Source organism: Camellia sinensis, chromosome 11 (assembly GCF_055761805.1).
Source record: "Camellia sinensis isolate YWXY chromosome 11, ASM5576180v1, whole genome shotgun sequence".
Taxonomy (NCBI): domain Eukaryota; kingdom Viridiplantae; phylum Streptophyta; class Magnoliopsida; order Ericales; family Theaceae; genus Camellia; species Camellia sinensis.
This window is the reverse complement of record NC_138971.1, coordinates 77,780,380-77,852,468: the sequence shown is the minus strand read 5'-3', so window position 1 is coordinate 77,852,468 and position 72,089 is coordinate 77,780,380. Positions and strand designations below refer to the sequence as shown.

The 72,089-nt window shown below is 37.9% G+C and overlaps 3 protein-coding genes across 3 annotated transcripts; 1 reads left to right on the top strand and 2 right to left on the bottom strand.

Annotated features, from left to right (window-relative positions):
- Positions 1–35,672: 35,672 nt before the first annotated feature.
- On the bottom strand, positions 35,673–36,548 carry LOC145802426 (uncharacterized). Its single transcript, XM_082895139.1, has one exon. The coding sequence runs from the start codon at positions 36,546–36,548 to the stop codon at positions 35,673–35,675; it is 876 nt and encodes a 291-aa protein (XP_082751265.1).
- A 129-nt stretch (positions 36,549–36,677) lies between these two features.
- Positions 36,678–38,714, top strand: LOC145802425 (uncharacterized). Its single transcript, XM_082895138.1, has 2 exons — positions 36,678–36,690; positions 37,906–38,714. Exons 1-2 carry the CDS (start codon positions 36,678–36,680, stop codon positions 38,712–38,714), a joined length of 822 nt encoding a protein of 273 aa, XP_082751264.1.
- An 807-nt stretch (positions 38,715–39,521) lies between these two features.
- Positions 39,522–45,264, bottom strand: LOC114294238 (cytochrome P450 CYP749A22-like). Its single transcript, XM_082894174.1, has 5 exons — positions 44,892–45,264; positions 43,432–43,655; positions 41,846–42,078; positions 40,241–40,613; positions 39,522–40,128 (listed from the first exon to the last, which is right to left on the bottom strand). Exons 1-5 carry the CDS (start codon positions 45,172–45,174, stop codon positions 39,700–39,702), a joined length of 1,542 nt encoding a protein of 513 aa, XP_082750300.1. The 5' UTR covers positions 45,175–45,264; the 3' UTR covers positions 39,522–39,699.
- Positions 45,265–72,089: the final 26,825 nt, after the last annotated feature.

Genomic DNA, 72,089 nt, shown 5'->3' with positions numbered 1-72,089 from the left:
CCATAATGTCAAAATAAATTATGCGACGAGATAGTAAAAGAATAATTTGACTAACTAATATCAGAGTTAGAATTCTTAGCCAGATCAGTTCAATATGATAGTAAATCAATTCGGAATCACGTGGAGCATATTATACAAATCTGTACAAGCATAGCGGATGAGGTAAACGTCTAGTACACATCATTAACTCACCATCAATGTAGAATATTTCCATGACCATTCGTTTTTTTTTTTTTTTTTTTTTTAAAGTTCACAGTGTCGTGCAGAGCAATTTACATTATACCCTTCAAATACATGATATGGATTAATTTAACAATTTGTAAGATCTAACATTTGCATATCTATACAGAAGTATATCACAAAAATGATTTTTCAATCTTAAGTCATTAATATACAGAACAAGATTCTAATTCTTACGGTAACTTATTTCTGATTCCAATTTCAAATTACAGATTTCAGATTTCCATAAATAAATCTCTATTACACATAAACAAAACTCATTTGACCCCCTCAATAATTCCCTTGGTTCACGAAATCATATTGATTATATGCTGCTTCAAGGTCAAAAACCAATTCCCCAGCATAACTTTTCTATTTAACCACCAGTAAGAAGCAAAATCACAATCAATAAACTCTTTTCACAATTTTAAGAGGAATCACTATATGCATAACTTCTTCTTACAACCAGTCATACGCAACGCAATTTTAATTATCCCGCCAAAACACATCTTATCAAAATATTCAAATACGGTAATTTCCTAAAATCACAGATTTAAACATTATTCTGGCAAAGAAGATATAACTATAGCATAAAAAGTAGAATATCACATATATCGTTTCCTTTAGTTTTAGAATTATCCCATACTTAGAGTTTAATCACTTCATTTGAACACATGCTAGGAAGCACAATCACACTACCATCATTTCTCACGGGTAATTACCAACCCAAAAATAACAACCGAGGGCACACATTGTCATATAAATTGTCTTACCGATGAGTTTGAACCCTCACTACGCGTCTGCTGCACAACTCTGTTAACTTAATCCCATAATTTTCTTTTTCATTCTGTCTAACCATGTGGAGGTAAAACCCTCCGGGTCTTCCATCTTTGTGCTTACCATGCTCTGTATCACAATCAATCACTATATACACAAGAATATACGATAGACATGGATCATGATCGTTGACGTTAACAGATACACTTGACGTTGCCATCAATCTTTTCATATGCAATAAGGATGTCATGCATGATACCTAAGTCTTTCTAGACATCTTAAAGCTCAATGGATTCGTGTGTGAGATAACAACTCGTGCTCTGATACCACTTGTCACACCCCAAACCCGCCCCTAAAAGTTTGGGCATGACCTATTCAGAAACGGACACTAAGTCTGATATACATATCATATGGGGCATGAACGGAAGCATTTAATATTATAAAATAACGCCGAATAACATCCATTGAGCTAATACTAACATGCCAGGATCACATACTTGAGAGCCATTTAACTATATGTATACACACACGTACTCAGCCCCTTCACTGAACGTCAAACCAAACATTGGTAAAGAGAGGGGTCATATACATACATTTTAACTTTAGGTAAACAATTAAAGTGCAAGCCAAAATCTTAACAAGCTTCACAGAAATGCATGGGCTTGGTCTGGGTGCCTGGACACACTAAGGTTGATAACTGAAGGGCGAGCATCAAGGGTTAAGACGGACTTCCAAAGTGATTACCTACAGAACAGACATAACACAAAGTGAGCGAAGCTCAGTGCATAATAGTACATAAATAATTTAATGCTTATCTTGAATTATAATACATATCAATTCATATATAAATAAAGAGGGCATATGGCTAATTTGATTCTGCATTAATCCCAGAACGACCTTAGGCCCAGTCTTTAAACATAATGGCTTTAAGGCCTTGAACAGAGTGGCATTAAGCCCTTGCAGAACAGCATAGAGCCCTTCACAGAAATACAGAACGGCATGAAGCCCTTAACAGAACGGCATGAAAGCCCTTATCATATATGTGTGGATTCAAGAGGTGGCTCGCACGGATTCTAGAGGTGACTCGCATCGCAGTACTTAGTTATGTACAGCACTTTGTTCCATACCAGAAATCATTAGGTCTTAAAGACCGATCAATTCATATCATGTCACAACATAGCATAAACGAAACGGATAAACAGAAATAAATTCATACGTATTCTTAATTATTCTTGAATCATAACAGAAATCAGAGTTCATGCTTAATTATTCATGGTACATCCAATAACACTAACAAATCAATATAGAGCATGCTTGTTAGTTCCATAACGGAACCTTCGGTACCGGGAACTTGTAACATACTTGAACCACGGTATTATAACCCCCGGGTAAGGGCCTTGAGCTAAGGATGCCATGAGTACTTTTATATTTGTGGACAATCATTCATTAATTAAAAACGTAACATATCAAAAAATAAGGCATCTCTTATCATATCATGTCATTACAGTACGCTTAACAAAGATAGAACAATTCGCATTCGAACGTGGGTCACATAATGATGTTAAACCTTTGCATTCATGTTGTAGATTCCGAACTATCTCGGGTCTATACGTAATACAACAGAATAATCTTGGATTCACACAGATACCATTGTTCAAGGATGAACATAAGTTCCATTTATTCTTCAAGAAGTAATGTAGTATGCTGATAATTAACAGAGGGTTAATATTCGTTATTGACAGAACAAAATGATTCCGAAGTCATACCGATGTACGCAAATCTTTCAACGTTCATATAAGTTCACATTGATTTCCAATCGTCATAAATGCTCGTGTAACACTTACGAAGAACCGGGCGTTCGTGACAATAATTATCATTGGTAAGTAAAATGTACATTTCCGTACTATTACTCACAGTGGTAGGTCTCTGATAGCGGTGGAATGATGTCCTCGTCCTGACCTACAAACACAATGCACATAACAGATTATGAGAATAAAACCAATCTCTTTTTATTCCTTACTCAATAGCTATGGTGGTTCTAGACTCATTAGTCTTCCATAGGTTATAATCCATGCCTCATAAGATAGGAGGAATCGATGGGAGAAAGGTTCAGACGAAGAAACGGTACAAACCTAGTAAACAGAAAGTGAACAGTCGTCACTAATTTGGGAATAACTGTTTCTGTACTTAGAATTTGGGAGTGAAACCACCACCTTTGGAAACTAGGCTTCCGGGGCTTGATTTTAGGCTCAAGAATCACTCAAAATGGAGTTCGGATGCAAACGATATGCTTGTTCAAAGTTAACTAGTATATGCTGAAACAGGGATGGCCGCTCGTGCGCCCACTTTGACCGCTCTGCCGCCCAATTCCACTCCAGAGGAAGAACCCGGCCGCTCGAGCGCCCAAAAACATAACGAAAACCTATTTTTTTTCTTCAAGTCCGCTCGTGCGGTGCCCGTGGCCGCTCGTGTGGTTTGGGCAAAAAACATTAGTCCGAAAATGGTTTTTTTTGCTCCAACACTTGATCTATCCATTTCTTAAGCTTGACTTCAAGTCTAATTACTCAAAAGCATGTAAAATTGACCCACAAGGTGATAAACTATGAACATTCAAGTGTAACCCCATCTCAAACAAATCAATCTTTGCCTCAAATTAAGAAACAATTCAAAAATGATGTACATAAGCATTACAAAAATATATCAATCTCACACATAATTGGATTCAAGCATGTAAAATCAAGAATAAGAAACAATTCCCTTTACATGGTCTCAACTTTACACAATCAATTAAATGATGAAAACACCTATTCAACCCCAACTCATATGAATACCCAAGAAATTCCTACCCATATTCAAGAGAGAAGTTAATTAAAGTATAATCAACATACCTTGAGCTTTGAAATCCCTAAAACCTTCTCAATCTCTTGCTTGGAAGACTTCTCCCCTTTTCTCCCGAATTTTCCTTTCCTAATCCTCTCAGGAGATATTTTAGTTTAAGGGTCATAGGTCAAATAGCTAAAGCATACATATATATAAATATATATGTATAAAATTGAATAGGACGGAATTTAATCAGTTTAATAATTCCAAATTGAAATTTCACAAAAATGCTTATCATAACTTAAAAATTATACTGATCTCGAATATAAAATCAATTTCGGATTATCAAGCCTCTAAGGCTCTCAATTTCTGATTCAAACATTTTAATTGTAACCAATGTTTTTCTTATTAAACAGATATAGGTTCCAAATCATAAGATCCATGTGCTTAAACTGAATTTCTCGAGGAATTTTTTCATTAAGAATTTAAATGCACTGAACGAGGGACTAAAAGTATATCGAAAACAGATATGAAGGTCGGGTTATTAAACCCAAGATTTTGCCATAGATTGGGAGAATTAAGCTCCTAGGTGAGTATCTCATGGATTCTAGTTTGTAATTTTGTGTGTTCAAGCTAATTGGGCAATCAACAGTAAGTTTGACATGAAATTGGGTTAGTTTTGTTGAATTGAAGGTCAATGTATGCATGCATGTGTGTAGTTGTCTTGAATTTGCATATTTGGGCTTGAATTACATAACTCATGTTGAATATTGGTTGAAATCCATGTGTTTGACCATCTTTTCATCATATGGGATGAGAATGAGGGTTATATTTCACATGCATGTACAATCTATGGGAGTAGAAGCTTTGAATGCATGAAGTTGCTATGTTAATAATGAATTTGGTGGAGAATGAGCCATGCATGGGTTTGATTTATGAAATTGAGCTTCAAAATGTTGTAATCTAGTGTTTGTACCATGTTAGTACACATATACATGAATTTTGAGTCAAAATCATGCATTTGGAGCCTTTAAATTTGAAGTTGAAGCTCAAGAACATGTTCTGGATTTTCCAGAAATTTGAAGTCCGCTCGAGCGGGGAAACGGCCGCTCGAGCGTGAATTTCGTGCTCCCAGTATTTTTCCAGACTTGGATGTCCGCTCGAGCGGGAAAGCCCACGCTCAAGCGGGGAGCTATGTAGACTGACCTTCAGCTCGAGCGTCCGAGTTCACGCTCGAGCGTAAAAATGATCCATCCAGCACTTTTTGCAGACATGGCGTCCGCTCGAGCGAGGTAATTTCACGCTCGAGCAGGGAGCCACGAAGAGAGGCCTTCCGCTCGAGCGCTAGACTTCAAGCTCGAGCGTAATTTTAATGCTTCCAGTACTTTTGTAGGCCTCAAGGGTTCGCTCGAGCGGAGAAGTCCACGCTTGAGCGAGGACCTTATTTTCTGAAATTTTGTTTATGCATTCTGAGTTCCGTTTTATGTTCTCTTTCACTTCTAAGTACTCTTAGGCATGCATTGAGCATTCTAATTGAATTAAAGAGATAAGAATAAAGCCTAAAGAGGAAAATGTGAATTTAAGAACGGATTGAATTGTTGGTGACCCTTTTGTGTTCATGGACTGTGTAGGGTCGAGCTCCAGGGCAAACCAACCAACCGATCATTGTGAGTAACATCGATATTTTGAAGTTTGTCAATTGTCCAATTGCTTATTTCTCTACCAGTTTACTAGTTTGAATTATGGACAACCGATTGACATAAATGATTGGGCCGAAGGCCGTTTTGACATAAATGATTGGGCCGAAGGCCATTTTGACATGAATGAATGGGCCAAAGGCCGTTTTGACATGAATGGATGGACCGAAGGCCGTTTTGACATGAATGGATGGACCGAAGGCCGTTTTGACATGAATGGATGGGCTAGAGGCCGTTTTGATACAAATGAGTGGGCCAAAGGCTGTTTGCTAGGAATGAAAGATAAATGGGCCAAAGGCCAGTACGTTTGAAACCACAGTCACTTGACTTAAATTGCGTATATAAATGTGAAACAAAGATGTGAATTGGGCCCAAGGCCGTTCGGAGTATGTTGTTCTACATATTGTTTGTATCTTCTTATTTTGATATTATTCACTGGGCTATCGCTCATGCTCATTCATGTGTTTGTAGGTGAGCCAAGAGAGGTCCCGACCCAGCCCCAGTGAAGTCTGTGTGGAACAACCGAGTTTTGGAGAGTCAACCCTAGTGTCTCACGCACGAGACCTATCTTCGCCTTTCTGCTATACTATTTTATTTTTGTCATGTTGGCGAGGACTTTACATATGTCTGTATATAGTTGCCATGGGTTGACTTAGTTTTGGATGATCCTGTTTGTACAGAACTTATGCTACTGCATTTCTATTGTGAGTTATTAATGTATATGTGTTTGGTTGTATGGATGTGCCATGTAAGCACAACTCTATCGACAAAGTTTTGAATTGCTTCCGTTTGGCCCCCAATATCTCTGTTAAAAATACATTTGTTTTGGTTTGAGGCCGTAGGTAATCTCATGATTGCTGGCCGGTTATGTCCTTAACCCACGGGGGCGGGTTCGGGTCATGACAGAGTGGTATCAGAGCACGAGTTAATAACTGACACACTTGTCCAAAAGAGCAATAAGCGTCTAGAAAAGATCTAGGATGCATTCATGTGATAAGTATGAATCTGAAAGCATCAAGAATACGCTTAACTGTTAAATGTGAACAATTATGTGTTATAAGTTGTGATTTGCTTGCTTTGCAAATTATTCGAATATGTGTGCTCTTTAATATATGCATACTTGTAAATCTATTGTACGCAGTATAATGTAAGTTTAACCAGATGGTGAGAACAAGAGGTGATGAGATAGAGGAATCCTCTACTGCCAGAATGGACAGAATGGAAAGACTGATATAGGAAATGGTAGAAACTTTGAGACAGCAACAGGAGTGGCAACAACAGTGGCAGCAACCACATCCACCACCTCCACCTCCGGCACCACCCGTGCCAGACAATCAGAATGATGACCGAATCATAGCTCTCACCAAAGAATTCAAGAAAATGAAACCACCAATGTTTCATGGTGGATTAGATCCGTTGAAAGCCGAAGCATGGGTTCTCGGCATTGAGAAATTGTTTGAAATGTTCCCCTACTCGGAGACACAGAAAGTGTTTCTAGCCACTTTTATGCTAGAAGACGAGCCAAGAAGATGGTGGATGTTAATGAGAGAAACTCATAGAGATGTTGATTGGGTGAAATTTCTGGAAATTTTCTATGACAAGTACTTCCCGCAGTGTGTTCGGGATAGGAAAGTAGCTGAGTTCATGGAACTGAAGCAAGACAGTATGACTGTAGCTGAGTATGAGGCCAAATTCACCGAATTGGCCAGGTTTGCACCACATGTAATTGATACTGACTATAAGCAGGCGAGACACTTTGAAGGTGGGCTCCGAAGTGACATCCTAGAAAGAGTGAATGTCTTGAAGCTAGAGACCTATATTGGGGTGCTAGACAGGGCCATCATATATGGAGGCTAACATAGCTAGACAAGCTAAGCCAACAATAGAGTGGAAAGGCAACAAAAGACAGGGCTTCTTTTCAAAGAAGAAGTTTTCAAAGACGCAAAATACGGGCTCCTCAAATACTTCAAATTCTTCCCGAGACACAGCTCCCATGTGCAACATTTGTAGCAGAAAGCACCGTGAAGTTTGTTACCATGTGTCAGGAGCCTGTTTCAAATGTGGGAAACAAGGGCATATAGCCCGAGATTGTAATCAGAATAGTGGAAAGATAACTGCTAGTTCCACTGCATCGATCCCAAAGTCGAGAAATACTTTGAGATCCGCTACCACCGGGGATACCGTGAGACAGGGGAGAGTTTTTGCGCTTGTTCCGGGCGATACGCGGAATGCCAACGCAGTTGTCTCATGTACTATTTCCATATGTAATCAGGATGCTTTGGTATTAATTGATTCCGGATCCACACACTCTTTTGTGATATATTCATTTGCATTTAGACTAAATAGACCTTTAGAATTACCGCCATATCTACTATGTGTGTCGGCTCCATCTGGGGAATCTGTGTTGTGTGAATCTATATATCGGTTTTGTGATATGCGTGTTGAGGATGCTATCCTATATGTAGATTTGCTGTCCTTGAACTTTAGGCATTTTGATGTAATTTTGGGCATGGATTGGTTGACCAAGTATTGTGCCACCATTGATTGTGTGACAAAACGAGTTGTATTTCAACCACCAGAACATAAAGAGATTGTGTTTGTGGGTAATGGGGTAGTGCCTCCACCTTATTTGATATCTGCAATGAAAGCATGTAAACTGATTAGGAAAGGGTGTTAGGGTTATTGTGCTAGGTGTTGTCTGAACAATCTGTAAATGCTGAATTGAATGATATCCCTATTGTTAGAGAATTTCCAGATGTGTTTCCAAATGAACTACCAGGGGAATTGGTGGACAGGGAGATAAAGTTCACTATTGAGATTGTGCCAGGCACCCAGCCCATTTCTAAAACTCCCTACATAATGGCTACTGCCGAAATGAAAGAATTGAAAGAACAGTTGCAAGACCTGCTTGACAAGGGGTTTATTCGACCCAGCACTTCGCCTTGGGGAGCACCAGTGCTGTTTGTGAAAAAGAAGGATGGAACCCTACGCCTGTGTATCAATTATTGGGAATTGAACAAGGTAACAATAAAGAACAAATACCCCTAACCCCGTATTGATGACTTATTTGACCAGTTGCAGGGGCACAGGTGTTTTCTAAGATTGATTTGAGATCCGGGTATCATCAGCTGAAAGTTAAGGCAGAGGATGTTGAGAAAACCGCATTCAGAACGAGGTATAGACATTTTGAGTTTCTTGTTATGCCATTTGGAGTGACTAATGCTCCGGCATCATTTGTGGACCTAATGAACCGAATTTTCAAAGCCTACCTTGACAAATTTGTTGTGGTTTTTATTGACGACATTTTAATATATTCTAAAGATAGACTTGAACATGAACTTCATATGAGAACTGTCTCACAAATACTTGGGGAAAGGAAATTAATTGCTAAACTAAAGAAATGTGAGTTTTGGTTGGACGAAGTTGTTTTCTTAGGGCACGTGATCAAGAAGGAGAGAATTTCAGTGGACCCACAGAAAATAGAGGCAATTGTGAATTGGCCTACACCGACAAATGTGACAGAAGTTCGCAGTTTCATAGGCTTAGCTGGTTATTACAGAAGGTTCGTGAAAGACTTTTCAAAATTAGCTGTGCCTCTTACCCAATTGACACGAAAAAGGCAATTGTTTGAATGGAACGACGAAAGAGAAGCTGCCTTTCATGAACTAAAAACAAGATTGACCACCGCACCAATTTTGACACTACCTTCAGGTACGGAGAATTTTGTAATTTTCAGTGATGCGTCTTATAAAGGTTTGGGTTGTGTGTTAATGCAGAACGGAAAGGTTATTGCTTACGCCTCCCGACAGTTGAGGCCGCATGAGAAGAATTATCCAACGCATGACCTAGAACTGGCCGTAGTTGTTTTTGCTTTGAAAATTTGGCAGCATTACCTGTATGGAGCAAAGTGTGAAGTCTGCATGGATAACAAAAGTCTGAAATACTTCTTCACGCAGAAAGAGTTGAATATGCGACAGAGGAGATGGCTGGAACTGATAAAGGAATATCATTTAGAGATTCAGTATCACCCTGGGAAAGCTAACACAGTTACCGATGCCTTGAGCAAAAAATCAACGGGGAGTATGGCTTGGTTGCTTACTGAACAAAAAGAGATCTTGCAAGATTTTGAGAAGTCTGAAATTGAAGTAGTGATATGTGAACAGGGCGGATTGATAGCCGCTATTACAGCCGAGCCGGTAATCATTGATGAAATCAAATAGAAATAGAAAGATGATGAATTCCTTAAGAAAGTGATTGATGAATATGAGACAAGTCCGAAGGCAGAATTTGGCATTGACAATGAAGTGTTGAGATTCCGGAACAGAATGTGTGTCCCAGATATTCCGGAACTAAAGAAGAGGGTTTTTTATGAAGCCCATAGATCCGTATTTGCCATGCATCCGGGTAATAATAAAATGTGTCAGGATTTGAAACAAACTGATCAAGGGTGATGGTAACCAATGAAAGTGGCACATTTCATCACTTTTGAGTATGAAATGTCACATTTTCCTTGTGTTCGAATTAATGTCCGATTCGAACACATGCAATGCAATCCAAAAGGTGCTTATCTTGCCTCTTTTACCTTTTCATTTTGTTTACTCATTTTAGATTACCGATTCATTCTTTAATCGATTAAGTCCATTGGTGAATGTCTTCTAAAAAGAAAGATGTGTCAACCAAGGGGGAAGTTAAGGCATGAGAGAGATCATGCCGTTGGTAATGAACCCTCAAAGAGGATTAAACCATTAAGCATAACCTCAATCTTAAGCTTAAGAGATCCCAAGTTTGAAACAACTCTTAAAAGCAAATAAATAAAGTGAAGCAAAGAGGGAGGTTGCAGAGATTTTAAGTGCTGAAATAGAGTGTAAAACAACACTAAAACATGCTATTAACTCAAAAGAATGATGATTAAAGCATTAAAACACGAAGCTAGTGAAGAAATTAACCCTACAACTATGCAATACAAGCCTCAACTGATTTAACCAGTCCAAAATAGAGCCAAAACAAGTTATTTCAAAGGCAAAAACATGTTGGACTGAAGCTAAATTAAGCCAGAAAAACATGCTAAGTCATGAAGCTAACTAGGCATGCAAACAAGACACAAGGAAGGGAGGCTTACCCCTCTAATTTTGGACTTTAAAACAAGGTTTTTACCATTGAAAAACCTCTGAGATTCAGTGGTTAAAAGACCCAAAAAAGCTGGTTTGAAACTGATGAAAAATGGTACAAAAACTTAACAACAAAGGAGCAAGAAGAGTAGACAACAACCCCTTAACACAAAATAGCCTTAAACCACCATTCTTAGGTCATAAAAATAGAGAGTTTTACACTTCAAAACCAGCCTTAAAACAATAAGAAAGGATGGCAAAACAAGTATACAAAGCAAGCTCAAATAGGGTAAGTTTTATACCTTTGAAGCAAAGCACAAAATAGGCACAAATCTGAGTTTAAACCATTTTCTAGAGCTCAAAGGAGGATCCAAGTAATCTCAGCCCAAAGGTGAGAGTGTTTGGTCAAGGGTTGATATGAAAAAGCCAAGAGAAACTGGGCAAGTGTGTGCCAAATAACAAGAGAGAGAGAGAGAGAGAGAGAGAGAGAGAGAGAAAATTCTAAAGAGAGAGAGATTTTTATTCTAAAAATGCTAACCTCTAAAAATGGGGAGAAACCCCCCTATATATAGAAAAACAAGTCTTGAGCTTAGAAACATCTCACCATACGCGTGTATGGAGATGTCGCTCAGTGAGCAACAGTTGGAGCGGCAACAAATATCTGGAAAAAGGCACTGCTGGCCGTCGACCACCACTGAAAGCTGACCGGCCACCACTGGTGGCCGATTGGCCACACCCATGGCTGACAGAAGCTTCCCATAGTCGACAGCCTTGGGTGATGGCCGACAGGTCACCAAAAGGTCTAGACACCAAGTTTTGGTCTAAAACAGGGCACAGAAAGAACAAAGTTCAAAGGCTCAAAGACAGGGCATTTTCCGTGGACTTCAGGCACTCAACATGAACACTAACACACAATCATCTAGTGCACGAGCGATGACGTCTAAATCTTGAGGACAGTAAAAAATGGGGCGTCTACAGTTGCCCCTCTTTGACAGAACTCGAAAGTCATAAAATAACGGGAGTAAATGTCGAAGCCCAGAAATGACCCATTTTTGACAAGCCCGAAGACTTGGATAAACAAACAAGCAAAACAAAGAACGGTTGTGCCAGCAGGCTGCCTACGTATCCCTTTGTAAGGAATCAAACCAGCATAGTTCTAGGGCAAGATGCAAGATAATACACAATGAAAAAAAACAATGTAATTAAATAATCAAACCACAAGCAGTGCGAAACCACACGAATACCATAAAGGGATGGAGATACAAATCAAACTACGTTTAACATAAAAAGGTACCGGAACCCTGAAACCACAATTCCTGCGGAATAGGCGTGTGCACATGAAGAACTATGTGTTTTGCAGAAAGAACACAAGTAATTAGGTGGTATGATATAAGTGAGGAATGATCTGTTGAGGAAAGATTTTAATCGTAAATGCTAAATGCAACAAGACAAAGTACAATGCAATTGATGCAATGGATGCGGTGAATAAAGGGATGCAAACTAAACTACATTTTACTTAGAAAAGGTATGGACACAAAACAAACCACGTCTAACACAAGAAAGGTGCCGAAACCCTCAGACCACAATTTTTGCAGAATAGGTGTGTACACATGCAGAGCTATGTTTCAATGTATGAGCACATGCCAAACTAAGCTTAACATGGAAAGGGTACAGGCGATAAAATGATATGATGTAATGGATGTAACAGATAGTGCATTAGATGCAAAGGGTGACATACTCCAACCACGCTGGAATTATGAGAGGAGGAAGAATAAATTCCAAACATGCCGAAATCGTGTGAGGAAGAGGACACTCAAATGACGCCAAAATCGTGAGAATAGGTCTTGAGAAAACCATTCCAAGGCGTGTTCCACGCATCTTGAGATAAATTCCAAACACGTTGAAATCGTGTGACGAAAGGGATACTCTAACCACGCTAAAATCATGAGAAGAGGTCCAAAGAAAACCATTCATGAGCGCGTTCCACGCATCCTGAGATAAATTCCAAGCACGCTGAAATCGTGAGAGAAATGAGATACTCTAACCATGCTGAAATCGTGAGAAGAGGTCCAAAGAAAAACAAATCGGGAGCGCATTCCACATATCTTGAGATAAATTCCAAACACGCTAAAATCGTGTAAGGAATGGGATACTCTAACCATGCTGAAATTGTAAGAAAAGGTCCAAAGAAAAACCAATCGAGAGCGCATTCCACGCATCCTGAGATAAATTCCAAACAAACTGAAATCGTGTGAGGAAAGGGACACTCTAAACACGCTGAAATCGTGAGAAGAGGTCCAAAGAAAAACCAATCGAGAGCGCATTCCACGCATCCTGAGATAAATTCCAAACACGCTAAAATCGTGTCAGGAAAGGGACACTCTAACCACGCTGAAATCGTGAGAAGAGGTCCAAAGAAAACCATTTAGGAGTGCATTCCACGCATCCTTAGATAAATTCCAAGCACGCTAAAATCGTGTGAGGAAAGAGACACTCTAACCACGCTGAAATCGTGAGAAGAGGTCCGAAAACAACTACTCAGGGGCGCGTTCCACGAAACCTGAGATAAATTCCAAACACATTGAAATCGTGTGAGGAAAGGAACAGTCTAACCATGCTGAAATCGTGAGAAGAGGTTCGAAAACAACTACTCAGGGGCGCGTTCCACGCAACCTGAGAAAGCCCTAGGGGAAAATGATCCTAAACGCAGCTCAGCGTAAAAGGATAAATGATACAAGATAACACAATATGCAAATAAATGCAATACGTGCGATGATATGATACATGTTACAAGCGATGTAGTGCATGATGCTTGAAGAAATGCAATAAACAAACAAAGTGGCGCTTTAGAAAGCACCTCATGGGGCGAGTGGTGATGAACCGCTCTACTCTAACGGGGATCTCCCCTTGTGTTCTTCGAACTCTTACCATGTGTTCTTTGAACTCTTACCTTCAACTCACAATACAAAGGTCTTGAAATACTGACAAGGGCTAACCTCTATATGTAGAAGCTACGGATGCCACTCTTCTTCCTGATCATATTCACAACTTTCCCTATCCTACAACGGGGTGACAGACTAGGTTGGTTCAGTATCCAGAATTGAGGCGCACACATGCTATCTCAATCTATGGGGCTGCCATATAGATTTCAAGCCGGGGATACACCCGGGGTATTTAAACCAGACTTTAGTCTCAGAAATTCCAAACCTTTCTGTTCTAGGCATCACCATTCGAACTCTAGTTTTCACTGTCTCAGTTGGTCTCCTAGGAACTCATTGCAAACACAGCCAAGATGCCTCTGGCAAGGAATGGTACCCAGGGAGAGCACTGCTGATCGCCATTCTGGCTAGAAGCAGGCTTGAGAATGAGCCTGAGGTAGAGGTACACTCATACTCTGGAGCATTGAAAAGGCCTGAAAAGGTACATCCGGAATGCAATCTCGAAATTTTCTGAAGTTGAAACACACTAAGATGCTCCAAATTTTCCCTCTTTTCTTTTGCTTTGCAATCCGAAACCTATATAGCTTCAAATAGGTCCTTGTTCTATTGTTCTCACATGACCTGGGTTGAACCCTGTAGTATATGAAAGAAAGAATCCTGTTTTGCACATATGTAAAGAATGGCACAGCACTCTATGCACAAAACGATTTATTTTTGAAATTGAAATTGAGAAATGAGTTCTTAACTGGGTATTGAGCCTACGACGGACTACAACACACCACGACTCAACAAAGAAAAAACAAAGGTAAAACAACCTAAACAAGAATCGAGACAACCAAAAACAACAAACACAACACTTGGATGTTATAAAGGCGAGAGACCTCTCGGTTCATGGGGAGCCCACAGCTTCTCCAGGTAATGTTTCCCACCCTTTCTCATTTTTTGATTCTCACATCACTTTGGCACTCAATCTCTTTTTCTCTGAAAATCCCTTTTCTCACTTTTTCTCTCAGCGCACATCTCTCTATTCTTTAATCTCTCTTATTTTTTTATCCCTTCCCTGGGTGGTTGATGGATAAACAGGAAGTTGTGGGCTCTTGCCCCTAGTATTCTACTAGATTCTCATTCTTTCTCTCATAACTAGTGAGCTTTTCCACATAGGGCTTGTAATGCGACTGGATGTGCAACAGATCTGCAACTGACGTTGGTTGACGATGCCCTTGGCTTAGCTTGACCGAGATGAATTACAACATGTCCCACCGGCCAAGCCTACAATTGATTGGTCTCACACATTGCGTTTTCTATGTCCCCATTCCGGGTCCGATGCCAATTTGAGCGTGATCGTCCAAATGAAGGAACCGAATATCCAACTCCATTTTCAATTTGTGCTTCGCACTTGGCTTGATATCTCACTGTTTGGAGGATGAGAAAGCTTTCGGCCCTCTGCTGTTAGCTTCAGTTGTGCCCTTTCTGACAAGTTCGCTGATAATGGCCTTTCTAGGAAAAAGACAGAAAACCTGACTCAACTGTGCCCCTAGTTCATCACTTTGACCAATTTTTTTTTTTTTTGTTTATTGCTTTCTACCAAAACAATTTTGACCAATATGAGAGTTAGATTAACATGCTTATTTGACTTTTTGATTTGAAATCATGCAAGCCAGGTTGTGAGCACTAAAAATTTTCCCTTCTTTGGGTCCAAAGAACTAGTCCAGTTTTGGAAAAAAACAAATAGAATAATTTTCGAGAAAACTAGTCAACCTCATTAAAAAATTCTCAAAAACTGTTTTTGCAAATGGCCACTGCTCAACTAACATGGAATTAACTCTCGAGATGCACAATCTCATATCTGAACTTGATTTGTTTTGCAGCTAAATCTTGTAATGGAATAGGACACCCGAATTTGAACGAAGACAAGCCAATTTGCACATTAATAAGACAGCCGAGTTTGAACAAGAATAAACCAATCAACATGGATGAGCCAAGCAGGCTGAAAATGATTGGGGCTGAACTTTAGGATGAAGTTGCCTACGTATCCCAAAGATGGGAATCAGGCCGTACGTAGTTCCGAGGGTTTGAGGTTCACTTGGGTGTTGACACTCTCTTTTTACGCTCTAACTTTTTCCAAAGCCGCCCTTTCGGGTTTTCAACCTTGCGAGCAATTTTTATCATTTTCCTTTGTTCTTCTTTTTTCCTTTACTTCTCTTTTTTTCTTTTTTCATTTTTCTCCATTTTCATTTTTTTCATTTTTGTTCTTTTCTTTTTTTTTTCTTTTTCATTTCCTCTAATATTTTCTTGGCTCGCCCTTCTGGGTATTCAACCCAGCGAGCCTCTCAAGGATAGAAAAGTTTAACATGTCCTTGTTCATCGGTTTTGAGATCTCGAAGCCATCTGAATGTAGGAGAATGGCTGTTGTTCGCTAATGATGTAGGATTCCATCCAATCCGGTCTGAATTTTCCCCTAGTGTTATGGATAGGAACTCGATTGTCCTTTCAGCAATAAATTTTCCTTTTTCAAATTATGGGATTGGGCTTTCTTGCCAGTCTTCATTGGTTTGCAGAATGACCCATCCTTTGAATCTTTGAGCACATCTAACGTTTTTGCCCCTAGTTCAAGGCTACTTCTGATCTAACTTTGCAAGCTTTATGTGATCACATCTGACCTTCTTGCCCCTAGTTCAAGGGCTGCTTCTGATCCGGCCATACAAGTCTTATATTGTGATTGATCATTTGAACATTCCAAGTCAAGGTTCAAGGTTTAAAAGCGAAGGGGTCGAGTCTTGAGGCTGAGAGCGATCCTATGCTGCACAATCTCAAAATCAATTCCACGCATGTCATCGTTGGACCACGCAAAATATTTTTTGAAATCTTTTAATAAAGCGACTAGTCGCTCAGGCTCCTCGAAAGACAATGTTGAACCAATATGGATCAAGCCAGGATCCTTCTCAGTACTCACATTAACAAACATGATCTCATTCATTAAGGGCTTAGCATGCTTCTCTTTCTCTCAATTGATCAACTTTTTACAAATCCCAAGGAATTCCTTCCTTTTTGTTTGCATCATAGTGCTAGAAAAGTTTTTAAAAACTTAGGTCAATGCAATGATTTCAAGGCACAGAAAAGTAGGCGAAAATCACGGTCGTTTCATTCAGATCTTCTGGCTCAATGGTAGGAATAGATTCAAAAGAAAGAACGGAAAAGACAAACACAAAACAAGAAAGTGATGCCCGAGGTAACACCCCCGAAATCACCTGACCCTAACACAACAAGAATGACTCGATACAACAAGACAGACTCAATACAACACAACAAAACTGACTTAATACCCAAGTCAGAAAGTACAATAAACAGCATTTTCAAATTGTTCGAAACAGTGCGTGTCATCCACAACATTTGGAGTAAAATGAGCGCCATCAGCAGGTGGTTCATCCCCCGATCACATAATCATATTATCCCCCAAGTTCATCGGTCCAGTACTGATAGACTTTGCAGGACTTGGTGCGACGATGACCTTGTTGTCAATCAGATCTTGTATTTCATGGAAAATACGAAAACAACTGTCAATGTCTTGACCGGTTTGTTGATGGAAAGCACAGTACTTGGCAACATTATGCTTGGCTGGAAAGGGATCCGGGAGAGGCCGAGGGTCTAGAGGTTTGAGATGGCCGTGTCCTACGAGGATTTGGAGAGCTTTGGACAAGGTCATGTAGAGGGGATTGAAGACCCTCTGGCCTAGGGCCTGATGGCTTAAGGTTTCTGAAGTTGTGTTGGATGTACCGGCAAAAGGGGTTGGCAGGTGCTGAATGGGTTTGATGATCTCTTCCGAGTGTAGGATTGGAGCTGAAAGAGGCGTTTCTGGTTCGACATCCCTTTTCCCGACTTCCTCCTTGATTCGAAATGCCCCAAACCTGAGTGGCAAAAGTGTTATCCACAATCTTTGCAACAACTGCGAGCACTTGCGGTTTGTTCAGTCCATCAGCCTTCAAAGCCTCAATAGCCCACTGAAGATGTTCATAGGGACCAATGTCTGTCCCTACCTGGTTCTTGCCATTTGCCTCCACTTTGCCAAGGGGTTAGCCTTCTTCCAATGCAGCCCATCCTAAGATTAGGGAGCCTTTTGGCGTGAAATTTATGGCATGTGATGTGGTCGATGATGGAGCCAAAACCCCAAAGGCTAAATCTGCCACCATTCTCTGAAGATTTTTAATCATGCTTATCAACTCAGAAGTAGTGGGTTCAGGGGTTTGAGATAATTGGGGTTCAAGTGCATCCATCATGCACAAGTCCGCACTTTCTAGAATGAACACCTCAGGCTTGAGTAAATGGGCTGGGGTGATGTATATGCTGGAGTTGTAGGTGGATAGTAGTGTATGGACTAGATTGAGATGTGGAGGTAATAGGTTAGGGGTGGCCTAAGGCCCTTTTGGTGGAGCCATGATCTCTTCGTCAATAAGATCCTGAATCTTATGATAGAGGCGGATGCAACGGTTTGTATCATGACCGCGCTGTTGATGGTAGGCACAGTATTTGCTGGGTCATATCTTGGTGGAAGAGGATTTGAAAGGGGTCGGGGTTCTAGGAGCTCTAGGTACCTTTTTTCTAGTAGCATTTTCAAAGCTTGAGAGAGACACATGTAAAGAGGATGGAAATTTCGGGCTTGGGGCCGAGTTGAAATGGTTGGTTTTTGGCCATTGATGTGAGTGGTGACAATGTTGACTTCTGAGCATTTCGCAGTTGTGCGGCTTTCAGTAGTAGCATTGGAATTTCAAACAACATTCTTCTTCAAAGGCTCATTATCTTCCACAAAGACCCCTTATCTGATGGAATCCTCGATTTGAACCCCCGTTTCATGAAACTCTGGAAAAGTAAATAGAGCTAGAACAATCATCTTCTGTAGCAATTTTCCATGCAAATTCCTAAAAATCATCCTAATTTGATCTTTTTTAGAAGGCCTTGTAGTCATCATCGAGGCCTTCTCTCTCCATCTCGTCACGAACTTTGAGAAACCCTCCTTTAGCTCTTGGCGAGTGACTTTGAGATCACGAGTTGTGACTTCGATCTGCATGTTGTAGAAGTATTGACCAATAAAGGCCTCAGCCAGTTCTTCCTAGTTTTGTTTCACAAAGTCCTCCAATTTAGCATACCAGATTACAGCTATCCCAGACATGGTTCGGCCGAAAAGAGACAACTTCTGGGCTGGGGTCAGACCCATTGGCCTTAGGATATCAGAAAACAGGCGGAGATGCACCATTGGGTCTCCAGAGCCATCGAAGCAGTCGTTATGCGGCATTTTAAACCGCTCCAGAAAGGTAACTGCAGATTCAGTATACCCGTCCTCTAAATCCAGGATGGAGTTCACTCCTTGTGCTTGTTTGAATAACTTCTCCAGTTTATTGACCTTGAGTGTAGTTGGGTCAACCTCAAATTCAATGGAGCTTCGATTTGATAGATAGGAGCTTTAGTGGCTTGTTCTGGGATTGGCTCCGCCAGATTGCTCTGAGTCTCTTGGACATTAGCAGTATGGGCAGTGGCTCCGGGTGTCGGGTTACCCGTAAGAGGTGTATGAGATGCAGAAGCCATGGCTGGTTATGGCTATTGTTGTTGTAGCCGGGTTATCACTTTAGCCTGACGAGCCGTGACTTCAGCCTGACGGACTGCATCCTGCTGCAGTGCCTCGACTGTCTGTTGTAGGTGTTGTATTAGTTCTTCCACATTGGCTGGGGGATACTGAGCCATAAGAATGGGTGATTGATCTCGTCCTGAGTTGAATGCAAACAACTGTTCCTAGACCAGACTAGACCTAGGTGAACTGAGGAATGACTGCTGTAGAAACTGCACTGGTGAATTCGGCCTTAACTTCCTTCGTCTTGTAACCGGTGGGAGTGAGGTAAACACAGTTTGCTTCTGAACAATTTTCGCCCTGACAAAGTCTATCGACACAAGTCCAGAGTACTTGGGGGATATTGGAGCCTTTTGAAGCTATGGTTCCAGGACTACCTTGCAGAAGATAAAACAGACAGCATCTCAGCCCAATTTCACTAGAACAGATATGATCATAGCTGAATGACTGTGCTCTTTACTGAGTTCTGCCCCAAAACAGATACCAACTTGGGAACTGATATGCACATCCTTGTACAGTTTCACTGTAATACACATACGAGTTAAGTGAGAGCCAAAACACCCCTACAATGGGGTAAGGGTTACCCTGTCCTAGTTTCGTTAGGAGCTAGGGTTTCACTATGCACAACAAGTGGTTTCACACAATCCTGCATTCAGGAAAGCAACCTGTCCTAATTTGGAACAGTCTCTATGGTTTCCGATATGCAACTAGGTCGATTGGTCAAAAAAGGATACCTCAGCAAGACTACCTAATATACCTCCTACACCTAATACCGAGAAGTGAAAGGAGGATCAAACGGTACAGCTGTAATCTAGATCCAAGGGTTGTGTTCCCATCATGGCAGAGCCCGCAACTGGTCAGCCTTTTGGCAAGCTTTTCCAAGCAAGCCTCAGACAAATCGTTTAGGAATAGCAGATGGCAAACACTGTGACTTAGGCGCACCGATGCAAATGCAAATGCAAAGAAACACATAAGTGTACATAAAACAACATATCATGAGTTCGAGTTAAGTCCTCTAATTTTCCAGCGGAGTCGCCAGAAATTGAGGACTCGCCTTTTTTCGCGCCCCACCTTTCGGGAAGGGTTGAAAAGAAGGCTTCGCAGTTCGGATTTCCGCAGTTCTAAATCTAGTCTCACAAAGTGCAATGTGAAACTGATAATCACCAAAGAGTCCAAATCTGGCCAACCTTTTTGGAAAATCGATTTTGAATCAAATAATCCCAAAATTTAGCTACTTTGCCAGATACAGAGTCACCACCTAAATATTTTTGTTTTGGAAAAATTTAGGAAACCCTGACTCGTGCCAAAGTCCACGTGTCCGTCATCACCAAAGTTGCCTTAGCTCGGGAACTTAGGTACGAGAGGGGAAGGTCATGAATTGAGCACTCCCGCTCGCCCGATCGAAGATCGGCCTCTACTAATCATGATATGATGTTTTAATAAACATTATGTGCTCTTGTTTTGGTTATTAAGCTAGCTTTACTATGTGACGCGCACATGCAAATATAGACTAGTTTGCAAGACTTGCAGCAATTCAACTCATGTTTGTTTTTGAAAATGGTTTGAATTTTCCACCTCAAGTGGGCTTAAAAGATGCGGATTTGCCACCAAACGTAGTGGGCTTAAAACAAGATTTTGCCACAACAAAGTGGGCTTAAAACGCGCATTCGTTGAATTGTTGCAATTCAAACAACAAGCTTTCATCCACAAGCATTCATGCAATTTATCAACTAAGCACAAAGCCTCGTGGCAAGCATGCAAAACATGGCAACATGGCAATTGCACTGATGCAAGTATGCTAAAGCATAAAAACTCACCGAGTATTTCAAGCCAAAAGAGAAACTAGTTAGAGAGATGCATGATCCTAACTATGTTAAGTGTCTAATGCAACAAATGCAATATGCAATTTAATATGCTCAGCTACTAATACGGCACATGAATCGATTTGAACAACATACGGTCAAACACGTATTCAAAGATGTATTGAAATGGCAATACAGTTTGAATGATTCGCCGAGCCTCGGTGCATTCAAGACAAATGAATGGATGCAAACATACAAGCATAAGGTATGCTAATAAAAAATATCACTAATCTAACCATCAAAAGCGGGTAAATAAAAGGGAGAAAAACGTGGGGTTGGAAGACATGCACACACGCACGCACACTTATTACAACATTACGGCCTCGCGAAGGAGGGTCCGAATGAATAAGCTAAGCTACACTAAGCTAACCTAATTAAGCTAGGCTATTACAACACAATATGGATTAACTAACTATTACAAACCAAATTAATTAACTAAACACATAACTAACTAATTATAAAGCGATTAAGCTAATTAATTACAACGGGAATTAACTAACTGATCTACTTAAATAATTACAACTTTGCATGAATTACCTACCACTAATTAACTAAGCAAAGCAATAAAAAGGCTTCGGAAAGTGAGGGATGCATGCATGCTCGGTATTCCATCTGAATGGCCACTATTTTGCTACTGCAAGCCTCTGTTGCACAGAAGCACTTACACTTTCCTCTTCTCCAAACCAAATCTATTCTGCCTCAGGAACAATCTGCTAAATTTCATTGGTGGCCGACAAGAGGGCCAGTCGGCCACTGCTGATGGTCGATCGGCCAACAAAGGTGGCCGGCCGGTCAGCTGTTGATGGTAGCCGGTCGGCCACCACTAGTTTCGACTTCCCTGCTGCAACAGAGAGCACAACAGAGCAAAACAATGTAATTTTACAAGTTGTTTGTACTGTTTACTGTCACGACCCTAACCCGCCCCCGTGGGTTAAGGACGTAACCGGCCAGTAATCATGAGATTACCTACGGCCTCAGACTGTTCTAAACGTATTTTAACAGAGTTAATGGGGGCCAAACGGAAGCAAAATTAAAAACTTTGTCCATAGAGCCGTGCTTATATGCACATCAAACAAACCATACTCAGATACGTTAATAACTCACATCAAAAGTACGGTTTCACCAAATTCATTACAGACAGGATCGTCCAAAACGAGTCAACCTATAACAGACTACATACAGACATGCACTAGGTCCTTGCCAACAAGACAAAACATAGGTACATAGTAAAAGGGCAAGGATGGTCTCATGCGCGAGGCACAAGGCTGACTCTCCCAAAACTCCTGTTGTTTCTAGCAGACTTCACTGGGGCTGGGTTTGGACTTCCCTTGGCTCACCTACAAATACATGAATGAGCGTGAGCGATAGCCTAGTGAATAATATCAAATATAACAGTTACATAACAATATGTAGAACAACATGCTCCAAACGGCCTTGGGCCCAATTCATACTTCTGTTTAACAGCAAAATATATATAACTATACGAAATGCAAGTCAAGTAACTGTAGTTCCAAACATTCTGGCCTTTGGCCCATCCGGGTTTCCATTCATGTCAAAACGGCCTTTGGCCCACTCATTCATTTATTCTTGTCAGACTTTTGTCCACAATCCCAATTAACAACTCATAATATTTATAGGGGAATAACAATTGGACATTGACAAGTTTTCAAATATTGATATTACTCACAGTGATCGGCTTGTGGATGCGCCCTGGAGCTTGACCCTACACATTTCATGAATACAAAAGGGTCACTAACAGTTCAATCCGCTCTTTAATTCACATATTCCTCTTTAGGATTTGTTCTTATCTCATTAACTCATTTACAATGCTTAACACATGCCTAAGAGTGCTTACAAGTGAAAGAGAACGGAAAACGAATCACAGAATGCATGAACAAAATTCCAGGAAACAGGGTCCCCGCTCGAGCGTAAGCTTCTCCGCTCGAGCGGACCCTTAAGGCCTGCAAAAGTACTGGTTGCACGAAAGATGCGCTCGAGCATGGAATAGAGCGCTCGAGCTGAAGGTCTGTCTACAAAAATCCACGCTTGAGCGTGAAGTGTCCCGCTCGAGCGGACATCCAACTCTGCAAAAATGCTGGGAGCACGATTTTCCCGCTCGAGCGGCCATTACCCCGCTCGAGCGGACCTCAAAAATCTGGGTTTCCCAGATCGTGTTCTTGAGCTCCAAATCAGTTTTCCATCTACATTTCTTGCATGCAATGGTTCAAATTACACATTTACACATGCTAACATGCTACTAATGCAAGATTACAACATTAGGAAGCTCAATTACATGAATTATCTACATGCATGTCCCAAATTATCTCAAACCCATCATCAACATGCTCAAATTCAAACATTCAAGACTTATACTCCCATGATTTGTACATGCATGTGGGAGATGCTCATCATTCTCAACTTAGATGGTACAAATGGTGACTACAACATGAGCTTTAACCAAAACTCCACATGAATCATGTGTTTCAAGCTCAAACATGCAAATTCAAAGTAATTTCTTACATGCATGAGTTCTAAGACTTCAATCTCAACAAAAATCAACTCATTACATGTTCTTGATCACAAACAACCCTTGAACTTACAAATTACAAGTAAGAGTTCATGAAATCACTTACCTAAGAGCTTCAACACTCAAGCTCTAGCCAAATCTTGAGCTAGATCTTCAAATTCCCAAGTCTTGAGCCCAAATTACACAAATCTCTCCCTTTTTCTCTCCATGGCCGGCCTCTCTCTCACTCTCAATTGTCTAACTCAGATTTTGAGTTTTAAGAGAGCTAAAGGAGAGTGCAATACAAATATACAACAAGCCCCACTAACAGATATTTTAATATAAAATAATGGGGTACTTAATTTATCAATTTAATCAGTTTAAATTGACCAGAATCAAATTTCAATTAAATTTCACCGTAGGCCCTAAAAATTATGCCAACCACAATGGCGTAATCAATTTCGGGTTCCGTGGCCGATAAGGCCCTCAATTAAATTTCCAAAGCAGACTACTCAAACAGATATTCCTACGATGAACAGATAAAATTTCAAACCACATATTTTCACATAGTGGAACACAAAATCATATCAAAATACATAATCACATCATGTTAAGGACCAATTAACATACTACGGAACAGGGGTGTCACAGTCTTCCCCCCTTTAGGAAGTTTGGTCCTCCAAACTTAACTTACCTTCGTCGGGAAACAAATGTGGATAGCGTAGACGCATTTCCTCCTCTTTTTCCCATGTAGCATCTGTCCCATAGTGTTCCTTCCATTCCACTTTCACCATTGGAATGGATTTGTTTCTCAATTCTTTCACTTGTCGGTCAACAATTCTTTCCGGCCATTCAGCATATTCCATATTTTCATCAATAGCAATCCGGTGATAATCAATCACATGCAACGGGTCTCGGAGGTAACCCCTCAACATTGACACATGGAACACATTGTGGATTTGCTCAAATCCCGGTGGCAAAGCAACTCTATAAGCAACTGGACCAAGTTTCTCCAAAATTTGAAACGGCCCAATATAACGGGGCGTCAACTTGCCCTTTTTCCCAAACCTGACTTGGCCTTTCATTGGAGAAACACGGATGAACACATGGTCGCCGACCTCATACTCAAGAGGTCTTCTCCGGACATCTGCATAACTCTTCTGTCGGTCTTGAGCTGTTTTGAGCCTTTGCCGAATAGTTTTGATCTTTTCAGAGGTGTCTTGTACAATTTCAGGCCCGAGCAAAGCTCTGTCCCCGACCTCTGTCCAACAAATAGGTGATCTACACCTCCTACCATACAAAGCCTCGTATGGTGCCATACCGATGCTGGAGTGGAAGCTATTATTATAGGCAAATTCTGCAAGTGGCAGGTAATCTTCCCAACTCCCCTGAAAATCCAAAGCACACATGCGAAGCATATCTTCCAAAGTCTGTATTGTTCGTTCTGACTGCCCATCTGTCTGTGGGTGGAATGCAGTGCTGAACCTTAGTTCTGTTCCCATAGCTTCCTGCAAACTCTTCCACAATCTAGATACAAACTTCGGATCTCTATCCGACACAATGGATACTGGAACTCCATGTAAGCGGACAATTTCATCAACATAAATAGTAGCCAACCTGTAAGCAGTAAATGTAGTTTTGACAGGCAGAAAATGTGCAGATTTAGTCAGTCTATCAACTACAACCCAAACAGAATCCATACCTCGGGAAGTCGGAGGTAGGCCAACAACGAAATCCATAGTCACATGTTCCCACTTCCACTCAGGAATGGGGAGAGGTTGAAGTAGACCTCCTGGTTTCTGATGTTCGGCCTTAACTTGCTGACACTGAAGGCACTTGGACACATATTCTGCAATCTCTTTCTTCATTTTAGGCCACCAATAGGTTTGTTTCAAATCCCGATACATTTTATTGTTACCCGGATGCATAGCAAATACGGATCTGTGGGCTTCATCTAAGACCCTCTTCTTTAGCTCCGGAATAACTGGAACACATATTCGGTTTCGAAATTTCAACTTTCCATTCTCGATACTGAACTCTGCTTTTGGGCTGACTTCAAATTCATTAATTACCTTTCTGAGGAACTCATCCTCTTTCTGTTTTTGCTTGATTTCATCAACAATTGCCGGCTCGGTTGTAATAGCGGCTATCAATCCGCCCTGTTCACACACTACCACTTCAATTTCAGACTTTTCAAAGTCTTGCAAAATCTCCCTTTGTTCAGTAAGCAAACAAGCCATACTCCCTGTTGATTTCCTGCTCAAGGCATCAGCCACTGTATTAGCTTTTCCGGGGTGATACTGAATTTCTAGGTCGTAATCTTTTATCAATTCCAACCATCTTCTCTGACGCATATTCAACTCTTTCTGCGTGAAGAAGTATTTTAGGCTTTTATGATCTGTGTAGACTTCACACTTTGCCCCATACAAATAATGCTGCCAGATTTTCAAAGCAAAAACAACTGCGGCCAATTCTAGGTCATGTGTTGGATAATTCTTCTCATGTGGCCTCAACTGTCGGGAGGCGTAAGCAATAACCTTTCCGTTCTGCATTAACACACAACCCAAACCCTTATAAGATGCGTCACTGAAAATCACAAAATTTTCCGTACCTGAAGGTAGTGTCAAAATTGGTGCAGTGGTCAATCTTGTCTTCAATTCATGAAAGGCTGATTCTCTTTCCCTATTCCACTCAAATGGTTGTCCTTTACGTGTCAATTGGGTAAGAGGCACAGCTAATTTCGAAAAGTCCTTTACAAACCTTCTGTAGTACCCAGCTAAGCCCATGAAACTACGAACTTCTGTCACATTAGTTGGTGTAGGCCAATTCACAATTGCTTCTATTTTCTGCGGGTCCACTGAAATTCCTTCCTTGTTGACCACGTGCCCTAAGAAAATAACCTCATCCAACCAAAACTCACATTTCTTTAACTTAGCAAATAGTTTTCTTTCCCGAAGTATTTGTAAAACAATCCTCAAATGATCTTCATGTTCAAGTTTATCTTTAGAGTAAATCAAAATATCATCGATGAAGACTACAACAAACTCATCAAGGTAGGTTTTAAAAATTCTATTCATTAGGTCCATAAACGCTGCCGGAGCATTAGTCACTCCAAATGGCATGACAAGGAATTCAAAATGACCATACCTCGTTCTGAATGCGGTTTTCTCAACATCCTCTGCTTTAACCTTCAGCTGATGATACCCAGATCTCAAATCAATCTTAGAAAACACCCGTGATCCCTGCAACTGATCAAATAAGTCATCAATACGGGGTAAGGGATATTTGTTCTTTATCGTTACCTTGTTCAATTCCCGGTAATCAATACATAGGCGTAAGGTACCATCCTTTTTCTTTACAAATAACACTGGTGCGCCCCAAGGCGAAGTACTGGGCCGGATAAACCCTTTATCAAGAAGGTCTTGCAACTGTTCTTTTAATTCTTTCATTTCGGCTGTAGCCATCCTGTAGGGAGTTTTAGAAATAGGCTGGGTGCCTGGCACAGTTTCAATAGTAAACTCTATCTCCCTGTCTACCAATTCCCCTGGTAATTCATTTGGAAACACATCTGGGAATTCTCTAACGATGGGAATATCATTCAATTCAACATTCACGGATTGTTCAGTCAATACATAACACAAATAACCCTGGCATCCCTTCCTGATCAATTTACATGCTTTCATTGCAGATATCAAATATGGTGGAGGTACTACCCCATTTCCCACAAACACAATTTCTTCCTGTTCTGGTGGTTTAAGCACAACCCTCTTTGTCACACAATCTATAGTAGCACAATATTTGGTCAACCAATCCATGCCCAAAATTACATCAAAGTGTCTAAAGTTTAAGGGCAACAAATCTACATATAGGGTAGCATCCTCAATATGCATGTCACAAAACCGATATATATAGTCACATAACACAGATTCTCCCGATGGAGCAGACACACATAACAAATATGGCAACAATTCTAGGGGTCTTTTCAGTCTAGATGCAAATGCATATGTCACAAACGAATGCGTTGATCCAGAATCAATTAACACAAAAGCATCCTGATTACATATCGAGATAGTACCTGAGACAACGGCATTGGCATTCCGTGTATCACCCGGAACGAGTGCAAAGACTCTCCCTTGTCTCACTGTATCCCCAGTAGTAGCAGATCTCAGAGTGTTTCCCGGCTTCGGGATCGATGCAGTGGAGCTAGCAGCTATCTTCCCACTATTCTGATTACAATCTCGGGCTATATGCCCTTGTTTCCCACACTTAAAACAGGCTCCTGATGTACGGTAACAGACTCCACGGTGCTTTTTGCCACAAGTGTTGCACATGGGAGCTGTGTCTCGGGAAGAACCGGAAGTAGTTGAGGAGCCCGTGTTTTGCTTTTTCAAAAATCTCTTCTTCGAAAAGAAGCCTTGTCTTTTGTTGCCTTTCCATTCGGTTGTTGGCTTAGCTTGTCTAGCTATGTTAGCCTCTGATATAATGGCCCGGTCAAGCACCCCAATGTAGGTCTCCAATTTCAGGACATTCACCCGCTCTAGGATGTCACTTCGGAGCCCACCTTCAAAATGCCTTGCCTTCTTATAATCAGTGTCAATTACGTGTGGTGCAAACCTGGCCAACTCAGTAAATTTGGCCTCATACTCAGCTACAGTCATGCTGTCTTGCTTGAGTTCCATGAACTCTGCCACTTTCCTGTCCCGGACACACTGCGGGAAGTACTTGTCATAGAAGATTTCCAAAAATTTCACCCAGTCAACATCCCTGTGGTTTTCTCGCATCAACATCCACCATCTTCTCGCTTCGTCTTCTAACATAAAAGTGGCTAGAAGCACTTTCTGTGTATCCGAGCACGGAAATACTTCAAACAGTTTTTCGATCCCAAGAACCCAAGCTTCCGCTTTCAAAGGATCCAGTCCACCATGAAACTGTGGTGGTTTCATTTTCTTGAACTCCTTGGTGAGAGCAATTATCCGATCATCATTTTGATTATCTGGCACGGGCGGTGCCTGAGGTGGAGGTGGCGGGTGTGGTTGCTGCCACTGTTGCTGCCACTCTTGTTACTGTCTCAAAGCTTCTGCCATTTCTTGAATCAGTCTTTCCATTCTGTCCAGTCTGGCAGCAGAGGATTCCTCTAACTCATCACCTCTGGTTCTCACCATCTGATTAAACTTGCATTATATTCCATACCAAAGGTACACAAGTACACATACACTAAGGAGCACATATTTCCAGATAATTCGTAATGCAAGTAGTTCACAACTTACACATATAATTATTCATAACAAAACATTTAAGCATATAATCAATGCTTCCAAACTCGTATTTATCACATGAATGCATCCTAGATCTTATCTAGACGCTTATTGCTCTTTTTGGACAAGTGTGTGAGTTATTAACTCGTGCTCTGATACCACTCTGTCACGACCCTAACCCGCCCCCGTGGGTTAAGGACGTAACCGGCCAGTAATCATGAGATTACCTACGGCCTCAGACTGTTCTAAACATATTTTAACAGAGTTAATGGGGGCCAAACGGAAGCAAAATTAAAAACTTTGTCCATAGAGCCGTGCTTGTATGCATATCAAACAAACCATACTCAGATACGTTAATAACTCACATCAAAAGTACGGTTTCACCAAATTCATTACAGACAGGATCGTCCAAAACGAGTCAACCTATAACAGACTACATACAGACATGCACTAGGTCCTTGCCAACAAGACAAAACATAGGTACATAGTAAAAGGGCAAGGATGGTCTCATGCGCGAGGCACAAGGCTGACTCTCCCAAAACTCCTGTTGTTTCTAGCAGACTTCACTGGGGCTGGGTTTGGACTTCCTTTGGCTCACCTACAAATACATGAATGAGCGTGAGCGATAGCCCAGTGAATAATATCAAATATAACAGTTACATAACAATATGTAGAACAACATGCTCCAAACGGCCTTGGGCCCAATTCATACTTCTGTTTAACAGCAAAATATATATAACTATACGAAATGCAAGTCAAGTAACTGTAGTTCCAAACATTCTGGCCTTTGGCCCATCCGGGTTTCCATTCATGGCAAAACTGCCTTCGGCCCATTCATTCATGTCAAACGGCCTTTGGCCCATTCATTCATGTCAAACGGCCTTCGGCCCACTCTTTCATGTCAAAACGGCCTTTGGCCCACTCTTTCATGTCAAAACGGCCTTCGGCCCACTCTTTCATGTCAAAACGGCCTTTGGCCCACTCATTCATGTCAAAACGGCCTTTGGCCCACTCATTCATGTCAAAACGGCCTTTGGCCCACTCATTCATTTATTCTTGTCAGACTTTTGTCCACAATCCCAATTAACAACTCATAATATTTATAGGGGAATAACAATTGGACATTGACAAGTTTTCAAATATTGATATTACTCACAGTGATCGGCTTGTGGATGCGCCCTGGAGCTTGACCCTACACATTTCATGAATACAAAAGGGTCACTAACAGTTCAATCCGCTCTTTAATTCACATATTCCTCTTTAGGCTTTGTTCTTATCTCATTAACTCATTTACAATGCTTAACACATGCCTAAGAGTGCTTACAAGTGAAAGAGAACGGAAAACGAATCACAGAATGCATGAACAAAATTCCAGGAAACAGGGTCCCCGCTCGAGCGTAAGCTTCTCCGCTCGAGCGGACCCTTAAGGCCTGCAAAAGTACTGGTTGCACGAAAGATGCGCTCGAGCGTGGAATAGAGCGCTCGAGCTGAAGGTCTGTCTACAAAAATCCACGCTCGAGCGTGAAGTGTCCCGCTCGAGCGGACATCCAACTCTGCAAAAATGCTGGGAGCACGATTTTCCCGCTCGAGCGGCCATTACCCCGCTCGAGCGGACCTCAAAAATCTGGGTTTCCCAGATCGTGTTCTTGAGCTCCAAATCAGTTTTCCATCTACATTTCTTGCATGCAATGGTTCAAATTACACATTTACACATGCTAACATGCTACTAATGCAAGATTACAACATTAGGAAGCTCAATTACATGAATTATCTACATGCATGTCCCAAATTATCTCAAACCCATCATCAACATGCTCAAATTCAAACATTCAAGACTTATACTCCCATGATTTGTACATGCATGTGGGAGATGCTCATCATTCTCAACTTAGATGGTACAAATGGTGACTACAACATGAGCTTTAACCAAAACTCCACATGAATCATGTGTTTCAAGCTCAAACATGCAAATTCAAAGTAATTTCTTACATGCATGAGTTCTAAGACTTCAATCTCAACAAAAATCAACTCATTACATGTTCTTGATCACAAACAACCCTTGAACTTACAAATTACAAGTAAGAGTTCATGAAATCACTTACCTAAGAGCTTCAACACTCAAGCTCTAGCCAAATCTTGAGCTAGATCTTCAAATTCCCAAGTCTTGAGCCCAAATTACACAAATCTCTCCCTTTTTCTCTCCATGGCCGGCCTCTCTCTCACTCTCAATTGTCTAACTCAGATTTTGAGTTTTAAGAGAGCTAAAGGAGAGTGCAATACAAATATACAACAAGCCCCACTAACAGATATTTTAATATAAAATAATGGGGTACTTAATTTATCAATTTAATCAGTTTAAATTGACCAGAATCAAATTTCAATTAAATTTCACCGTAGGCCCTAAAAATTATGCCAACCACAATGGCGTAATCAATTTCGGGTTCCGTGGCCGATAAGGCCCTCAATTAAATTTCCAAAGCAGACTACTCAAACAGATATTCCTACGATGAACAGATAAAATTTCAAACCACATATTTTCACATAGTGGAACACAAAATCATATCAAAATACATAATCACATCATGTTAAGGACCAATTAACATACTACGGAACAGGGGTGTCACAGTTTACACTCCTTATCATCACACAAGCTCAAAGGAGTGAAACTCTTGGCTCTCAAACCACCAATAAAGCAATTTCCATGCATGATGGCCAAAGAACCAAGTTTGTACAAGTTTAATGAGTGCAAAACAAGACTCAAAAAGACCACCACCCTATCATGCATAATCAAGGGTGATGGTGACCAAGGAAAATGGCACACTTCATCACTTTTGAGTATGAAATGTCTCATTTTCCTTATGTTCGAATTAACGTCCGATTCGAACACATGCAATGCAACACAAAAGATGCTTATCTTGCCTCTTTTACTTGTTAATTTTACTCATTTTATATTACCGATTCATTCTTTAATTGATTAAGTCCATTAGTGAATGTCCTCTAAAGCAAAAGAAGTGTTAACCAAGGGGTAATTTAAGGCATGAGAGAGATTATGCCGTTGGTAATGAACCCTCAAAGAGGATTACACCATTAAGCATAACCTCAATCTTATGCTTAAAAGAACCCAAGTTTGAAATAACTCTCAAAAGCAAATAAAAAAGTAAAGCAAAGAGAGAGGTTGCAGAGATTTTAAGTGCTAAAATGGAGTGTAAAACAACATTAAAACATGCTATTAACTCAAAAGAATGATGATTAAAGTGTTAAAATACTAAGCTAGTGAAGGAACTAACACTACAACTATGCAATACAAGCCTCAATTGAACTAACCAGCCCAAAATAGAGGCAAAACAGGTTATTTCAGAGGCAAAAACATGCTGGACATAAGCTAAATTAAGCTAGAAAAACAAGCTAACTCATGAAGCTAACTAGGCATGCAAACAAGACATAAGGAGGGGAGGCTAACCCCTTCAATTTTAGACTTAAAAACAATGTTTTTACCACTGAAAAACCTCTGAGATTCAGTGGTTAAAAGGCCCAAAAAAAGTTGGTTTGAAAGTGATGAAAAATGGTACAAAAGCTTCACAAACAAATGAGCAAGAATGGTAGACAACCCCTTAACACAAAATAGCCTTAAACCACCAGTTTTAGGTCATAAAAATAGAGGGTTTTACACTTCAAAACCAGCCTTGAAACAGTAAGAAAGGATGGCAAAACAAACATACAAAGCAAGTTCAAATAGGGTAAGTTCTATACCTTTGAAGCAAAGCACAAAATAGGCACAAATCTGAGCTTAAACCACCTTCTAGAGCTCAAAGGAGGCTCCAAAATCTCAGCCCAAAGGTGAGAGTGTTTGGTCAAGGGTTGATATGCAAAAGCCAAGAGAAACTAGGCAAGTGTGTCCAAAATAACAAGAGAGAGAAAATTCTAGAGAGAGAGAGAGAGAGAGAGAGATTTTTGTTCTAAAAATACTAACCTCTAAAAATGGGGGGAGGAACCCCCCTATATACACAAAAACAAGTATTGAGCTTAGAAACATCTCACCATACATGTGTATGGTGATGTAGTTCAGTAAGCGACAACAAGCACAACTAGCAACAAATATCTGGAAAAAGTCACTGGTGGCCGTCGGGCACCACTAATAGCCAACTGGCCACCACTGGTGGCCGACCAGCCACACCCATGGCCGACAAAAGCCTCCCATGGCCGACAGCCTTGGAGGGTGGCCGACAGGTCACCAAAAGGTCCATACACCAAGTTTTGGTCCAAAACAAGGCACAGAAAGAATAAGGTTCAAAGGCTCAAAGACAAGGCATTCTGCTGAGGACTTCGGGCGCTCAAAACGAACACTAACACACAATCATCGAGTGCACGAGTGATGACGTCTAAGTCTCGAGGACGGTTAAAAATGGGGTGTCTACAAATACCGTGGCCCATATATGTTACATGATACCCGGTACCGGAGGTTCCATTATGGAACTTGATATAAATGACCAATGTGATTTGTTAACACTAATGGATGTACCATGCATGATTTGAATATGAATATGACTCTGTTTCTGATACGAATACAAACATGGTTATGTTTCTTACTTGATATGAGATTTGAAATCTGATTTCTGAATCTATTATGGACATCATTCATTAAAATCTTTACTCTGTTATTATTCACTGGGCTCCAGCTCATTGTAATATTTATGTATGTAGGTGATTAGGTGCTTGACTAGGCTTATTGATGACTGCCTAGAGTTCTGTTTTATCGGCCAACCTTTTTGCCTCCCAAGGAAGTTCCAAAAGGAGTCAATGGTCAAGTTTTGTGAATCAAATTATAAGTTTAAGACTTTTGGTTGTTCTAAGTGAACAGTTCTTTTGTATCATATGTTTAATGACGATGCAAGATGGATGTGTACATGACATCATATGTGGGTATATGTATATAAGTTTTAAATTTACTATCTCATGTATGTCTGCACATCTCTATGCACGTTGTATTTTGTATATTACTTCCGCAACCCCATATAGTACATGATATTCTGTTTGGAGGCCTTTGATACTCCCAGGATTATTGGCCAGTGACAATACTAAACATATAGGGGCGGGTTTAGGGCGTGACAATAACCCAAACCTCTTTTGGGAATGACTAAGACTGGTGTAGTAGTTAACCTAGATTTTAGATGTAAGAAGGATTTCTCTCATTGTTCATTTCAAACAAACGTCACTTCCTTTCTCATTAGCCTAGTCAACAAATAAGCTAACTCAGAGAAGTCTTTCACAAACTATCTATAGTAACCAGCAAGACCCATGAAACTATGGATTTCAAATGCGTTCCTAGGTTGCTCCAAATTCTGTACCGCCTCAATCTTTGAAGAATCTACGGTAACCATATCCCTAGAAACAACGTGACCCAAGAATTTCTTCTCGGAGAGTCAGAACTCACAATTTTCATACTTAGCATATAACTTATGCTCCCTAAGTAATTACAACACAATGCGAAGGTGCACCTCCTGTTCTTCTTTGGAAAGTGAATATATAAGAATATCATCCACAAAAACTACCATAAATTTATCAAGATATTCTCGAAAAGCCCGATTCATCAAGTCCATAAAGGTGGCATGAGCATTAGTTAAACCAAACGGCATTAAAAGGAATTCATAATGGCCAAAACAAATACGAAAGGCCATTTTCAGAATATCCTCTTCTTTCACACATAACTGGTGATAGCCCAATCTTAGATATATCTTTGAAAACATTGGGAACCCTTGAGTTGGTCAAAAAAATCATATATTCGAGGCAAAAGGTATTTATTCTTAACTGTGGCCCTATTCAGATGACAGTAATCGACACATAGCCACAAGGAACCGTCCTTCTTCTTGGCAAAGAGAGCTGGTACTGCCCAGGGTGAGGTACTAGGGCGTATAAAACCCTTACCTAACAACTCTTGTAACTGTTCCTCCAAAATAAGCAACTTTGTTGGAGTGAATCGATAGGGTGACATGGAAATGGGTGTTGTACTAAGCACTAGGTCTATAGAAAACTTGACCTCACGATGTGGTGGTAGCTCGGTAAGGTCCTCAAGAAAAACCATCTAAATACTCACAAACCACTCTAGGAAATACCCTTTGAACTTCACTGTTTCCATCATTCACTAAGGTTGCAAGAAGAGAAATGAATTTACCTCAACTACGAGAATCATATAATGGCGGAAAAATTTTATCTGACCTATCCCCCAGAAAATAGAAACAGTCACCCCTGGCCGTACATACAATAACCCTCCCACGATAACTATCACAATGCGATACGAGGACAACCAATCCATACTGAGAATGACATCAAAACCTATCATCTTTAACAACACCAAATTAAAAGGAAGTCGGTGATTAGCGACCTCTATCACACACCCATGATAATCCTTGGGTCAAAACCATCTTACCTCCAACCGGTGATTCGACCACAAGAAAAGATTGTAATGGTTCAGCCTATAATCCCAATATGGATGCGAATGCAGATACTATAAATGAGTGAGATGCCCCTGTGTCTATCAACACATTGGCCCAAGTATTATATATAAGATATGTACCTCGCATCACCATCAATCCAGTCGACTGTTCAGATGCAGTAACAACATAGACTCTTCCTTGGGACCTCTGCTCACCTCTCTGATGATAAGCATGTTGCACGGACTAAGCAGAGGTAGCCCCATGTACAGCTCTAGAAGCCGGCCCATACTAAATTGGCTGATGAGTCTATCTCTGGCCTTGTCCTGCTTGAAACCCCGAAGCACTAGCCATCTCGGCAATATGAGGACAAAACTTCTTCATATAACCCGGCTGGCCACACTGATAATGAATGGGCGATTGATTTCTAGCCAAGGCCTAATTCTAAAGATGAGTGGAAGGTTGATGTTTTTGGTTACCCTTCCATGGACATGTAAACAATTTGTGGCCCCGCAAACCACACCGATAACAAGTGATGTCACTTTGTCCTGTACTATCCGTACTCTTTCCCGACGTAGGATTCGATGACATGGCTGGTAACGATGGTAAATGAGAAGATGTAAAACTCTTCCACCTTTTGGATACCATAGAACCCCCTCGAGAATCGGTGAACCCTTGTCTCTTCAGTTGCCGCCTCTTTTCCTCGCCTTCAAGCATGATCTCAACGTGTGCCGCGGATTCCACTAACCTGTCATAATCCCAGATCATATTTCCCATCACCTTTATCAAGATTCCCAGCGTCAGTCTCTTCTCAAACTCTAAACACTTACGTTCTTCAGTGGCCACAAGATCCAGTGTAAAATGAGACAGACTCGTAAAAGTGGTCTCAAACTCCACCACGGTGGAGTTAGATTGTTCAATTTCCTCAAACTCTCTCCACAAATGTTCCCTCACAATTGGAGGGAGGTACTTCTCTTGAAATGCATGAGAAAATGCCTCCCAAGTATGTTCAATTCGACCCTCAGCATATTTCCACCATTGGCTGGCATCCCCCTTCAACTGATAACTAGCAAGTGCCACCCAAAGTTGACTGTCCCAAATATCTAAGATCTCAAAGGATTTGGTGATTTTCTTAAGCCATTCATCCGCCTTTAACAGTTCAGCACCCCTGAGAAATTCGGCAAGATTTGAGCGGAAAAATTCCTTCTTCAAAAATGAACCTCTAGTCTCTCCTTCAATTGTTCTAGCAACTTGTTCAGCTCTAAGAATATCCATGGGCTCCCTAAGTGCTCCGGCCATCTCTCGAGCTAGCACTCCCATTGCGTCTCGGGCCGGTGGAGCGGCCACATTATTTTGACTTTCTCATTCCTATATAATAATTTCAGTAATTGGTGATGTGCAACCACCTCAATGACTAGGAGGGGAAAACTCTTTTGTTGATGGAGCACGATGGCTCATGGATGTAATACGTAGAAGCTCAGAGCATATGTGTTTTGGGACCGGGAGTGCATTTTGTTGTACAAGGCCATGCCTTGTTTATTTGTAAGCCATTAAGGCATTTTATTTCATCCTCTACCTTTTTGAATTATATTATCATTAACATTAATTCAATGAGAAAGATGACTTTTTGGGATAATGTCTTTATGATCATGAAAAGATTTCGCAGTAGACATGTTTTTGAGTAATGTTTTAATTTGAATAATTTGGCGCCTTTACAGCATGCTTAGTTGCTCTATACTTCCACACCATTGAGACTTATTAATTTTGGTAGTCTTTTTTTTTTCCCTTTTTTTTTCGAACATTTCATTGAGAAATATATTTCTCCAACACATACTTCTTCGAGATGGTAAACTTTTTTAGTAAAGCAAAATCATTATTAAGAATGCAAGATTCAGATTGCAAAGATTAAGCTCACAAAAATTTGAGGTTCTTATCAAATGAAATGAACTTCATTGTTATTGTTGGTTGCTTTTGCTATCCCTTCTTCAAATATTTATGATTTGAACAAATAAACATATTTTTCCTATGTTTGAGGGTTGGGTGTGGAGCAGAAGGTCAGGATTTATGAACATCGGTATTAGATGGAGAGAAAAACTTTATCCAATTTAACTTTCAACTTTTTTTTTTTAAGGTTCAATATAAGCCCATAAAATCTTTGATAGGTAGGATGGCAAATGGGCATGTTTGAGTGGGTTTTAATTAGGCTAATTTAAATTGTTGCTTTTGGAAAGCCCAACTAAACTTGCACAACAAGTAATCGGGTTTAATTGGGTTGACTTGTCCTTGGGAAATTTTGTGAAGAAAAAACTACTCCAATAAAAGGCATAATTATACAAATACAAATCAAACTAAAGAATTAAGCATAATAGACAATATGTTCTTGGATATAATTGCATTTTGATTGAGTTATAGATATAAGTAAAAACAAAGAGTAAGGTAGAGATTTGCCTCAGAGCATGATTCATTATGGAAGCGAGTCTTATGTAGTAAATATAAATTTCTAGGAGGGTCTTGGATTCCTAATCTTTGCTCTACAATTCATCATTCTAATATCTGGGGTGGCATATTGGCAACAGCAGATAAGCATGAGTCCCTTCTGTTGTTCTATATTAGTAATCTTTATCTAAAAGTGGGGAATGGTTGTCGTATTAAGTTTCTGGGGTTCATTGCCTTAAAGATGCATTCCCCAGGCTCTCTCAATTGTCCAATAGTCAGGAAGGACTTCTCAAGGACTTTTTGTCAACCACATCTTCCATTTGGGTGTTTAACTTCAGAAGAGCCCTCTTCGAATGGGAAAAGGATGAACTTCACAGACTCATTACCACCTTAGCTACTCCTCCTCCCTTGAATCTAGGAATTGATGACAGAGCTATGTGGGCAGCACTTCATCCTAGCAAGTCTTTTGTTTCCACTCTTTATAATCATTCTAATCTTGCCTTGGGTAACACTGTTCCTTCTAGTGATTTGATTTGGCTCAATTATCTGCCACCTAAAATACAATTTTTTGGTTGGCTTGCTTGGAAACACAAGGTTAAAACTTCTGTCTTCTTGCAACGGATTGGCGTATTGGATAGATCGGCTGCCACCTCATGCCTCTTTTGTAACTCGCAGCAGGAAACTGTCCAGCATGTTCTGATTCACTGCCCTTTGGTGTGGAAAGTTTGGACTGGGTTATTACAATGGTGGGGTATTCTCTGGGTGGTTCCTGCCTCTGTTGAAGATCTACTGCAGTGGTGGGCAGGGTTCATCTGCAAGAAAAAGGAGAGGAGAATCTGGTGTGCCATTCCTTTGGTCACCCTCTGGTCCATTTGGAAGATCAGAAACGAGTGCCTCTTTCAAGCCTCGCATCTTAACACCCAGCTGCTGCAGGAACTCATCATCTTCAGGCTAGCGATTTGGTTAAAGTCCTCCTCCAACCACTTTCCATTCTCTATCAATGATTTCCAATTCAATGCTTCAGGTGTCAGGCACTGCATTCGCACTTGAGTTGCTTTGGTTGGCTTGGTGTCTGCGTAGTGTAATCATGCTGCGTTAGATTTGTTGCTGTTGTAGTGTTATTCTGCAGGTTCTATTTTATTCAGGTGGTTCTACCCTGTCCATAGTGTAATTCTGCAAGTTCTGCTGCATTTTTGGTTCAGTTCATTTTGTTCATATCAGTTCCGAGCTGCTGCTGTTCCATAGTGTAATTCTGCAAATTCTGCTGCTGTCTATAGTGTAATTCTACAAATTCTGCTGCTGTCCGTATCAGTTTTGCTTTTAGTAGCTGGTTTGGATCAGTTCCGTATTCTTGGATCAGCTCTATTTTGTTCATATCAGTCCCGAGCTGGAGCTTGAAGCTGTTATTGTATTTTTGGATTTGCATCTTGTTCATATCTGTTCTCTTTTCTTGTTGGTTTCTTGCCAACTGGAGCTTGAAGCTTGTGTTTAGCTTTTTGCTCCTCTTTATTGATGTTTTTGTCATACTGTGTATGTTTCATCAATAAAGATCTTTTTCTTCGCCGTTCAAAAAAAAAAAAAAAAAGAAGAAGAAGAAGGTAGACAAAGAAAATAGTCCTTTTCCTTTGAATATATAGTATCAATCATTGAGTAACAAATCTTTGGATAGATGGTAGATACTAGGTTCGAAGCTTTAAAAAGTTTTGACCAATATTACAATGATACACATCAACCATCTAATCTTTTATGCGGATGCTTCCCAATTCATACAGGCTTTTCAGTGGCATCAAGGCTTTCATATGGATTCTTAGCAATTCACTTGCAATTCAGACAAAACTGTTGTTCTCCCTCACATGATTACCTTCAAACAAACTGATGTGATAATATTATTTTCTTTACAAATTTATTAGCCATTCCTCCATAGTTCAACAATCTTCAAATGTCATCGCAGAATACAACCGAATTAATAGCAGCAAAGTCTTATTACTATGTTCATCCATAATACATCTTATTAACAGAACTTGTCTATATTGTACTAAAGAGCATGAAGCTTGACTTGAATCCCATATTTTGGACGAACTGTTACAACATGGACGGGCGAGTGACTATAGGTTGGGGATAAAGTGAAGGCATAACGTTGCAGAATCATTGACAGAGCAATTTTTGTTTCATTGATTGCAAAGTTCATGCCAACACAACTTCGTTGTCCAAAACCAAACGGAAGATACACTGCTGGGTTGTTGTTTGTAGCTTTAGCAACTCCTTCAGAAAATCGTTCTGGTTTGAAAAGATACACATCATCTCCCCATATTTGAGGATCAAGATGTAGTGCCAATGTCAAAATAGTCACATTTATATTGGCCGGAAGAATGAATTGTCCCAGTTTGACTTTGCGTTGAACTTTTCTTGTCATGGTGATGATAGGAGGATATAGTCTTAAAGACTCATTAATGATCATGTTCATCTACACAAAAAGGAATCGAAAAGTCCAGTTAATATTGAATGGTATGTGTTCTTCAGTGTATTTGCACAAAATAAGATATAGTTTGATTTTGTGATCATTAGTGTTAATATACCTTTTTCATTCTTGGAATGCCTTCTGCATTTGGAGGTTGTTGGCCAAACAACTCAAGGACCTCCTTTCTTGCTTCCTCTTGCCAATCTGTATGGATTGCTAGAAGAAGAACAGACCATGCAAGCAAGGTGGTTGTAGTTTCATGTCCACCAAAGTAGAAAGCCTTGCACTCATCAACCACTGTTTCCACTGTAATCCTCTTATTCTTGTCTGCATCATTACTTGCTTTCACAAGTAGTCCAAGAATATCACTCCCATAGTTATCTACTTCTGTCATTGCATTTTCTCTTTTCTTTATAATCTCTAAAATAGAATCTCGTATCCCTTTTTCAAGTTTTTCTGAATCTATATCATCAGTACTTTTCCAAATTTGACTGCACAAGTGTATAAATGATGAATGAGAATTAGGATGAGGAAGACAACTCATGCTTCTTGTAGGGGAAATAGTGGAGTACAAGTACATAGATCAAGTGATTATATTTTGCAGCATCAATATCGTTTGTTATTTTAATATTCAACTGCCATTACGAATAGAAGTTTTCTTTTCGTTAAGGTGGATGCTGTATTTTCTAAACCATCAAGCATTGGCCTAAAAACTCTACTTCCATGAAATGGTAAACTTCATGAAAAGGTATAACCAATAAATAAATAAATAAGGATAATAACTAAATGTACTACATTTAATTGTTGTCCCCACTGAATTGAAAGAAAAGCTAAAAAGTTAGTCAGTCAAATAACAGAAACCCAGCAAGTTAATGATTTTGGAATTCTCTTGTTTCATTTTTTTTTTTTTGTTTGGGAAAAAATTCTCGTCGAAGATTTGTATTCTATTGTAAGAATTTTTTATCTTCATGAAATAATATTATTTCAATAAGAAAGAAAAGAAATAGAAGAAAATTTAGAGGAAAATATTTTCTAATGATTAATTTATAAAAAAAATATTCACCTTGCTTGGTTTTGGTTTTATAAAACACTTTTCAAAAAATTTTATTTTTTCTTTTTCGTATTTTTTTTATTTTCACTGAATTTTTTTTAATATTTTAAATATTTTTTTTAATTTTTAAACAGACGTAACATAAATACACTTAAAAATTATAATATTTGTAAAAAAAAATCTTTGAAAAATTTACTAAATACCAAAAATATTAAAAATATATATGAAAACTTAGTATATTTTTCATATTTTTGTATATTTATTATTTTTTGAAAATATTTTTCACAAATATTTTACTATTTAGATATATCTAAGTAAAGTACATCTAAAAAAATAAAAAAATTACTTAAAATTTTTAAAATATTTACTAAAAATAAAAAATACAAAAAATAAAAAACACAATTTCTAAAAAACTGAACTCACAAAACTAAAACTAAACACACTAATTATGATTTATAAATTTGGATATTGTTTAATGCGGTCCCTTGCATTTTATTGACCACGTCATATGATTGATGCCACATTTATTTCAGGAAGCATTGACACTAATATCTTGCAAGCCCATCAAATGCAGTACTTCTTCCATGTATAACACGACATCCAATTGTATTGAAATTTGATCACATTAGGATCACTGTTAATAAGATCAAAATTTAACCAAAATAAATTTACCTGAGGATAGGAAGCTTGATTTTGAAAACATTTCTCGAAGTTATCATACCTAACTTCGTCAACATCTCAAATATGTCTTTCCCTTCCAAATAACTGCTCCCAAAAGCTGTTCTCGAAATAACTTCTGATGTTAATATTCTAAACTCTTCAAACACCTCAATTTCTTCGCCTTCATGTTGCTTCCACCTTTCTAGCATCATCTCTACACTAGAGATCATAGCCGGAACCATATTCTACACAGTACATATACACCATTGTTTGTGTATTGTTAACTCCATATTCACAAAAATTTCTATTTCCATATATGTAATTTCTCAAAAATTAAAAATTATTTGGTAACAATGATGCATTATGCAAACTTTATTGGAGAACTATTATAAAAATTAGAAATGAGAAAATTAAACTATAAGTTATTGAAGTGCATGCAACACCAGTGCCCTCTTTGCAACTGGAGATGATTTACAGTATACACCTCTGTTATCAGAATCTTGCGATTCCCGATTTGATTCACGATTCGATTCCCAATTTTTACAAAATCGATACGAATTAAAGAGTGAATCTATTTTGGAAGTAAATCTCTAGTGAATCGCACGATTCACAATCGATTCATGATTCGATTCACTTTTTATGATTCATGCAATTTTCAAAATTATTGTGTCCGACATATTTTTGACTCTATTTTTCCTCCATCTTTTTAGTAAAAATGACATAATACAACTTCTAATAGTATTTAATACTAAAATAACTAACAAATATACATGATTTGTTGTTATTTTAATGATCATGAAGTTTTTAATAAGATCTAATTAGATTTACGTAGACCCAACATATTTTTAACCTTTCTCATTTTTTTTCCCTTTAAAAAATCGTAATATATCTTCTAAAAATATTTAAGATTAAAATTACACTATGAATTATCTATTACTATTTTATTAAATTAAATATTACATGTATGAGGTCAGTTATACTCTTTAAAATATTTTAGGTTTTAAAAAAAAAATTCTAAATGATTATTTCTTATTATTTGTTCACTGTTACTTAGAAAAGTATGTATGCTTATTGTCCAAATATCAATATCGTTGTTAATTATTGTTACTTTAGAAATTGATAGTTTGTCTATTTAGTTATGATTTTTATTAAGAATGGTTGATAAGAAATATCTAAAAAAAAAAAACATAAGATGGTGATCTTCCATAAGAACGTTTGTTAACTTCTTACTTATTAAACTACGTAATTATCATTCAAAATAACATTTTATTTATTTAAATCTAAATATTTTATATTCATAAGATATATTTAACATCTAAATGTGTAACTATATGTTTTTAAATAATTTAAGCGAAGTGACCGAATCTTTACGATTCACGATTCGATTCGATTCACGATTTGGTACGAAACCATTTCGATTCACAACACAAATCCCGATCCGACAACTATGCTATACACCAACTTGCAATTTACTGATTTACCATTAATTTATCAATTTTTTTATTTTTATAATATTTTCTCACCCATAATTTAATAATAATAATAATAATAATAATAATAATAAATAACTAATAAAAACAAGATTGGTAGAAGCATACTTTCAAGCTCTCTGCATGGAAAGCATGGTTGGCTAACTTCCGTAACTTTGACCATTTTTCACCTTCTGATGTCACGAGGCTGCTACCCAATAGCTTCTTTAAGTAATCTTCGAATTCCATTTGCGGATAAGCTTTTTCTTTGTTTTTAAGTATTTCTTTGGCAAATTCTGATTCTGTAATAATTAATTGAGCTTTTGGACCATTCCAGGTAAGAAAATTCTTCCCTGTTTCACACCCAAAAATAAATAAATAATTTAACAAAAACTCGAGCTTAGTTAAATCATAGTGTAATGAAAACATAGAACTAGAAACCAGCCGCTACATAGCAAACTGGTTGGTTTTGAATCAGTTTTTGAACCCACTGATTCGATAATTTCACAAGAAAATTGGCTGATTTGCATTGTTTATCTCGCAATGAACTGAATATTGACTTCAATTTGAAACCGAACTCACTAATTCAAAATGCAAAATTCAAAAAAAGTAAACTTATATATTTCTTTTTTCTTTTTGTACTTTCTGGATTTTTATTTTTTAGTTTTTAAATTCAAATTTTTTTTTTTTACTTTTTCATCTGGTTGAGCCCAAAAATATAACATTTAAAAAAATAAAAAATAAATAAAAAAAGAAAAACAAACAAACAAACAAACCAACCTCAAACACCCACTAGATTAATATTTTAAAAGTATTTATTACGAATTTACAAATAATTCATTTACAAATTACATTTAGCATTTACCGACGAAGTATGAAACCGAAAAAAATAAAATAAAAAAATATATATATGTTTGTTACCCGCCCCATAAGCTAATAACTAAATCATACCAAATTAAACCAAATTTTAAATCCCATCATATGAGATTAGTTATATGATTTTTTTTTTTTTTTTTCCAATCAACTCTATCAACAACCATTTAAAATTCAAGAAATTCATATATTTATTTAGTACTTTTGTTCTCATCAATCTATGTTTGTCTCTACCCTAACACTTCTAAATATTTTTAAAATTTGGAATCAACTAATGGATGTCATGATTAAATTTGATATATAATGGCAAGAAGAAAATAGTTGAAGGAAAATGTTATTGATCCCAAATGAATTATTAAATTTTTTATCAATTTTTTTATATGGTGTGTGAAATCCACACAAATCACGTGTGTATGGATCTCATACCCACGTAAGAGATTTGGTAAAAAATTTGATAATTTATTTAGAATGCTTAACCTAACTCATAGTTGAAACATGTGTATTATTGAGTTTAAGAGGAGTTAGCTTCTTTTTCTTTTTTTTTCCTTTTTGAACAGAATTGGAGGAGTTAGCTTATGATTTCATGAGCTCATTGTGATTATATCATTTGAAACCCACAATACACTGTGATCAATACCGTTAGATATCTCAATAAGGTGATTTAAAACCAAAAGATTGAAAATAAAAAATAAAAAATAAAATAAAATGATCAGTACCATAAATCTTGAGCCAAGAGTGGAAATGAGGCTGGAGTCTAGCAAATATTTGATGGGATAAATCCATGGGTCTGCTCATGGATTCAGTTTTCATCATGTGCATTTCTTTGGAGTTTCCATGGATGAATCTGTAAGCAGGGCCTCTGATTCCTTGTGAACCCAGCACACGTTGTACGTGAATTGGATGCAACCATAGTTTGTGAAAGAGCTTGATCAGAACCAAGAACAGGTAAAGACACAGGAAGCTCGAAACAAGGATGGCTATGCTTCCCAGCACACCCATATTGAATCGGCTCAACTGTGGCAACGCTAAAAAGTAGCAGCTAATGTTTGATATGACAAATTGGTGGTGGTGTACCTTTTTCCTTGTTGGTGATTTCTGATTAGTTGGGTGGGTATTTATAGGAGAAATGGCAAGTGGTATCTTTGGAATTTAGCCGGCCCTGTTTGTCTGTACACGTCAATAATATTTCTGGAAGAACACGCAACGGTCAACCCGCTTAGAAAAATAAACAACAATGGTTCATCTCATTAAAAATATCACCATTAATAGCACTAATGCATTAAAAAAAGTAAAAAAAAATAAAAAAAATACAACTCCAAGACCAAAATATCACATCATTAATAGCGAGACCCACTGCCACCTAATTAGTGGGAGTGCTCCAAGCATTTTTCAAAAATAAAAGTATTTCTCCACTTTTTTTACGCGATCCTCTGCTTGCGCATATCTTTTTGTCTGTATCTGTCCATCTTAATATAATCTTGGGAGATGTGTCACCATTTTTTAAGTCAGGATGATTATCATATAAAAATTAAATTATTAACAAAAGAAAATGAATGGTTAATTCGAGCATATCACTAAAGGCCTTGTTGGAGAAGGTGATTTTTTAGTTAAAAAGTTATTAAAAAGATGGACAAATTACAAATATTTTCTCGAGTTTCGGTAAAAATATAAATTTTTTTTTGAGGTTTGAGAAATTATAAATTGTTCTTTAAAGGTCAAATTTTCATAACAAATTAGGAAAAATTAGAGAGGAATCTGCATGAAAATAAAAATCTCAGGAGGGAATTTGTTATGAAAATATAAACCTCAAGGGGCGGGATGTAATTTTTCAAACCTCAAGGAAAATTTGTATTTTCACCAAATCTCGATGTGGGTGTTTGTAATTTGCCCTAAAAAGATTAAAGTAAAAATTTAGCACGCTTTGTATGTGTCTAAAAAAATTAAAGTAAAATCTAGCGTGTTTTGTATGTGTTTTTTTATATAACTAAAAAGCTACAGAAAAAGGTAAATTACACTGATAATTTTTATATTTTGATCATTATGTTATTTTGGTCTTATAATTTCAATTGATTCGATTTTTATCATTAATTTATGATTTTATCTCAATTTAACAAATTGATTACAATTATTATTATTATTTTTTTATGAAAATACACACATGGGCGGCATATTAGAGGCAAAATTATAAATTTTTATCAACTCTATGAGTTAATCTCAACCAATTCAGTAATTATTTTTTGTTAAAAATTATAATAATGTTATCAATTGAACTAAATTGACATAAAAATCAAAATTAAACATGAAAGTGCATCAATTAAAATAACACGAGAGGCAAAATATTGGGAAGATCAATGTAATTTATCCCAAAAAAGTCATTCACAAACATCACTATGCTTGGTTTTGAGTTTTTTAAAAACATTTTTTTTAAAAAGATTTCAATCCTTATTTTATATTTTTAGTGGGCTTTTTTTATATTTTAATCATATATATATATATATATATATTTGTGGGTTTTGATTTTAGGTCCACTTAATTTAGATATACTTTCAAAGTAAAATATTTGTGAAGAAATATTATAGGAATTCAATAAATACAAAAATGTAATGAATTTTTATATTTTTTTATATTTAGTAAATTAAAAAATACATATAAATTTTATACTTTTTAAGTTCATCTAAATTATGTAGATCTCAAATATTAAAAAGTACTAAAAGTAAAAATTATGGATTAAAAATTCAAAAAACTACTTTTAAATATATATATATCTATATTAAAAAAATATTAAAAAAAATAAAAAAACATAGGGTCAAAAAATTTTAACTTCCAAAAAAGTCTGTTCCTAACTAGGGTTAAATATAAATTTTACATTACCCTTAAAATTGGGTTGAAGTTGAATTTTCATTCTTTCTAAGATTTCAGCTCATAGTTGTCTCTGCTAGGCTCTAAGTTTGTTTTCAGAGATAGAATGGAGGGGACTCATAATTATCTCCTCTAGGCTCTAAGTTTGTTTTCAGAGATAGAATGGAGGGGATTAATAATGAGGAATTGTTAAATTATTTTTTTATAAAATAATAAAACAAATAAAAAATATAAAAAATTAAACATTAATATTTAAAAAAATTCTCAATGTATAAAAAATAAAAAAATAATAATTTTTTTTTAATCCGCTCACTATTTTTCTAATACCATCTTTACCTCTTCTTTACCAATCCCCCTTCCAAGGCCTTTACTAACACCAAGGGATTAGTAGTCCCCTCCCAATCTCTAAAAACAAACACCCCATATAATAGTCTCACCTCACTATCAATTTCAATCTCAATCTCCTCCCTATAATCCCAAATAAACGGGCCTAAACTAATTGGCTATGCCATTCAAAAATAATTAAAAAATAAAAATAAAAATTATCGAGTTGGTTATTGTGGGACGCCCAGCTGTTCACTGAGTTGGGACATTTGTAGGTTGGCCTTTAGGTTCCTACACAAAATAAATAAATAAATAAATAATGTGGGCATTCAGACTATAAGTTCGATTTTGAATTTCTTCAATATGACTTTCCAAACACTAAGGGTTATTTGGAGTGTCTTAAATAAGTGTATTTTTAGTCTTTTTGAACTAAAAAATTGAGAAAGAAAATATAGATATTTGGGTTAACTTTTTAAATTTTTATAGAAAAATGTGTAATAAAAAATTATAAAAATTGATTTGTAAAAGAAAATTAGAATTGAGAGTTGTGCAGCCGTAATTGTTGACTTTTGGTGAATAGTGTTAATTTTTAACTTTTTGAGTAAATTTTTGAATAACTTTTTGACTTTTTAACTTATTCTAAACTTGCCAAACTTAACCTAAATTACTGTGTCTATAAAGGCATGCTTGTGCGAAGTGACCAAACTACTCATTTCGTCACTAGAGTCACGCTTATTACCAATGCATGGCATTCATACTTATATATACAAATTCGTTTCTCTTTATCTCTATTCAACAAACCCACATTGTTCTTTCTCTCTATCTCCCTCTTCATTATTTCTTCGTCTCTCTTTCTCTTATCCCCTAATCACCAAACTCATTTTCTACCTTCATCACCTAATCACCATCTTCACCATGTGAAAATCCATCAACAACTCTCTCTCTCTCTCTCTCTCTCTCTCTCTAAAACTCGTCCATTATCTTCACCACTCACACCCTCCAATATCCATATATACATACATATACATGTATTTACTTGTATATAGATATTTGATGAGCTTGACGGCGGCGATAGGGTCCTCATCATTTCTCTCTTCTCTTTGGAACTGATTGATTCAGCAACGTCGGAGGTTTGATCTCCAACTGCAGGTGCGAGCTCCAAACATCGTAGTGCGATGTCGTCTGATCGATAGTTGTCATCACAGTCATGAAATGTCATGAAATAGTCTTCCAACGTTTTCGATTCTCCTTCGTCTACGTAATTTTCTTCGGTACTTGGCATGAAATGTCATAAGCTTGGATTGCCTAGTAAACGCAAGCACACCCCTTCCCCTTTTCCCAATCCAATACACAATTGCAACAATGGCATGGTCATATCATATAGCGAAACAATAATCAGGCAGAGCTTATAATAAAATTCAGTTCTTATGAATAACAATTAATCTAGTTATAGGAAACTCCTCGTGGAATGCCATTCCTACCGCACACTACAAGCTTGGCCTAAGGCAAACTGGCACCCTTTCTTGCTCACTATTCCAAATGCCCCACTCCTAAGTTTATGAACCCTGGTTGTGTCGTTTTGGAATATAGGGTAGTCACAACTTGTCGTGGCCACAAGAATTTTCATTTGTGTTCGAGTCTGCCATGGGAATTCTCATCTATGCCACAAGTATTCTCATATGTGTTTTGCATGACCCCTACATGGCTGACATAAAGAATTGCGTTCTAAACCTAAGCCAACTTGAGTACCACAACACAACTTGAGCAAGAATTTCATTTTCAATTAGGTAATGCATCCCATCAATCCATATAACATTATCTCATAAAATTATTCAAGTGATCGAAAGAGCCAATACGATTACATTTAGTTTCTCTTTGAGTTAGATGTTTTAAGCTAAGGTTAGAATAAGCCACTGAGACAATAATTTGTATCAACGTGTGAGCAATCAAAGCACCATGGTAAATAAATATGGACATAAGAATGTAAAAATCATACCAAGGCCCAAACAAGTGATAAGAAGCACATTCATGAAATTTAAAGCATGAAATCATCCAAACCTAAATTTCCATATTAGATACACTTTAAAGATCACAATCTAAGAGATATTTCTAGATTTTTTCTGAACTTGGCCTTTCTTTAGTTTGTAAATAATTTTATCTAATTTTCATATCATCTTTCAGAAATGGGATAGCTTTTCTATATTTTTATTTATTTAAGAAAATACTCCAGCACTATCCAGATTCGTTGACTGTTACGAAAATCGAATTTTCTCTTGAACCACTCATTCTTTTTCAATGTAACCAATTTTATTTGGAAGATAACACTTTAAGGAAAGTTTTGATATAAAAATGAGGTAAATGGGATTTTTCTGTCGTTTTCTAGAATTTTTGAAAATGGGCTAAAAATACAGGTCTTTCTTGCACAAAGCTTGAAATAAGAAGAGTAATAGAAAAAGAGGGCAATCATGAATAATTTTCCACTTATCTTATGCTGAAAACATGCTAACTAGTATATAAATAACTTAGATCATTTGGGATTTTGGTTTCATGCACGGGTCCGTTCTTAGGGTTTTGATTCCCTGGTGTTTCGTTCCTGTTGTGTTGTTATTCATGGGCTTAGATATTGTTGCTTGTTTTAGTGTAATCGTTGGCTTGAGTGTAGTCTACTATTCCATTCATAGTATGGGTGAGGCACAAGTCTGGGTCTAGTTATAGAGGCAATTTCTCAAGAGTAATCAACTAATCTTAAAGATAGGGTTTTTCCAACACGGTTAGTCAAGGAAATTACTAAGGTGAGATACGCAGTCCAAGTAACACACCTAATAAGCACATAATGTAAACCTACTCATCTACCGTCTCCATCACCACTCTCGGTCGCTCTGTGGCAAACTACATAATTCGGTTCATTGATCAACCTTACCTTACTTAGTTATGAAATTCTAGTTCCATTGCTCTTATCTTAAACGCTTTTTTTAACTCCTAGTACCGATACCAGAATCACTGCTGCACCACTATATACTTTCACGAGTCATCATTGCCAGGCCCGAAATTTGAAGAAATGTCCTAAGGTTGGTCAAGAATATTTTTTTATTTTTATTTTTGATGTCTTTTAGTTGATAGAATAAATAGTGTTATCATAATATAATAATGTTGGTGGCAAGGTTGTCTCTAATCGCAGGTCGAAACACATGGATAAGGGTTGAACCTACACTCTGATACCAAGTTATAACGCCCTAAAAATCGGGGACATCAAGGAATCTATTAACAAATAAATACAGGATTTTTCTAAAGTTACGAGTCTAGGATATGTCACTGATGAGTCCTTTAGTCAATAACCAAACAAGATCCTAGGAAAGATCGGAGGAGTCAATATAGTCTCCCTTCAAAGTCCAATTTCCTTAGATAGCGAAGCTACATTTTCGACAGATTTTAACAAGGTATTAACATAAGGTCTACATAAGTTGATGGAAGGGTAAGGATGTTGAGAATACTTCCCAGCCTTTAGCAACTTTTCCAGCTCAGCTCAGCCGCTAAGCCAGCCCCAGCTTCAGTTAGTGCAGCTGCAGCCACATCAGATCAGTTGGTTACAAAGTCAGTTAGCTTAGAAGTTGGTTAGTGTGTAAATCATCGTGTATTAGGAGTTTGTTATAACTGACTCCCAACTGATAAATATACAATGTAACCTTTACAAACCTATTAGTGAGAAAATAAGAATTCATCTTAAATCTAAAGTTCATCATGGTATTAGAGCTTTAAAGCTCTTACGAGCATAGATCTATGGCCAATCTATCATCTATGGCCGATCTATTTTCTTCTTCTTCGATTCCATCTAATCTCACAATGTTAATCTCCAATCTTTCTTCATTCATTACTATGAAGCTTGATTCTAGTAATTTTGTGATTTGGAAAAGTCAAATTCAGAATATCCTCAAAGCTACAAATCTAATTGGATATGTTGATAGTACAATTTCGTGTCCTTTTACTATGATCACCTATTCAACTGGAACGGAGGTTCCTAATCCTGATCGACTTCAATGGAATCTTGTCGATGCTCACCTGTTGAGTTGTATTTCAGCTACTCTGTCTTCTTCAATTTACTCCATTGTATTACAAAGTCAACATTCATCTGAGATCTGGCTTGCTTTGCACAAGAGGTTTACTACGCTTTCCAGATCACACATCTATCAGTTGAAGAACAAATTAAACAATGTTGTGAAGAAGACAGATTCAATGGAAGATTATTTGTTCAAAATCAAAGAAATTGTCAATCAGTTAGCCCTTGCTTCAATCATCATTGATGATGAAGATCTTATTTTGCTCACATTGAATGGTCTTCCTAATGAATTTGATGTTTTTACCACCTCTATTCGATCTCGGTCTGAAACAATCACCATGAATGAGTTATCCTCTTTGCTTTGTTCTGAAGCCATTCATATGGAGTCCAAAACTGAGAAGACTCTCTTAGAACGTACAGTAGCTTTTCCAACTGTTAAAAGCCCTTCTTCTTTATCACACTTTCAGTCTAGAGGACAAACATATTGTTTCAGAGGCAAAAACTCTTACAAAGGTAATAGAGGTCGATCTCAAGGTTCCAGAAGTGGTGGTGGTGGTTCACAAGAGGTTCTGATTGAGGCAGAGGTTGAAATTCTCATTTTACACAACAATGTTAAATTTGTGGTGGTTTTAGCCACACTGCTCTTGAGTGTAGGTATAGGATGGATTCTCAGTATCAACCACAACCACATCAATCTTCTTCTCCTTTTTCTTCTTCACATTCCAGAGCTTTTGTTGCTGCATCTAGTGGTTCTGCTAGTGCCTTTTCTCAAGTTCCTTGGTATCTTGACTTTGCAGCAACAAATCATATCACCAATGATATGACCAATCTAACTTCTTGTCAGCCTTATCAAGGGCCAAATCACATCACCATTGGTAATGGTAATTCTATCCCTATTCAGCATACTGGTAAAGGCCTTTCACCTACACCTCATCAGTCTTTGAAACTTAATCATGTTCTTCATGCTTTTGTGATTTCTTCTAATTTTGTTTCTGTTAAAAAATTAGCAAAGGATAACAACTGGTTTATCACATTTGATGATGCTAATTTTGTGATTCAGGACAAGCTTTCGAAGAAAGTGCTTCACGAGGGCTCTAATGTCAATGGTCTTTACCATTTCTTGCCGTCTATTACTCCTTATTCTTTTTCTCCTTCCTAGCATCCAGTGCATTTTAGTCAGTCCTCTTCACCTGTTAGTGAGAGTACTTGGCATAATAGACTAGGCCATCCCTCTTCCTTGAAGTTTAAATGTTTACATAGTCTTTTACATTGTAATGCTAATAAGCACACATCACTATCATGTCTTGATTGCTGTGTTGCCAAGAGCCACAGGCTCCCTTTTCAATTGTCAAATTCTACTACTGATCAACCACTTTCTCTTGTTCATAGTGATGTATGGGGTCCATATACCTCTAATTCTGGTTACAAGTACTATGTTCTCTTTGTGGATGACTTTAGTAAGTTTACATGGTTATATCCATTGGCCTATAAAAGTGAAGTCTATGCTTAAATTTGTGGAGCTTAAGGCCTATGTAGAGAACCAATTTAACACATCCTTACATATTTTAAGCACTGATGGAGGCACTGAGTATTTTAACAATAAAATAAAGTAGTTTCTTTCTACTCAAGGTATTGTTCAACAACATTCTTGTCCCTACACACCTCTACAAAATTGAGTGGCTAGGAGGAAACATAGACACGTCATTGACACAACCATTTCTCTCCTCCATCATGCTACTAATTCTGGTTTTATGTTGCAACTGTTGCTACCTTTCTTATTAATAGATTACCTTCTTCTAAACTGCATAATAAGACTCCTTTTGAAATGCTATTTCATTCTCTGCCAAATTATTCTCAATTAAGAGTTTTTGGTTACCAATGCTTTCCTTGGCTCAAGCCATATTTTTCTCATAAACTACAGCCTAAATCCATCTCTTGTGTCTTTCTTGGTTACCATCCATTTGCCAAAGGCTATCATTGCCTTGATCCTATTACAAGAAAAATTTATTTATCTCGTCATGTTGTTTTTAATGAATCTATTTTCCTTATGCTTCTTTCTCTCCTTCTTCATCTATTTCTTTACCTCAGCTTCATAACTTTTTCTGGTCTTCTTCTTTGCCTTCATCTGTGGTTCATCCTAATGCTTCTTCGATTTCTTCTTCAGTGGCATCTTCTTCCTCTCCTTCCTCTAGTGTTTCTCCTCTACCTCATTCTATTCCTCCACTTTCTCACTTAATTCATATTCAGCCCATTTTTATTCAGCATCCTTTTTCTATGCCTCCTCCTCTTCCTACAACTACTTATCCTACAAATACTCATCCTATGCTCACCAGGTCTAAAACAATCCAGACTTGTTTGTCTGCTCAGAAAACTTCTTCTTCTCTTTATTTTGATTATGAGCCTCCCTCTCGTAAGGAAGCCCTATTTTCTCCTATTTGGTCTAAGGCTATGTCTGAGGAGTATGCTGCTCTCCAAAATTAGCAGACCTGGTCTCTTGTTTCTTTTCCACCCCACAAGACAGGAACTCTGATGGTACTATCGCCAAATACAAGGCACGCCTAGTAGCTAGGGGATACCTTTAACAAGAGGGCATTGATTTTCAAGAGACCTTTAGCCCAGTTGCCATGCTTTTCTCCTATTGCAGTCAAGCCCTCTCTTCTTTCTAATGCTAATTTTCTCTTTGACAATCCTTCTTTATTTTGCAGTATTGTGGGAGGCTTGCAATCCCTTACAATCACTCAACTAGATCTTTCTTTGGCTATCAACCAGTCCTGTCAACACATGCATGCTCCCACTTTTGGGCATTTTTCAGCTGTTAAATGATTACTGAGGTATGTTCAGGGCACAATTGCCCATGGTTTGACGTATCAGCCTAGTGTTTTTGATCTTCGTGCGTTTTCCTACTCCAATTGGCAGGGGATGTGATTGATAAGAAGTCCACCTCTGGTTATTGCATATTTTTGGGTTCCAACCTTATCTCTTGGTCAGCTAAAAAGTAGGTCACTATGTCTCGCTCCTCTACTGAAGCAGAATATCAAGCAGTGGCTCATGCTGTTGCCGAATTAACTTGGATCCAAATGCTGCTTTAGGACTTGGCTATTTCCTCTCCTACTCTACCTATTTTATGGTGTAACAATGTCTCTTCTATTGCCCTTGCTTCCAATCCAGTTTTTCATTCTCGCCCCAAGCATATAGAGGTGGATTGTCATTTTGTCAAGGATAAAGTGCTTGCTAAACAACTAACTTTGCAATATATTCATACTCAAGATCAGTTGGCTGATATCTTCACAAAGCCTTTGTCTGTGGCTAGGTTTTTGTATCTCAAGTCCAAGCTAATGGAGTTCTCCCACCCCATCAGCTTGTAGGGGCATGTTGAGAATACTTCCCAGACTTCAGCAGCTTCCCAGCTCAGCTCAACAGCTAAGCCAACCCCAGCTTCAGTTAGTGCAGCTATAGCCATATCAGCTCACTTGGTTACAAAGTCAGTTAGCTTAGGAGTTGGTTAGCATGTATATCATCGTGTATTAGGAGTTTGTTATAACTGACTCCCAACTGACATATATACAATGTAATCTGTACAAACCTATTATTGAGAAAATAAGAATTCATCTTGAATCTAAAGTTTGTTAAAGGACAAGGTCACGAAAGATATACGTATACAGCTATTAACAATATGAATTACAAAATTTGAAATTTAGTTACAAACTCAAGTTTCATCAATATTACATTTCCAAAAGATAAAATATTACGGATGGACTTAAACCAAATAACTTCTAACTTTATCTAGGATGACCAATAGTCTTCCAACATTTCTAGTTCTTCTTTGTCTACGTAGGTTTCCTCAGCGCTTGGCATGAAATGACATGAGCTTGGAATCCCAGTAAATGCACACACACCCCGTTCTTTTTTCTCAAATCCAATACGCAATTACAATAATGGCATGGTCATATCATATAACGAAAACAACAATCAAGCAAAGCTTATAGTAAAATTCAGTTCTTAGGAAACAATTAATCAAGTTAGTTCTAGGTAACTCCTCGCGGAATGTTATTCCTACCCAACACTCCAAGCTTGGCTTAATCTCCAAATTATATTTCAAGCTCCTCATAATTAAATGCTTATTTATCTCCTTACGTTAAGATAACTAGAACCGGTCAATTAATTAAATTACTGACAATTAAATTTAATCGACTTCTTTATATTTCCCTAAGAACTTCTACTTAACTTATTTGATACGTCAGATACAAAATCCACTTGCACGGTTTGACATAATCAAAACTTATAAGCTTCTTCAAGGGAGTATTACCAATCCCTAAATCGAGACATGGATTTTGTCAATAATCAATATCCACCATACATATAAAACAATCACCCAACTCATTGAGCTTATTAACCCATAAAGGATCTCACTCTCACTATTCTATGAATCAAAATGACCAATACTAAGTGCATGCATTTATTAATTCTTTTAAGATTAAGAGCATAAGAACTCATAATAACTATGGAATATAGATTGTCTCATTTAATCAGTACATGAACAATTATCCCAAGACGGTCCTGTGCAGTACACACAAAGTGTACTAGCACAATGAGTTGAAACTTTACCATTTCCTATAGTTAAGACAGACCTACTCAAACACCATGATATAGTCGTATCGATGGTGTGTCCAAATCCATCTTAGACTGTGAACCACTTATATTATACAAGAACTAATAATCTGATCTTCCGCATGTAAGCCAAGCTCTACATACTAGATCACATCCTTTATAGAATAGAAGACACACCTGCAGAACATTGGACAAATAATATAATGCAAATATTACTCATAATGATTCTAAGTCCCATTACACAAAAACATGGCTTTTAATATATTTTTCTAAAAGCCATATCTCCATAGGTTGATTTGCTATGTAATTCTCTATTTTCCTAGTCTTTTCTTTCTTATTTTATTTCTTACCAAATACTATATGTTGCAATATTTTCTTGCTTTCTTAGTTGAGTAGATGGCTTGTTTGGTGGATTCTAGCCAAATCCTTTCATTTATGTCTTAGGTACACTTTCTAGCATTTTCTTTCTCATTTTCTCATTAGCCAAACAATATTTATCGCTTTTATTTACTTGTTTACATAGTTGAGTAGATGGCTTGTGTAGAGGATTCTAACCAAATTCTTTCATTGATATTCTAGTTGTTTATTTTCTTGCACTTTCCTTTCATTTTCTTTCTTATTTTCTTAAAATCCAAACCCGTAGAGACCCTAATTTTTATAATTACCATTAAATCCCTAACCTTGAGCTTATCTTAGTAAAGCCCTTGAATTTTTGCTTAATTGCATTTAAACCGTAGAATCGGGAAGTATCGCAGATTAATTTGACTAAATGCTAATTCATCTCGGTAGATTAATAATCACCTTTTAAACCCTGTTATTAATTATTAGACCCCATAATTATAAATTAATTACTTTAAAATCTTAATTCCTGATAACGTCGTTTTCGCTCGGTTTAGGTTTCATAAATTTAGACTTGGTCCCCACATACTTCTATTTTATTTCATTCCAAACCTTAATTGTAATATTTTCTTAATTAATGTACTTATGCTTATTATTTTATGCTTATAAATGAAAATATCTCCTATATATATATATATATATTTCTTAGAGCCCAAATAGTTGGCCATGTGATGGATGAAAGGGCCTTGATGGCATTGATGGACAACTTTGACAAATTACACTTATGGAACTTAGTCCCTAAGAAACCTCACAATCCTTTCTCTATATATATGCGCACTTTTCCCCCTCTCTTTACACATTTTTAGCCATGCACTAGAGGAGCGAGAGAGAGTGATCCTAGAAAAGAGAGAGAGAGAGAGAGAAAGAGAGAGAGAGAGAGAGAGAGAGAGAGAGAGAGAGAAGAGAATCCTTTCTCTATATATATGCACACTTCCCTGCCTCTTTTTACACATTTTTAGCCATGCACTAGAGGAGTGAGAGAGAGTGATCTTGGAAGAGAGAGAGAAGAGAAGAAGAAAAAGAAGATTTGTGTTGAGTCTTATACAACAAAGGTGAACCTACATCACATTTTCTCTCAAGTTCTTTTACCACTTGTTTTCCCCCTCCTAATACATGTAATTTGTATATATATATGATGTAGTATAGGCCTACACTCTTGTATAAATGTGTATTAATCAAGAAATGCTGTGCTTCTCTTTCTTCCTTAAATTTCTAGCAACAAATCTTTTCCCTCTCTTAAATTTATTTTCCTATCAAAACTCCATAAACACAAAATCTGTTTTTATGGTGTAATATATGGTATGTCTAGAGTATGTGATAATTTTGGTAGGACCTAAGGATGTATTTTTATAACCTAAACAATTTTTCTAAGTTTGTTACTCACAGAACTAGAAAAACAGTCAACTTTCTCTATTTTTATAAAATTTCAGAAAAATAATCTCGATTCCACTTTCATGTCAAAATCTTAATCTTAGTGTTATATTTTAACTAAAATTTGTTTGAACTTAAGAGAGTGAGGGGTTTGAGAGAAAAACCAATTTGCGTGACGATCAACAAATTTGGATAGATCTTGTTAATTCTGAATTATCTTAAAATCTAAAATATCTATCCTACTTTCGTAAATTGAGTTTGAAACTAGACTTATTTATCTACAAACCCACACAAGGCCAGGTACTTAGGGCCAATAAAAGTATTTTTTTTTTCGCAATTATTTTCAAATTGGTTCAAATATGAAAATCTGTAAATTTGTGTTATTATGCTCTTATTTGGTTTGCAACTCTTATATTCTATGTTTCATGAATGTTCTCGTCTTGATATGTAATCTATGATAAATTGTGAATTTGTTTTACCGTAAATAAATTACTTGTTGTTTAGTTTGGATTCATAATTATATTGACCATGCTTCGCTATAACAAAGAGCATAATACACTTAATAAAGGGGAAATCAAATGGGATAGTAATGGGTTGCGATCATTGTAGTAAATTTTATGAGATAATGAACGATGGATTCAAGAGTATGATATAGTGGAATGTGTTCCATATTTGTGAAGTCTTGTGCAAGTGTGTTTTTGAACCCTAACATGGCATGGGAGGTATTCTGACTGCTTAACGGAAATGGGAGGCATAAGGGTGGCAGTGAGGTCTTACACAGGGAGAGTATCCTTGGAAGCCTATTCCCTTGGGACAGACTGTGATGTCACCACTCGGATATGTAACCTAGGTGTGTAGGCACCATTGGTAATTGTGCGGTAAGCAACGCACAAGTGGTTATGCGGTAAGCGACACATTGGTGTTGTATTAACTAAGAGGGACTCAGAATTACCCGTAGCCAGTGTTAGTGGTTGGGTAGGAACGACATCCCGAGGGAAGTTCTCTAGAGCTAACTAAAATTGACTGTTATTTTGAGAACCGAAATTTAATTATAAGCTCTACTTAATTATTGTTTTCGTTGTATGTTATGATCATGCCTTTATGTTACTTGTGTATTTGGAATGGGAAAAGGGTCATGGTGTGTATGTTCGCAGGGCATTCCAAGCTTATGGCATTTTATGCCAGGTGGAGGCGAGTTTTACACCAAGAAGGGAATCCCTAAAAGCTTTGAGAAACCATTGCTACCTTAGAAGAGTAGATTTTGTATTTCTTGTATTCTGGTTAATCTTTTTGTATCAAGGAACTAATCTATATTTAATGACTTGAAGAATTGTATCTGTAACTATTATTAATATTTTCTTTTGGTGTAATTCCTTATATTTTGTGCTTAATTCCTTGTGCAATGTTGTGTATCTGCTAGTCAAACCCTAGTTTTTTTTTTATTTTATTTTATTTTATTTTATTTTTTTTTTTTAGGGTAAGTCATAAAATAAAGACAATGAAATTTACAAGTTTACAAGGGGCATAAGCCAGGGACGCCCAACAATAAATGAAAACGATTGCATAACCAACATAAACCACCACTGCTCCCCTAATAAAAAAGGATAAACAAGAATGACAAAACAAAATAACCCAACTCTGCCCATATATCCTTTTTGTCCCCAAGTAAACCCTACCATCAGAGATAATAGATGGGAACTTGAGGTGGATATATGGGCAAAGATACAAGTAAACACCACAAAAGCTTATAATCATAACAAACACTCACAAAGCAACAACCCTCAAGCCAAAACAAAGATGATAACCAACCCCACATGCCCCCAGTCTCTACTGCAGATAAACACATGGAATCCAATAAGCGTCCCACTGCTCACAGCTGTGACATCCAAGCCACTTAACCAAAGCCATGATGGAGGAAAAAATATACCCCACAACAAATCCCAACAAAGCCACATGAAGCTAGCACGATCAGTAACCATAAGCCACGGTCTTGGGAGTTGTGGTGAAAAATAATAGCCTCACAACAACAAACCAATACATAGCCAACAAAATCATGAGGCCAATCATCACATCCCCTAGTCCCTTCCTTCGTAGATCACAAGCCTCAAACCCCACGGTAGTGTACCCTTCACCCCATGACAGGTGTGGCAATACGATCAATTAGGATGGGTCACTTGAAGACAAGAAGTAAACAGAAAATCGGTAGCTATCCTTCCACTCATCTCCCAGTCTCTAACTCGGCTAGTTATCGAACCACTATTCCCCATAGCAGTGACTCCCCAATCACTCTTGGCGGAGATGGCTCAAAACCACCCTCATATCGAGTCACATGAGAATCACACGATTAATCATCATGAAATAATCAACTATAAATGATCCGCTGCAAAGTGACTAAACAAAAACCAAACAAACCGTTAAAAACGTACCAACATTTCCAAAAAGTCTGCCTACAAATTGAAGTCCATGGATATCCCAGACCCAAACACACTGGACAAAACCACGCTGCCCATTTCGAAATTCCGTAGGTCAAACCCACTTCTCTTCATTAAAGCTAAAATTCCTCCCAGCTTCAACTATGCCTTCCCACGAAAAGAAAAGGATAGTGGGCCCATTTAATAATATATCCATGAAGTCCAAAATAACAATCCATGGACAACCCACTATTCCAATTCACGTGGGTCACCAGCACCAAGGCAGCCCCTGGGCCCAACTTAAAAAATTGGCCACTAATATAAACGTGGTACCCACAAACTCAACACATGCACTGGGAACAACAAACCAGTAATATATAGAACATATAAATATAATATATATAAAGATGATTAGACTATTACCCATCTCGACAAGCAACACAATGCCCCAGCGAGCAGACTGGTCTGCACGCCGACCACTGCCACACGGTACCACAACCGTGGTCACTCGTACCAACGAGCGTGAAGCTCCAATCATTTGCACCAGTCTATCTTCCTCCCTACGACGCCGATAACATGGATAAACCAGCGCCAGAGAAAACACGCACAATGAACAACGGTGTAAGCTGTGGAATAACAACATTCCTAACTGTCGCTAGCATGAACTAGAGATAACTAAACCCCAAAACGGCAAAACTAAAAACAGACGTTGCCTCAGGATCCAACGAAGCACCCAGAAACGAGCAGCTCACGCCAACTCCAACAACACGCTGCCTCTATCTCAGAACAGTAGTAGCGGCGCCGGTAGACTAGACTAACCAGCGCCGGATAACCATCCATATAGCTCAATTTCATCAATAGTGTAAAAGAAGGGCCCACAACAACCAAAAGCTTGCCATTTATGGAGCTTGGAGCAATCAACAGACCCAGCACATCCGGCGACACACCACCACCGGCAGCCCAAAACACCTACCGAATCTGTAAAACAGACGTCGGCTCTTTAGCAATACAATAAGCACCTACCAGCAAGAGTACCAGTAGAAACACAGAACCCATGAACACATGAACCACTACCCAGCACATGGATATTGGTCACCGAGCTTAACACATGAACCTAGGAGATGAACCCAGGTGTGAGACAACCTAGACCCAAGGCCAGCCATGTTGAAATTGGCCGGACTGAAACAACAAGAACCAAATAAATCTTCCATAAAACCTCCATTTGACTCAAAGATAGAGAGCAAAACCACTCCACCTCTCTGTCAGAGCTTTACAGAACTGAAAACATACTCACTCAGACTCAAATTAATGGCTTGAGGAGCTAAACAATTGGCCTAAACTGCACCAGAGCATCACCACCATGAACCACCGCCGGGGAGAGCTTTCTCTCTCTAGATTCTAGATGGAGAGGCTCTGCTTTCTTCACATTTTGTATGGTTCTATATCATGTCAAACCCTAGTTTATTGTCGTATTATGTTACCTTGATGTTCCCAAAATTTGGGGCGTCACAACTTGGTATCAAAGCTTAGGTTCAACCCTTACCCATGCGTTCGACTTGCGATTAGAAACAACCTTGCCATTGACTATATTACATTATGATAACACTACTTAGTCTAGAAACTAGAAGATGTCAAAAATTAAAATTTTCTCGACCAACCCTAGGACGTTTCTTCAAAATTCGGGCATGGCAATGTCGATTCGTGAAAGTATATAGTCGTGAGCAGACGATTCTAGTATTGGTACCAGGTGCTGAAGAAAGCCTTTTAGATAAGGGCAGTGGAACTAGAATTTCATAATAAAGAAAGGAAAGGTTAGGTTCAATTAGCGAACCGAAACATGCAGTTACTCTAGAGCTACCGAGAGTGGTGATAGAGTCAATGGTTGAGTAAGACAACCTTAGATGCTTATTAGGTGTTACTTGGATTGTGTTTCAAGTAGAGCATTTCTTTTTGTAATTTCCTTGACTAACCACATCAACAAAACCATAACTTGCACTTAATTGCGCGTTTGGCAAATGATGAACTATCCAAGAGAAAACAAATATGTAGGCAACAATAACGCCGCCAATCACAATGATGATGCCAATATAAATAGGAATGGGGCACCTTGGGTCAATAATTATGATCACGCCCCTGCACCCGGTACCGACTTATCCGAGAATGTCGGAAATCAAATTTTTGAAGAATTAGAAATGCTAAAGAGAACACATCAGAATGCGAGGACACATCTATTCTCCAAGTTTCACAAACGAAGACTGCTGATCTTCACTGGCGAACCCGATCCTATAATTGTTGAAACCTGGATCCGACAAATTGAAAAGATGTCAATACGATAGGAATAACTGAACACATTGATAGGATTGGTCTAGCAGTTTACCAACTTGAAGGGAAAATAGATCATTGGTGGGCCCTGATTCAGGAATCCAGGGACATCACTGTAATGACGTGGGTAGAGTTTAAGGATTTATTTTTAAGGAGTACTTTTCGAACACAGTCAAACATGAAAGAATCTGTGAATTTTAGAACCTAGAACAAGGCACAATGACGGTGACCCAATACGTGGCAAAGTTCGGGGAGTTGGCGCATTATGCAATTCAATACGTAGCAAATGATGAAGACAAAGCATGAAAATTTGAATGGGGTCTAGACCTTACAATTTGAGGAAGATTTTTGCCCATACGACTTCCCACTTTTGCAGATGTGGTTGACATAGCACTTGATTTAGAATGGGAGGTAGCAGATTCCAAGAGGATTTGGAGTTTGAGGAAAGAAAACAATCAATCCAATGCGGGACTAGAAAGGAATAGTCGAAGGCATGTAGCATAGAAGCCGTATTCTAGGGAACCCCAATAACCCCAACAATCGCAGCAGTAAAATCTGAATGAGAGTTTTCAAGCAAGACCAACTAGATTGATTCAGTGCTATCATTGTCAACAGATGGGACACAGAAGGTTCGAATGTCCCCAACAGGTCAGAAATCGAGGAGAGCACTTGGGAGCGAATACTTATGTTATTGACGGGCAGCAACCATGGGTAACTAAGTCGGAAACTACTAGCCAACAAAATTTCAAGGCAGAAAGCAATTAGAAATTTGGACCAGTTAACAATCAAAGGCCGACAGGCAGAATATTTGCACTTCAATGAGAAGAAAATGAACATCTCACTAAGCAATATCTTAAGGAAGGGTAGTACACTGCATATGAACCCAAGGAACCGCAGTACGAGCCATGGCTAACTTAGGAAAAATATAACTAGGATATTAGTTATATCTCTTTTGGATGACTTTTTGTAATATGAATATAGGCGATGTAAATTTCCTTTTGTTAATCTAGTTTTAGAACTCTTGAGTACATGCTTTATTGATCGTATTCTTTTGTCTCTACTATGTGGATGCAAACCTTTAAGAATTGTTTGCCCGTTTGATTGTCAATCCCCAAGGCATAAATAGGTCCAACTCCCAAATCATCTTGGACACATATTGGTCGTTTGTGCACCTAGTCGTGATCGATAGTAACTAGAAGAATGAGATGACTTCCGCATTCATTGGGACGCTTATATTGTTTAAGGGGGGGGGAGATAGGCCAACTTTCCTAATTATCACAAATCAACGAACGTAATGACACCAAAAACCTAGAGAACGATCATCAGGATACATTCATAGTGAGTACATAGACTACCACGTCAAAAATTGGCAATAAGGGTTTTCACGATGAAGCAACGACATTATTACCTATACAACGAGTAGTTCAGAATTTTTGAGGACAAAAAACTAGATGATTAAAATACGTTGATGGAATCTACCTGGAAGCACAATGATGAAGGCGAGCAAATTATCCACAACTTTTCGACAACTTAAAATTTCAAGGCTGAAATTTGTTTAAGGAGGATAGATTGTAGAGACCCTAGTTTTTGTAATTATCATTAAATCTCTAACCTTGAGCTTATTTCAATAAAGCATCTTGAATTTTTACTTAATTGCGTTTCAAACCCTAGAATCGGGAAGCATCGCAGACTAATTCGACTAAACCCTAATTGATCTCGGTAGATTAATAATCACCTTTTAAACCCTGTTATTAATTATTAGACCCTGTAATTATAGATTAATTACTTTAAAATCTTAATTCCCGATAACGCCGTTTTCGCTCAGTTTCTCGCCTTTCTTTGCGCTTTAATTTAACGGGACTCGAATTTATTATTTTAACTATTTTCTAATGTTAGTATATTGATAATAAATATTGAGGTTTCATAAATTTAGACTTGGTCCCTATATACTTCTATTTTATATCATTCCAAACCTTAATTGTAATATTTTCTTAACTAATGTACTTATGCCTATTATTTTATGTTTATAAATACAAATATCTCCTATATATATATAATTCTTGGAGCCCAAGTAGTTGGCCATGTGATGGATGAAAGCGCCTTGATGGCATTGATGGACAACTTTGACAAATTACACTTACGAAACTTATTCCCTAAGAAACGTCTCAATCCTTTCTCCATATATATTCACACTTCTCCCCCTCTTTTTAAACATTTTCAGCCATGCACTAGAGTGAGAGAGAGTGATCTTGGAAGAGAGAGAGAGAGAGAGAGAGAGAGAGAGAGAGAGAGAGAGAGAGAGAGAAGAGAAGAAAAAAAAGAAGAATTGTGTTGAGTCTTGTACAACAAAGGCAAACGGACATCACCTCTTCTCTCAAGTTCTTTTACCACTTGGCTTTTCCCTCCTAATACATGCTATTTGTATATATATGTTGTAGTCTACGCCTATACTCCTCTATAAATGTGTATTAATCAATAAATGGTGTGCTTATCTTTCTTTCTTAAATTTCCAACAACAAATCGTTTCTCCCACCTAAATTTATTTTCCTATCAAAACTCCATAAACTCAAAATATTTTTTTATGGTGTAATATTTGGTATGTCTAGAGTATGTGATAATTTTGGTAGTACCTAAGGATGTATTTTTACAACCTAAACAATCTTTCTAAGTTTGTTACTTACAGAACCAGAAAAACAATCAACTTTCTCTATTTTTATAAAATTCCAAAAAAATAATCTTGAGTCCACTTTAATGTCAACATCTTAATCTTGGTGTTATATTTCAACTAAAATTTTTTTGAACTCAAGAGAGTGAGGGGCTTGAGAGAAAAACCGATTTGCGTGGCGATCAATGAATCTGGATAGATCTTGGTAATTCTGAATTATCTTAAAATCAAAAATATCTATCCTCCTTTCATAAATTGAGTTTGAAACTAGACTTATTTATCTACAAAAGCACATGAGTCCAGGTACTTACGGCCAATAAAAGTATTTTTTTTTCATAATTGTTTTCAAACTGGTTGAAATATGAAAATCTGGAAATTTGTGTTAATATACTCTTATTTGGTTTGCAACTCTTATATTCTATGTTTCTCGAATGTTCCAGTCCTGATATGCAATCTATGATAAATTGTGAATTTGTTTTACCATGAATAAATTACGTGTTGTTTAGTTTGGATTCATAATTATATTGACCATGCTTTGCTATAACTGGGAGCATAATCACATAATAAAGGGAAAATAAAATGGGATAGTAATGGGTTGCGATCATTGTAGCAAATTTTATGAGATAATGAACGATGGTTTCAAGAGTATGATATAATGGAATGTGTTCCATTTTTGTGAAGTCTTGTGCAAGTGTGTTTTCTAACCCTAACATGGCATGGGAGGTATTCTGGCTGCTTAACGAAAATGGAAGGCATAAGGGTGGCAGTGGGGGTCTCATAAAGGGAAAGTATCCCTGGAAGCCCGTTCCCTTGGAGCAGACCGTGATGTCACCACTCGGGTATGTAAACTAGGTTTGTAGGCACCATCGGTAATTGTGCAGTAAGCAACGCACTAGTGGTTATACAGTAAACGACGCATTGGTATTGTATTAATTAAGGGGGACTCAGAATTGCCCACAGCCAGTGTTAGTGGTTGGGTAGGAACAACATCCCGGGGGGAGTTCCCTAGAACTAACTAAAATTGACTGTTATTTTGAGAACCGAAATTTAATTATAAGCTGTGCTTAATTATTGTTTTCGCTGTATGTTATGATCATGCCGTTATGTTACTTGTGTATTTGGAATGGGAAAAGGGCCACGGTGTATGTTTACAGGGAATTTCAAGCTCATGGCATTTTATGCCAGGTGGAGGTGAGTTTTACACCAAGAATAGAATCCTTAAAAGCTTTGAGAAACCATTGCTGCCTTAGAGAGTAGATTTTGCATTTCTTGTATTCTGGTTAATCTTTTTGTATCAAGGATCTATTCTGTATTTATTGACTTGAAGAATTGTATCTGTAACTATTATTAATATTTCTTTTTAGTGTAATTCCTTATATTTTGTGGTTAATTCCTTGTATAATATTGTGTATTTGCTAGTCAAACACTAGTTTATTGTTGTATTATATTACCTTGACGTTCCCAAAATTTGAGGCGTCACAAAACCTGTCTTCTCCTTGAAAAATTATTGCAATCTATCATCTCCACCCATTTTTGACATGGATTAGAGCATTCTGATGCTCTTCTCCATGTCATACAATAGTTGATTGAGGCCGGAGTGTATACCATTGAGGCCAGCAATTGAGATTTCATAACTCTCGTCTTGATATAACTTGGTACAGTTTGCAAATATTTGAAATGAATCAAGTTGGATGCGCCAAAAGTGCAAAACGAGCCAGAAAGTGAAGTTTTAACCAAGAAACATGCACCGCACGTATGGCGGAATATTCCCGCACATGCAGCCTACTTCCTAATGGCCAAAATCATACTACAACAGTTCGCACATGCGGAGGGTTTTTCTTATATGTGAAGCACCATTGCTGTACATACGGAGAATATTTCCCGCACATGCGGCCAACCATGTGCTTTTGCACTGTCCTTTTGTATGGAAAGTGTCACGACCCAAACCCGCCCCTATGGGTTTAGCACCGTAACAGGCCAGTAATCCGAGATTACTGAAGGCCTACACAATAATAAAGTATAACAGAGTACAGGGGCCTGGTGGAAGCCAATACAGTAAATAAACAATGTCCAATGAGCTATGACAGTCTGTATGCCAAAAAGACTTTTCATGCATACATATATATATACACACAGTGCAGAACAGTATGTACAACATTTATAATCATTCAGATCAGGGACCTATTCCCTATTAAACAGTACAGTAACAGCCTATACAGTCTATACAGTTAACAAGATAGTTACAGAGACAGACGGGGGAAATTAAAACACCTCTAAGCCATAGCTTGACAGGCTCGGAACCTCGCAGTGAGTCACAGTGGTTGGCTTGACAAAACTGGAGCTTACCCCGACGCTACTAGCCGCGGTCTGGTGCCTGTACACCTACATATATATATGAGTAGTGAGCTAAAGCCCAGTGCATAACATAATGCGTAAAGAGGTTTAGAATGAATGTCCTTACAGTAATGAAAACAGTTCATTAAATCAGTATTTCAGTCGTTCAGTCAGTACAGTCATATGTGGTACATCCAGTAGCATAACAGTACAGTAAACAGTAGGTCTTGAAAGACCGAATAGTCAATGATGGCCATCAATTAGTAAACAGTAGTGGTTCCAACAAGGGAACTGACAGAGATCTCTGTAACAGTAACAGTCAGTAACAGTAGTTGCTAAGGATGCCATAATACAGTTCAGAATAGATGACATACATTCATTCGATTAACAGTATCAATTCAGAAACAGTACAGTTCAATTGTTCAGAAGATAATCATTTTTGAACATATCTTTACACAGTTGTTACTCACAGAGTTCTGGGCTATAGTTAGGCTAGAGCGCTTCCCCAGTCGCCAACTCTACACAGTTTACAGATTGAACACACACTAAGCTATACAGTTGGGAAAGATAATAATTTAATCCCTATCTTGACTCGGTGTGGTTCTACATCTATACCCTCATTAAGATGCCTTAAACTAGGCCTAAGAATGCCTAGGATGAAATGAGGATGGAAAGATGCACTTTAAAAGCATTTTCAGAAAACAGGGGTCCCGCTCGAGCGTAGGTTAATCCGCTCGAGCGGACATGCAGACAAAGGTTTCCGCCCGAGCGCAGACTCACCCGCTCGAGCGTACTTCAAAACAGTCAAAAGTGCTGGATAGGTGAAATTCACGCTCGATTGGGCGCTCGACACCCGCTCGAGCGTAAAACGCAAGGTCCCACTCGAGTGTAAATTTCCCCACTCAAGCTGACTTAAAAATACAACAAAATACTGGGAGCACGAATTTCACGCTCGAGCGCCAGTCACTCCGCTCCAGCGTGAGTCCAAAATCTGGAATTCCCAGATTTAAACCTCAAGCTCAAATTCAACTTCAAATGTATCAAATTCGATTCCTTCGGGCCCATTTCCAAGAAAACACTTCAAAACTCATAGTTTAACATGATTCAAAGCTCAATTTATAAAATCAAAGCCCAAGGGAAGATCAATTCAACTCAAATTCAAACCAATTTTCATGAACTTAACTTCAATGCAACATGCATGAATTTAAACCACTTTCAAGCTTTAAGCACTTGCTCTAATGGGCAAATATCTTCAAAGACAAGATGAATTCATGGTAACATAGATATGAGCATGCATGTGACAATTTTCCATGGAATCAACTCAAAATTCAATAATATAGGCATGCATGTAACAATTGAGCTCTAATTCAACACTATTGAACCAGTTCAAGCCTTAGATCACTAAAGACTCATTAATCATGCAAGAATAAACTCAAATACACAATGAAGAAGGTCAATGATCTACCTTAGGTTTTGTAGTTCAAGAATGGAAGCACAATTTTGAAATCAACCTTCAAATTCTTTAGGTTCTCAAAGTAATCACAAGAAGGAACTCAATTTCTCTCCCTCTCTCTCTTAGTCGGCAAGAACAAGGAGTTTGGTTGATGAAAAGTTTTGTTTAAATGTATAGTAAGGCTTACATATGTTCAATGTAGTGGGCCACTAAATGGCACCAATGTAATTAAGTCTATTTCATGTAATTTAGCTTTATTTCAACTAATTTAATCATACCAAAACACATTTCAGATAAATATACCATAAAATCATATAAATTCCAAAGATCATAAAACATCAATCAATTTGTGGTTCGGTCGCTGATAAGGCCTTCAATTTGGCAATTTAAACATAAAACATGAACAGATAATCAAATAGTCAAACAGATAGATAATGCATTTAAACAGATACAGTCAATCAATCAATTTCAGATTTCAGTCAGTCAGTTCAGTATTTCAATCAGTTCAATTACTTTTCATAATCAGTCTCAGTTTAGCAGTAATCGGTAGCTTATCGGTAAACAGTGGTGAGGGTTGTTACAGAAAGTTTGGGCTAAGATGTTGAATTGGTGGCATGTACAAAGTGCTCTACCAGGAGTAGTTGAGAATCTGTTGCCACGATGGGCATGAGAGAAAATCAAAAAGAATGAGAGGTTGATCTGGAGCGTAATACCAGTGGTTGTGATATGGTCAGCCTAGAAACTCAAGAATGAGGTAGTGTTCAATGCCCTAATCCAAACTAAGAGGAGTTGTGTGAATTGATCAAGATTAGAGTAGCCTTGTAGTTGAAACCTAAGTTCAACGATTTGCACTTCACAATATAGGATATTCTGATTAATTTAAGACAAATAAGAAGATGTATAGGTGACAGAGTGGATTTGTGAGTATGTTTGGTGTGGACTGATGTAGAAGATTGAAGTGTGTTTTTGTTGGGGGCTACTCTATTTCACTTTTTTTTTTTTTTTTTTCCTTTCTTTGTTTTTTTGGTGTGCTAGCAAATGATTGTTTATGCCTTTAGGTGTCAACCTAGTTTGGATCTTATAGGTTTACTATAATACTTTTTGAACCCTCATCACTTTGTTGATGTATTACCATATGTCATATGCTTATATCATCAATAAAATTTTCTTTTTGATGGATAAAAAAAAGAAGAAGAAGAAAAAAAAAAGACTAGACTGTCATATTTTCTAGCAGAAGTAATTGTTCGTGTTAGAAATCATACATTGGAAACCATGTGGTACACCATGTGGTACACATGGTGCAGGCCACATCGTACACATGGCCCATCCACATATGGCCTAACCATGAGGGACACATAGTCTTGGAAACCATAAGGGACACATGGTCTTGGACATATGGTACACATGATGTGGCCTAACCATAAGGTACACACGGTTTGCCATATATGCCTATATAAGGGCTCATGCTCAACATTGTGTAGACACATCAAAAAAAAAAAAAAGTTCTCTCTCTATTCATCTATCTTGAGACTACCATCTTGAAAGCTTAGGAATTTGGAGCGTGGATAAATATTGAGAAACCGTAGTAGCTTCTCAATTGACGAGGGGCTTTCCAGACGAGGCTCGTAATTTAAACATCCGATCCAAGCTGTTTCCACATCAGGTAATATGATTGCCCGTATGTTTTTCCTTCATTGGTATGAGAGTTATATTGCTTGTTTTCACCTCATATGATTTCCATGCCATAGATTAGTTTTATTCTTGTTTAATTCAATGTTATTGAATATCATGGCATGTTGAGAAGAGTTTTTAGAAAACTCTATAAGAGAAGTTTTCTTATCTCAAAAATCAGTTTAAAAAATTTCGTTCTATGTAATTGAAATTTACATATTTTGAAAGTACTCTTCGTGAGCTTTCCATCCATATAAAATGGGCTTTAATCGGAGTTATATCGAAAAAGTTATGATTTTTCAAAAACTTTTGGTCCAAATCGTTGTTTTTGTAGGAAATTTTGGAAAGTTATTTTTTCCTATCATATTAATTATTGTGTCTAATTTGGTGACTCCTTTTAGTATTGTAATTTTGTTTGTTATCCCTCTTCAATCACTACTTTGCCTAAAGTAAAGAAAAGCTGATGGAATGTTTTATCTCTGTGTTACTTATGAGACCTTATGTTAATACCTTTTAAGATATGTCAAAAAAAAAGTTTTACTATCTAAGGTGGTTGGACTTGGAAAAGAGGCTATATTGAATTCTCTGATCTTCTTGAGATGTTACTTGGTTATTGACCAAAAAGACTTTGTAGTGTCATTACCTTGATTTCAATCTTTATAGTAGAATTTGGGGCGTCACATGTTATGCATGGTTTTATGTTGTGGATTTAAGAGATGGCTTTGCCTCTTATATAATTTCATTCAAAAATTAATGGGGCACTATATTTTAACTCAAATAGAGGGAGATGATTATGAGCTTAGCAGGAATTTCAATTTCTCTATGTAAGTGGAAATATTGTATGCTAATTGTGTTTTTGGGAAAATTTAAATTAAAAAATGTGTACTAATGTGAAACAGTGTGCAATACCATTAGTGAAATGGTCTCTAAGAATGCTATTGCTGACCTCACCAAAGTAGAAAAATTAGATGGGTCCAATTATAATATGTAGCAAGGAAAAATCCAATACTTGCTTAATGAACTAGAAGTCCTAGATACTTTGACCACCTTTATGATCTGTCTTGAGGAATGAACCACTACCCAACATTGCCGTGACATGGAAAACTATGAGCAATCGGTCAAGAGAGATCGATGCATTATACTATGCTTAGTAGCATGCACAATGACCTCATTGGGGAGTTTGAGGTGAGCCCCACTACTCATGATATGTGGAATCAACTGAAAATTACCTATGGGACCACATTTGTAACTAGGTTGTGCGCTCTAATTTTTGAAATTTGAGCAATATGCTATGGATCCAAAACACTCAATGGTTGAGCATCTCAGAGCTATGTCAGCCATGATACGTGATCTGAAGGTTGCTGGCAAAATTCTTATCGATGAGCAGCATGTTACAACTATGATACGTTCTTTGCCCGATTCATGGGGGCAAATTGTCATGAT

What these genes read in the sequence shown, in the direction of transcription:
- LOC145802426 (XM_082895139.1), bottom strand. Translation starts at nt 36,548, where the DNA reads ATGGGAGTGCTAGCTCGAGAGATGGCCGGAGCACTTAGGGAGCCCATG.
- LOC114294238 (XM_082894174.1), bottom strand. Translation starts at nt 45,174, where the DNA reads ATGGGTGTGCTGGGAAGCATAGCCATCCTTGTTTCGAGCTTCCTGTGT. An exon ending in CTCTTGGCTCAAGATTTATG is followed by an intron (nt 43,656 to 44,891) that starts GTACTGATCATT and finishes GGTGTGAAACAG; the next exon opens with GGAAGAATTTTCTTACCTGG. An exon ending in TCCATGCAGAGAGCTTGAAA is followed by an intron (nt 42,079 to 43,431) that starts GTATGCTTCTAC and finishes TGTACTGTGTAG; the next exon opens with AATATGGTTCCGGCTATGAT.